Below are 72,089 nucleotides of genomic sequence, written 5' to 3'. Positions count from 1 at the left end.
AGGCCTTCTGTGGGAAGTCAAGGCTGCTGTGTGCTCAGGGCTGCAATAGTCATGCCACTTACAGAAGATAGCATTTCACAGCACTTCTCCCTAGTCCCCAGGCTTCCCAGGCCCTCTTCCGTGATGCTCCTGGACTTGGGACAGGGGAAGATAACTATCTCATCCAGGACAGAGTTCTCAACTGGCACTTACACACTTCGATCAGCTACGACTCTCTGTTTTAATCACTTCCCATTATGACAAAAACAATATCATATTCTTAACAAGCTCTGGCTTTAGGCAAAACAAAGCAGGCTGGAGCTTTCCTCTAACCATCCCTACAATGCAAGTCTTCACCAAAGCCAAACGTCAATTTAGGTCATCTGTTGGGGACAAAAAAAGAAAAGGATGGTAATATTTCAGTATATTATGTATCAACATTCTGAGTGGCCTATGCTTCCTCACTGTTATTATAGTACATTATAAATTATTAGCTTTGGGCTTATGATATATGTGTGTGCATGCACACATATACATGTTTATCAGTTAGCAAGTTTAATAGAGGCAGGTAATATAACAGATTCCTCTTAATGTCTCAAAACAGCCAGCAGTAGTCTTTGAATAACTGGCTGAAGTGAGGAGATGAATGTTTATAAAACAATGAGGATGCTATTTCAATTTGTAAATGTGGATGATATTTTCTGAACAGGAAGGAAAAAAATGTAGAAGAGCGGGAATCATTATTTAGGTTTACCAACTCATTCACTGGGACTACGCCTTTGTTTCAAAGCTAATGGAGAAACCAACTGACATTTTTATTTCTCCAAACAAAGTAGTTTGGGCTGGTTGTCTCAGCCATATAAAAATGAGATCTGGGATAAGAGGCTTAGCCAAAGGATAAACTTCAAGTCCCTTCCCAAGAACACACACCGGGTCCTGAGCAATGAAAAGATAATTAGACAGTATTAATATGTGAGTATACTACAGACGCACAGATTAACACAAAATTGCAATTTGCTTTGCTTTTGGATTTTCTTAATAAATTTGTATGTTTAGCTCACCTTATCAAGGTTTGTAAAAGCCTTGGTTTAGAGAAAATTGAAATTGGTTTTACTTTCAAATCAAGTGATGAGAAACATAAGGAAATATTTCATAGAAACACAAAATTCCTTAAGCGTTTAAAGTTCAAGATTTCTTCCTTAACCCATGCTCCAGAGCACAATTATTATGGGTACTCAAGGAAATTCACAAGGGGACAAAATGAACTGTGTTTAGGCCTCTAAGACATACAATTGCTTTCATTAATGGGCTGCATTCTTTTTACATCTTAACCCCAATTTGTCTTGTCACATTTCTAGATTAAGGCATTTCCTAAATATTTTAGTGTCAAATAAAACCATCACCCTCATTAGCTTGTGGAAATGAGGAAGATGAAATTGATGAGAGGTGTCAGAGTTAAGTTTTCAATTTTGATTGTGGCAAATAGTCCAGCCCCATGTATCAATTAGTTAAAAAAAAAAAACCAACCTGTCATTCATGAGCCTCACATGTGCCAGCATAAGAATATATGTGTATGAGTGTGTGTGTGTGTGTGTGTGTGTGTGTGTGTGTGCTCATGCATGTGCATCTGTAGTGGGTGTGGTGGATATGTGTGTGTGTATGCTTGTGCAAGTGTTTATGTTTATGGGATGTGGGGGTTGTGTGTATGTCTAGAGTTGTTGTGTTTGTGTGTATGTGTGGGAAAAATGTGTGTGCATACATGTGTGGAAAATGATGTGTTTATGTGTATACGTGTACATACAGGGTTTGTGTTTGTGTGGGTGGTGATATGTGTATTTATAAGTGTAGGTTATGTGTATATTATGTATGTGTCTGTATATGTGGGTGTGAGGGCATGTGTGTGTGTTATATATGTACATGTAGGGGTGTATGTATGTGAATGTTTATAGGATATGTCGGGTTTGGTATGTGTATGTGTGGGCTAAATTGAGTGTATGTGTAGGAAAGATGTATGTGTGTATATATATGGCTGAGGTGTGTGTGTGTGTGTGTGTGTGTGTGTGTGTGTGTGTGTGTGTGTGTGTGTTTGAACTATCCCTTGGGCAAATGATAATTTGAGCTTTCTCAGCACATTCACTTGAGAAGAAATCATGTTCAGACAGCATTAAAACTCAAAGAAATGTCCGTGTAAGATAAGCAACCTTCTTACACTATAGCAATGTGCTTTGGCCTGGTATAGAACCGTTCCCCAAGAAATAAACAGATTACATGCTCCTTTTAATCTATTAAAGCAGACTTTATGTCATTTGCTTGGCCATGGGTTAACTATGTAAATCCTCGAAGCACTTAGCTCCCACTCCAATACTCACATTTTAGAAATATATATTAAATTTTAAGAAAGTATCTATTCAGCCAGAACCTGTTAATCAACTTCTCTTAGGCCAAATTTTAATGAGCACACACCACCAGATTTCAGCATGCTAGAAACCAAAAGTGTTACAGGAATGAATTGTAGTCAGTAAGTCATGCAGGAAAGAGATACGATTGAAAATGGATACAAAGAAAGTTATGAGAAGAATGCATGCAGCTTCTATATTAAGGAGAGATCGGGACAAAGCATGAGAGCATAAATAATGAATCATTCTGAATTTTCCAACTCAAATTCGGGCTTATGTGCTGAATGCTGGGGTTGCATTCCCCTCCCCCTTCAGTGAGAACAAACATCTCTAACAGCAGTGGCGGCAGCAGCAGCGAGCATTCAGCAGCTCAATGTATGGCATGATCATTAAGTCAATGAGCCAGCTTTAGAAGCAGTGTGTGGAAGCCAGCCTCTCCCAGCACTCTCCCTTGCAGTATTCAGCCACCGTTTTATTTCACTTTGCTCTTCTGACTATGGCACGGTGTTTCATTTTACTATTACAAGGAAGGTATTTTGAGAACAAATTCAAGCTGTACCTTTTTTCTCAAAAGAGAAAGATGCTGGAATAAAAATTCTGTTGCAGAATTCAAAATTTTTCATTGACACCAGGTCCTTCATGTATATAAATTGTAAGGAAATCAAAACACTCAATCAACAAACATTTATTACAAACCTACCTCATCTAAGGCACTATGCTAAGTACAGAGTAGGAGGATGCATAAATTGCTTTGTCACCTTTGTCACCCTCTGACACTTAATTCAAGAATGGCCAAATCCCATGGAATACTGGTAATAGGCTACAGCAGACACTTCTGAACTATTTAAGTAAGTACAGTATCCTCCTGATTTCCAAGATGACCTCAGAATCCTTCTGAATTTTTAAAATTATCATCAGATACAAGAGGTATTTTCACTGAAGATCCAGATGGTAAGAGAGAATAAAGACTAAATAAAGTAATGAAATGATTCCTAATGATATTCTGCTGTACTAGTAGACAGGAGCCTGACATAATTTGTCATCAGAGAGGCTTCATCCAGCAACTAATGGAAACAGATCCAGAGACTCACAGCCAAGCATCAAACAGAGCTCAGGGAAACCCATGGAAGGAGAGAAAGGATTGTAGGATCCAGAGGGGCCGAGCACAGCACAAGGAAACCCACAGAATCAGCTAACCTGGTATCATAGGGCTCACAGAGACTGAACCAATAACCAAGGAGCCTGCATGGGTCTGACCTAGGCCCTCTGCATATATGTGACAGTTATGTAACTTGGTCTTCTTGTGGGAGTGGAGGCTGTCTCTAACTACTTTGCTGGGCTTTGTGATGTTTTTTTCTCCTACTGGATTACCTCACCCAGCCTTGATATGAAGGGAGGTGCCTAGTCTTAGTGTAACTTGATATGCCATATCTGGTTGATATTCTTGAGAGGTCTGCCCCTTTCTGAGGGGACATGGAGGAAGAGTGGATTGGGGGAAAGAATAGGTTGTATGAGAGGGGATGGGAAGAGAGGAGGTAGGAGAAACTGGAATTGGGATGTAATATGTGAGAGAAGAATAAATTGGAAAAAAAGAAAAAAATAATAGAAGCTATAAAATACATTCCAAATGTTGTGGAATATCAAAAGAATAATAGACCCTGTAAACAGAAAAGGATAATCTTTCTAAGGAATTTAGCTTGGGAGAATTAAGAGGAATGCTGCAGATAGGAAGAATGGCAAGACACTGAGGCAGAAGTGACTGAATGGCTGGGAGTGGGCCGTCTTCACCTGAGCAAAGATTCATGCAGACAAAAATAGCAAAGAGCATTCAAATGGAAGCTTAAGAATTGTGGGAGCCCACAGAGGTTTCCTAGTGAGATCTGAGTTTGCTTTACCCAGCAGGGCTGCATAAGAGGATGTTTGGACCACGGGCCTGGGTACCAGGTGTTTGGAAGGGTCTACACTTGATTATATCTAGCAAAGGAGAGGCCTTTTGCCTTGCCCCTTGGCATTGTTACAAAAATCCTTTTTGAATAAAGTGTGTGGCCGGTGGATATTGATCCAGGTCCTCCGGAAGCTATACCGTGTTTCTGTCTTTCTTCCTCTTGTCGACTAGGCCTATTATTCTAACTAATATTTCTTTTTTTTTAACTAGGCAAAGAATTTTATTAACCCTTTTCCAAACTTTATTCCCAGGCTTTTTCAGCTTAATTTGCTGAAAAGAATGAATTGTGTTTAAGCGAAAACTGAAAGAGCTGCGGTGTCCAAGGGGCTCGGGCTTAAAAATATTAGCGATCTAGATTTTATCAGATCCATAAACAAAAGAATTTTAAAAAGCAGTCATGATATAAAATAGCAGCTCCTGTAACTTCTGCAGGTGTCATCATCTTCAGAAGTCGCCTCAGCCATACCACCCTGAACGCGCCCGATCTCGTCTGATCTAACTAATATTTCTTATTCCTCTCTCCTCCTCAAAAGAACCCTCTAAAAGGTGGGGGCTGGCCCGGCTTGGTCTACCTCCAGCGTCCAGGGTCCAGGAACCAAGAGAGTTGGCGCATCTGGATCTTGGGTGTTCAGGGTCCTCTCTCTTGGCCCCGCCTTGTAGGCGTGACAATTATTGAAGCCTCAATGGGGGTTGAAACTTCCAGATCAAAGCTGGAATTGCTACCCACTACCAATCAACTGCAAAGGTCCCCAAATGGCACCTCTGGGTGTTGAGCTTCATCGCCTTCTCATTAAGTTCTAACTAGGATTACTTTAACCCAGCCTCAGCTGTATGGGGTTGAAAGTCCTGAGTTCTGAAATGGAGTTTGTGATATTCTAATTTGGCTCACTCTCTCCAATTCTGCCTTTTCTCCTTTGATCTGTATGCCTAGGATGCTAACCAACTTGGAGATGTATCCCCTGGCTTCCTCTTGTTCTTGGGTTTCAGTGCAGCTTCTGCAAGGCTCCAGAAGAATATCAGAAGGCATGGAGGAAAACAGAGCAGGTATTTATTTTATTTTATTTTATTTATTTATTTTTATTATTATTATTATTTTTTTTTTGGTTTTTTTTTGAGACAGGGTTTCTCTGTGTAGCTTTGTGCCTTTCCTGGGACTCACTTGGTAGTCCAGGCTGGCCTCAAACTCACAGAGATCCGCCTGGCTCTGCCTCCCGAGTGCTGGGATTAAAGGTGTGCGCCACCACCGCCCGGCTTGAGCAGGTATTACATTCTACATACGCTCTCTGTCATGCTGTAGCTCAGGCAGTGGCTTGCTCATCTCCCTCCATCTTGGCAGGTATTTCCTTTCCCATCACTGTGCCTCTCATCAAGATGTAATAATTCTCCCTTCCTTAAGACTACATATATAAAAAGGTACAGTACTCTTGCTATTCCTATACCTTTTACTGTCTCTGTCAGTCAATCTGTTGTCTAGTTACATCACTGAAACCATCTCATTCTGTCTGCAGTTGAATACACAGTTTTCTTCTTGTTAGGATTCTGAACTAAACAAAGCCCTGCTGCAACTCATGACACTTCTGCCTCAGCCTCTCCATTGCTGGGATTACAGACATACACATGCACAACTCTTTATCAAGCCAGCATCAGGCACACATGATATGTAAGTTTTAATTCACATTTAAACATCTGACAGATTTGTGTACCAAAGAATCTGTTCCTTTCTGAAGTTACCCATTCTTTCCACCATGTGTGTGTAGCCTGTGAGCTTCTTAAGGTAGGATGGAAATAGGTTTATTGTGTATGCCAGAGTTGAGGCTGGTCGTAGAGACCCATCTTCACTAGGATAGTCCATGACTGAAGAATATCTGCCCTGGGCACACTGACTCATTTTTATTCATCTATTTGTTCATCCTGACAGTATTTTTGCAACTGTAAGGTTTTTTTTTTTTAAGTCAAATAGCTACTAAATACATTAGAAATGTGATATTCAAAAGCCAGCTATTGTAATGACTTTTGTGTGTTCTTTAGCACAGTGGAGACCAGGAAATTGACCGCCATGCTTGAATCACTGGAAAATCTAGAGAACTTTATTAATCACTACGTGCTGATCCCTAATGTTGACCTATCTATTTAGTGGGACTTACCTATCTATATTGCTAAAAGAATCAAATGCGTCCATTAAAGTCACAATTGATATCAGAGTCACATATGTCAGAGAAAAAAAAATTCTTAAAGAGTCACCACAGGTTTTTATCAATTCCAAAATTTCTCCGTCGGACATACTTTTATATATAATTTTACTTCCTAATTGCCCTGTCATTTTGTCTTTTTCCAATAGGCTCTGTGTCCTTGCTTCTAACACTGTGTGTAAGAACTTCACTAGGAAAATTGTCCAGTCAATCAATCCTTAAAGCTATTTATTTGTAAGCACTTGCTACTCTGCCCCTGATTTCTTTATTCTACTACATGATATGTCATTAGTAGGCATTAAGTTTCACTGAATCCTACCTAAAACTATTTTGAAGAGATCCTCTTTTCAGAAATCAAATTATCTGGTTTGCTCATTTTAAGTAGACTCAATTTACCAATGAAGTATGCTTCAAAAAAGAACTCATAACTTTTCATTTACCTTAAGATTGACATCTTCTACCCTTCCTTAGAAAAGAGATTTAATGCCAAAATGACACAGCAGCACTTGATATCAAGAAAACAACTGTATCAGAATCAAAAGTATGGAAAATTCTCATTAGTCCCTGTTCCCTTCAGAGTAACAAAGTCCTTGTCTATCTTTGTAATTTTAAACCTGTGAAAACATGTGTCTAATAAATTGTGCTGGGTCAATTTGACTCATTATGACTGCTTTCAGAAGGAAATAAGTGTTGTATATTATTGAATTGTCTAAATATATAGGATTTAGTAGATATCAGAGTTTTTCAATGAAGTGACTTCTAAAGACAAACCTTCTATCTTTTGGGTTGCTAATATCTGTGAAGTAGTCTTAGAATTCTTTTGTATCTTAGTTCCTTTTTTTTCTTGATGTAATAAAATATCCCAACAAAAACAACTTAAGAGAAAAAAATGTTTATTACGCTCATAGTTCCAGATTACAGCCCCCTTCTTTGGGGAAGTAAGACAAGAGGATCTTGAAGAACTGGCCACATTACATCCACTACATCTACAATCGAGAGCTGAGAGCAGTGAATTAGCACAAGATTATTGGGGCTAAGTTAGACAGTCTCGGACATCCTGCTCTGAGAATGGCCCTGCACAAAATAAGGTGGGTCTTCCAACATCAATTAACTTAGGATAACCTCTTACACACCTTCTCAGGGGCTAACCTTAATCTAGACAATCTCTCAGAGATGTACCAGGAGGAGTTCTGTCTCCTGGGTGACAAGTTGACAGCAAATATTAACAATCACAACTTATTTCTCAATATTCATAGTAAATCAAAATACTTTACCCATGTTGTCGTTCTTAAAAATGTAGTAGTATTTTATGGCATGCACAGGAAAACGAAATTCATTCCCAGATTTTCTATTCTTTTCTTTTTTTTTTCTTTTTTTTTGGCATCTGTGATTGATGGCTTTATTTTTTTAAAGAGAATGAAACACTACTACAGTATAATACAATAAATACTCCCACCTTTGAGAGATGAAAAATCCTGAATTTTAGTCTTCCCAAAACAGATTATAAATGGCCCAGACAAACCCAGTATTAAGATCAAGGCAAGGAAATTATATTCATCTCTTATCTCACTGCTGTGACAGTTCCTTCCACAAGGAAGGAACTCTTCTGATCATTTCCAGATTTTCTAACTGGCCTTTTGTGGTCCCTTATGGAGATGGGTGCCTGTCACTTTAAGAATGTAGGAGAAATGCTGTCAACAGTATAGCATTTTCCACATTTGAAATATCTCTCTAGCACGCCCATAGCCCATGACTCACAGGCAACATGTTCAGCTACCAGAGGAAACTGTGGCAATAAATTAAACTATACATGCTGTACATCTTTGCCGCCTGACCACCAATGGCAACAGCTTCCTAGAATCGTTATTCATCCAGCCCGCATACCCCTATCCCAGCAGCTAGCCATTACTCTCTCTAGCTCAGGTACAAGTATTTGTTGAAAGAACTTGAGGCTTTCTCACATTGCATCACTCACCTGAGAAACCTCTCAACCTTCTGACTCTGCTCTCCTGCTGGTGATAACTCACGGCTCCAGGGCTTATCGCCGAATGAGCTCTCAAGCTCAGCAGTGCCGTGCACACCATTTATCTATAGCCTCTGTGTGACTTGACACTCGCAGCACACCTTTGAGCCAAGAGCCCATAAATGTTGCAAAATATTCACCTATGTGGATTGTGCTTTGTCAGCGACGACACAATTGAGAACATCTTCAATACAACTGAGAGAACCGGGATCAAGTCAAGTCGCTTCCGCCACAGGACCCTCTTCTCACCTACTCGTCTTCTAAGTACCAAGTGGTGTCTTAAGACAGCAATTCTAAGAGCTAGGGAATGGAACAAAGTGGCCAGGAGGGAAAATGTTGAATAAACATTGTCTGATTAGTGGGGAGATAATGTAAGTGGAAGAGAGAAGTAGAGAGTACTCATTTCCAAGAACTGCCATGGTGAAGCACACGAACTGGATACACTTCTAAGAAAATTTATTCTCTATAGTTCTAGAGAACAGAACTCCCAAGTCAGGGTATCACTGGGGCCATGCTTGCCCTAGGATGCAGAGTAGAGCCTTTCCTCATCTCTTCCTGATTTCTGGTGGTAGAGCTTGCAGCCACTTGACTCCAAACTCTTCTTCCACCATGTAGTGTCCACTTAAAGAACATGGATTCCTCTATCTTTACATAGTGCTATCCTCTTTGTAACAATGATACCACTCATATTTGATAAGGATCTATCTTAATAAACCCACTTAAACTTGATTTCATCCTAAATATCTCTTCCTAAATAAAGTCACATTTGACTGTTCTGGGAATTATAATTAAGCTCATCTTTTACTAACTTGTAACACAGAGTATATAAATGGACATAGAATAGAAACATCATTTATATGATCTATGTTTTCTGCACCCACACACTTAAATTCGGTTTTGTAAGTATTTTGTGGTTTTTGTGTTTGTTTTTGTTTTTGTTATCTGTATTTCCTTACTTTCTATTGGCAATATTTTCTAATCATCAGAACCAATAATCACTAGTTTTCAATTCTTCAAATTTTCTTCAGCACATGATCTTCTGACTACACTAAGAGAGAGTATTTAATTTTTATTTCTCCATAGAAGGGTTATCAAATTGTTGCTATCACTATTATTATTATTATCATCATCATCATTATATTGAGTCTTTATATCTCTCTAATCTATAACTTTTTATATCTTTTTAATCTAGGTCTAGGCTCAAGACAATTGACTTCTATATGGCTTTTATTAGGTTTTTTCTAGAAAAGGTCTCACTTTGAAGCCCAGGCTGGCCTCAAATTCTCTGCAATCCTCCTACATCAGCCTCCTGGGTGCTTGAATTACAAGCATGAGCCACCACATCTGACTTTAAATTAATAAAGTATTAAGTAAAGGTCTGTGGAAATATTAAGTGAAAAAACTATTAAAAACTTGGTTTCCTGTATGATTGCCAAAACTATATCCTTCACTTTGTCTTTTCTTCTGAATTTAGCATATACATTAGCAAATGCATAGGCTTACATGCTCCAAAATCACTCCTGGAGCAAATATTAACTGAAGTTCTCCTGCATCCAAAGTCACTACAATTCATTTGTATCTCAAAATTTATTTCTCCCCCTGGAGATTCCACTAACAAGCATTTCCTTCTAACTAAGAGAACCAGGAAGTTTAAGACACTTGGGTTCCTTTGCCTTCAATACCCAATTTGCCTCAAATAAACAATACAGTTCCACACATACACATGCTAACTAAATAGCAATGATACATTAATTCATTTGATTGTGGCAATAATTACAGAATGTTCACATATTTCAAATCATCAAGTTGTGGGATCTAAATAAATATATTTTTATTTGTCAATTATACCTCAATAAAACTACTGAAAAACATTCAATTAGCATCTAGCTCAAACCCATCTATCTCTTATTCTTTTTTCTGGTTGTTCAATTGTTCTTTCATGGCTTGAGTCTCCTCCTGTAAGTCACTCTAACTGTGTAACTCTTTATTCTCCTACATTACCTTAAGCTCTCAGTGACAGAAATCATACAAGATACAAAAATGTGGGTTTTGCAGATAGATTATTAAATCAACTAAGTATGAGGAGAAAAGAAATAAGACACTGTAAGACAACAATTAAGAATTTTAAAGATGAAATTCTCTTTAGAAGAATAATATGGACTCAACCATCTGAAAACATAAGCCCAAATTAGTGCTTTGTTTTATAAGTGGCCTTGGTCATGGTACATTATCACAGCAATAGAAAAGTAACAGTGTTGAAATTTCAAATGACTGGATAATACCATCGCTGTCATTTCACCCATTAAGTAATAAAAGCAACTACTGAAAGCCACTGTTTTCCTTATTTATGGTTGCTCTATTAGCCAGAAAACTATTATCCTTATAAATCTGTAGGCTAATTGAGTGAGTTAGGAAAATTATCTCAATAGCATCAACTATATGTGAGTATGATAAACTTTGAAAAGGCCCTCTCCCAGGCTAAAGTTTAATGTGTCACACAGGAAACCAAAAATGAATAATATCTAATAGAGGATTGTTCCATATTTTACCTTTTTTTTTTGGTCTTTTTGGTTGTTCTTAATTTGTATCTGTAGGTATTTGTCTATTCTAACACTTTAATTTTTGTTTGATTGGATTTTTCTTCAGCATTGGGGATGGAATTTCCACATGCTACAGGCTTATTCTTCCACTGGGTGCGTCTCTAGTCCCATATTTTAAATAATAATTAAGGGTGTCTAGCATGTATTTCAGAGATGCTGTTAGTGTCTCAGGTCTATTTTACAGCATCTTTCTTACAAGCAATCATGCTAACAATAAAGTTAGATGAACTATGCTGGCATCTGTGTGAAAACAAGCAAATGCACTCGGCAGACAAATGGCAGAATAAAGTGGTTTCGTGGAACATGCTGCCCACAGCAGCCTGGGCTAATGTGCTTCACTTACTATTCTAAACACCATTAATATGGCCCTCTATGTCAAAGGCACAGCAGCGCATTTCTTAGCTAGCCAAATAATTACATTTGAACAGCAATTCTACAAAATGTTTGCATGTTTATTTTATTTCACTGCCAAAATTATTGTTCTCAGTCAGAATTACCAGAGCACCTGTAAGCATGACACAAACGGGGCCTTTCTGTGGGAATTGAGTATATGTAAGTGTGATCAAAACTGATACTCATTTACCATGTCAGCTTCGGTGCCAGCTCAGGGAGGTAGGGGGCAACCATGCCAAGTCTACAGATTCCTCACCTACAATGGGAGCTTCCACAGTGGCAAGTCGCTGCCTCAGAGCAACATTGGGTCTAGAACTAGGTACATGACAGAGATAAGGCCAGGAGCTGATGAACAGCAGAGTCACCGTCAACAAAATGAGCAAATTGCTTGGCTCCTTTTTTACAAATTATCTTTTCAATTTTTCCAGCCTCCATCTACAGCTTACTAGCCAAGAAACTCTAAACAAGTCCTAGCTTAATTACCTCATTTCTAGAATGTGCTTAATAAAAGTCACACTTCGATATCTTAGCACAGCAGGATCCACTTGCAAATATTTGTCTGCCTATGTGTTTACTATTATCTATATTAACTTAAAATTGAAGACAATCCATATACAAATATCAATGTGCAAAAAACAGAGAAGTAATTTTTTGGTAGGATTAATGAGTTTTAATTTCTTACATTACTAATGTCTTACAGTAAGTGTCGGGGGTCAACAGGGGATGGTCAGAGAAAGGAGGGTGTCTGTTCAGTTCCTTGAACTATCGGAGCACGTGATAGAATGGGAGCTCAGTAGAAGCATCATGTCCTTATCAGCACAGCTGGCGATGACGTGGGTGGGGACAGGACAGACAGTTCTATAGCTCTGGTGGAAGTGAGCAGAGACAGGGTCAATCCTGCCTCAGATTTGGCACAGGAGGCAGACAGGACACGGGGATGCTGCAGTTGGGTGCACGAGGGAGCTGACTTTCCAGCCTGCCTCCTTGGATGGCTGAGGAGTGTGCATGCCCCTGCTGAACTCTGAATGTTTCTGCCTTTCCTTTGGGGGAGTGGCACCCACCAACAGCAGCAATCCAACACTGTTAGGGAAAGAAGGGATTTTTTTTTTTTAATATTTGCTGGTGGTGTTGATTGACTAGAAGTGTTTGGGTTTTGTTGTTGTTGTTGTTGTTGTTGTTGTTTTGGCCCACTTTGGGGCAGTAGCATTGTGTGTGGTGACAAAATATCCCATACATGGCACTCTTTTTTTTTTTTTTTTTTGTTGTTGTTGTTGTTGTTGTTTTGTTTTTTGAGACAGGGTTTCTCTGCGTAGCTTTGCGCCTTTCCTGGAGCTCACTTGGTAGCCCAGGCTGGCCTCAAACTCACAGAGATCCGCCTGGCTCTGCCTCCCGAGTGCTGGGATTAAAGGCATGCGCCACCACTGCCCGGCATCCATACATGCACTCTTAAAAAGCAAAGCCTCTTGAGAACCTAGACTAATGGGAAGGGGACTATAGTTTCTAGGGCAAGGGTATGAAAACGTTAATGCTATAGCACTACATGGAAACCAACACAGAGGAGACTTTGATCTTTCCATTCAGAGACATACTTACCTCCTGTATTTATATGCTACTAAGTCTAAGGTTGCCTTAACCACAGTGTAGGATAACCAATTTTTTTTATATACGCTTATAGTGGAGTCTTGCATGAGGATAATGAATGGACTAGCACTGCATGCCGAAACACAGCTAAGTCTCTTAAATACAATGGAAGAGCAATTATACATTGATGAATTAAATTCTCTAATCAAGCCATAAGAATACTCACACTGATATTTTTTCATCTTATTTTACAATACTATTCAGTTCTACATAACAGCCACAGATTCCCTTGTTCTCCTCCTTCCTGCCCCCCTCCCCTTCCCCCCAGCCCACCCCCCCATTCCCACCTCCTCCAAAGCAAGGCCTCCCTCGAGGACTGAGAGTGACCTGATAGACTCAGTCCAGGCAGGTCCAGTCCCCTCCTCCCAGATTGAGCCAAGCGTCCCTGCATAAGTCCCAGGTTTCAAACAGCTAACTCATGCAATGAGCCCAGGACCTGGTACCACTGCCTAGATGCCTCCCAAACAGATCAAGCCAATAGACTGTCTCACCTATTCAGAGGGCCTGATCCAGTTGGGGGCCCCTCAGCCTTTGGTTCATAGTTCATGTGTTTCCATTCGTTTGGCTATTTGTCCCTGTGCTTTATCCAACCTTGGTTTCAACAATTCTCGCTCATATAAACCCTCCTCTTTCTCACTAATTAGACTCCCAGCGCTCCACCCGGGGCCTAGCCATGCATGTCTGCATCTAGATTCCTCAGTCCTTGGATGGGGTTTCTGGCACAACTATTAGGGTGTTTGGCCATCCCATCACCAGAGTAGGTCAGTCCCGGCTGTCTCTCGACCATTGCCAGCAGTCTTTTGTGGGGGTATCTTTGTGGATTTCTGTGGGCCTCTTTAGCACTTTGTTTCTTCCTTTTCTCATGTGGTCTTCATTTACCATGGTCTCCTATTCCTTGTTCTCCCTCTCTGTTCTTGATCCAGCTAGAATCTCCCGCTCTCTTTCCCTCGACCCTCGCCCTTCATTGCTCCCACTCATGTCCAGGTTGTTCATGTAGATCTCAGCCATTTCTCCATCATTAGGCAATCCTTGTGTCTTTCTTGGGGTCCTGTTTTCCAGATAGTCTCATTGGTGATGTGAGTAGCAGTCCAGTCATCCTTGTTCCACATCTAGTAACCTCCTATGAGTGAGTACATACCATATTTGTCTTTCTGAGTCTGGGTTACCTCACTCAGGATGATTTTTTCTAGATCCATCCATTTGCTTGCAAACCTCATGATGTCATTGTTTTTCTCTGCTAAGTAGTATTCCATTGTGTATATGTGCCACAATGCTGATATGAACATAGCTGAGCAAGTGCTCTTGTGATATGATTGAGCATTTCTTGGGTATATGCCCAAGAGTAGTATAGCTAGATCTTGGGGGAGATTGATTCCCAATTTTCTAAGAAAGTGCCATATTGATTTCCAAAGTGGTTGTACAAGCTTGCATTCCCACCAGCAGTGGAGGAGAGTTCCCCTACTTCCACATCCTCTCCAACATAAAGTGTCTTCAGTGATTTTGATCTTAGCCATTCTGACAGGCATAAGGTGGTATCTCAGAGTTGTTTTGATTTGCATTTCCCTGATGATTAGGGATGTTGATCAATTCCTTAAATGTCTTTCAGCCATTTGAGTTTCCTCTGTTGAGAATTCTCTGTTTAGTTCTAAAGCCCATTTCTCAATTGGACTGTTGGTCGTTTTGATGTCTACTTTCTTGAGTTCCTTATATATTCTGGATATCAGTCCTCTGTCAGATGTGGGGTTGGTGAAGATCTTTTCCCATTCTGTAGGCTGTCGCTTTGTCTTGTTGACTGTATCCTTTGCTCTGCAAAAGCTTCTCAGTTTCAAGAGGTCCCATTGATTGATTGTTTCTCTCAGTGTCTGTGCTACTGGTGTTATATTTAGGAAGTGATCTCCTATGCCAATGTGTTCAAGACTACTTCCTACTTTCTCTTCTAGCAGGTTCAGAGTAGCTGGATTTATGTTGCATACTGATATTTTAAAAAGCTAAGATTGTACTTCTGTACAAGACATATATAAAATGATTAACTATTAAAATGATATACCAGAAAAATTGTGTTTAAAGTAGCATGCTCAATTAATATATGGCAAAAATAAAATTCAAAGAAAAATCTTAAGTTATGTACTTATAAAATGAACAGTGGTTGAGGAAATAGATTTATTATATGCATAGATATTTCTAAAATAAGATATAGCCTCAGAAAAAGATGTTGAGAAATCCCTCAACATAGTCCAAAAATAGGGAAATTGGTACAGGCATTACAGGAAACAATATTCAGCTTCTTCAGAAAACTGGAAATAGAATTATCATCAAGTCATTCATCAATCCCATCACTATGATATATCCAAAAGTAATTCAATGTCAAAAAAAATCTAAAGCCAGTTATAATAGCACATACCTGCAGTTCTGGCACTGGGTGAGGCAAGATTGAGAGCGAAAAGTCAGTCTAAAACACAAGCAAGTTCTAGGCTAGCCTGGGCTAAGGAGTAAAACCTGCTTCAAAACAAATGCCCACACTCCGGTTTTTACTGGAGTGCTTGCTATTCACAGTAACCAAGGTCTGGACTCCACCTTGGAGTCCACCAGGAAATAAGAGAATAAAGTAAATGTGTACTATTATTTTTGCCATAAAAAGAATGAAATCCTGTTATTTGTTTATATCAACATGGATGGATCTGGAGGATATGCAATGTCATGCACAGAAAGACAGACACCAACTGTTCTTATCAGTATGGAGCTAAAAGTAATGATCTTAAAGAAGTAGGGAATAGTGACCAGAGGCTGGGGGATGGTGAGGGGAAGGTCAGATGAAGAGGGGGTACAGGGTACAGCAGGTCAGGGGAAATAACTTCTAACACTCTCCAGTACAGCAGCATAGCTATTATTAGCAAGAGTTAATTCAGAGTTTCCAAACAGCCAGGAGAGAAGACTTTCAATTTTCCCCACACAAAACAAGGATAGCTGACTGAGGTATCAGACTTGTTGATCACACTCATTTCATGCTGTATATGTGTGTTAAAAGGTCACATTGTATCTCACAAGCATCTACAATCCCAAGCCACTTAAAAATAAAAATATATCTTTCAAAGGTTGCCTCTGATTTTATAAAGCAAAACTGACAGAACTGCAGGGAAGAAATAGTTTTATTTGGAAATTTTAAGACAATGTCCAAAATATTAGCAAGTAGGGAAAAAAAAAAAGAAATTAGACAGACAGAGACATACAAGATGTCTGAATACTATTACAAATGGCAAATTTTAGTTGATTGATACATTGTTATCATTCATCTAATTGAACTTGCTACTTGAGTTTTTAACATCGAAAGTGTAATTGCCATTAATTTCAATGAGGAAAAATAATTTCATCTTGAATACTGAATTCAACACAAATTTTTGCCAAAAATTCAATCAACTTAAAATGGACACAACCACTTTAATCGCTGCTGTAGTTTAAAGCAACAAAATTAATAATTCAAATATGGCTATATATTTGTGTTCCTTGTGTGGTTTTAGCACATACATGATTATCTCTAGAACATGTTTGGTGATAAGACACATGTAACATTCAATATTCATAAGATTCAATGTCTCATGTTGAAGCCTAAGACAAAAGGCATGTTGGAATTAATGTACTTTTATCATGTCAAAATTATCACAAGTCTCACAGCACTGTATGGTAGGTTCTTCCCATGCCTATCAGCCCAGTTAAGTCCTTATACTTACAAGAAAATGTCTTATGAACTAAAGTATTAAGTAGTTCTTTGAATTAAAATGAATTCTTTGTAAAACCCATATCTCGCCGGGTGGTGGTGGCGCATGCCTTTAATCCCAGCACTCGGGAGGCAGAGCCAGGTGGATCTCTGTGAGTTCAAGGCCAGCCTGGGCTACCAAGTGAGTTCTAGGAAAGGCGCAAAGCTACACAGAGAAACCCTGTCTCGAAAAAACAAACAAACAAACAAACAAACAAAAAACCATATCTCCAGATTCCCAAATGCCTGTACTGAAGGTATTGGTGTTTGGGTGTTTGAGAATATCCTGGTTCTTCTTAGGCTTTCTTAGAGTAGACACAAAACCAGCCTTTGGTACGCCACCTGGTCCCTTTTACCAGAGTAGCATGCATCGTCTATAGTTGCTGTGGATTGGGGTTGCTAATGGTTTACTTCTATACCCTTCTCAGTAGGACTGCCCCAAACTCAAAGAAATCACCTTGCCTTGCGATGTTTGGAAGATCATACTCCCCTTCCACACCCCCAGAGTTAAGATGTCTGCCTGATGGAATACAATGTCCAGCCAAGGCTGCCCTTAAGAGACTGCTCAGATAATTATCTCCTTGCCAAAGCAATAAAGAATGCTCAGAAAAATGGTCACCAGAGTCATCGATAACCCCCAGAATAGCTTTCTCTAAAAGCCAGCACTAACAGTAGAGACGATTGTAGAACTGGATTCTCCAGCAAGCGTAGGAATAATAAGAAGCTGAAACAGAAAAGCTGAAAGGCGGAGCTCATCATTGTAAAGAAAGATGTAATTATATAAAAAAGCATCAAGAGGCTGGAGAGATGACTCAGCAGTTAAGATCACTGGTTGCCCTTGCTAAGGACCCAGGTTTAACTCCTAGTAGCTACATGTTAACTAACAATCATCTGTAACTCCAGTTCCAAGGGATCCAGTACCTCTTCCAACCTCTGTTAGCACCAAGTACACATATGATTCACAGACATACATTCAGACAAAACATTCATGCACACAAAAAAAAGTCTTAAAAAATGATTCAAAAGAGGCAACAAGTTGGAATGGCAACCAGAGTAGCTTAACTCAAAGGAGTCTATGAATATAACTCATACACACTTATGAAGACTCAAGACTTGATAATTGTTAGTAAAGACTCAGTAATTGTTAGTTAGCATGCATATTCTATAATATAAATAATAAAAAGATACTAAGAAAGCATGAGCAGAAGGCTGAAGTCAGTCTTATGTAAAGTCACAATCTCTGATCTTATTTCCATACCTAAGTCATTCCTGTACTTAGAACCCATTTGCTGGTAGAGATGCTCCCCTTGAAGAAGGGCCCTGGAACAACATAGCAAATATATGAAGCAATGACCCCTCTATACCAATGAGATATTGTCACCTATCATTTTATCAAAATCATTTTCCAATGATAATATCTGTAGGCAACAACTATTACACAACAGTAGTGGGTTGCTTTTACTTTTTGATATGATGATTGTTAGTCCATTGCTAAATTTGTGATCCTTATCTAAATCAGTAATCTCAATTATAGATATCTAACACAAAGAATTATTAAGAACCAGACTGGGGATATGGTTTAGTTAGCAGAGTGCTTATTTCACATATATGAGGACCTGGATTTGATCCCTCATAAACCAGACATGATAGCATACATCCAAACACTCAGTAGAGGCAGGAAGACCAGATCAAAGTTGTCTTCGGTCACATATGGAATTTAAGGCCAGCCTGGGATAAATGAGACCTTGTCTCTAAAACAAAAGAGAGAGGGAAAGAGAAGGAGGGAGAGAAATATTAAAGAACAGAAATACTAAGATGTTGCTTACACAGATTTTAAAATGGAGAATTTTCACCATGGCATAATATTTAAGAAGAAAGGCTCTGAAAAACTATAATGCCTTAGGCTGAGGTAACAGTCATAAAATATGGGGTATTTCTAGATGACAAAATACTACTGGGTCATCATATAGCATATGCTTGAAATTAATTTAGAGTCATGGGTAATATCTCACATTATTTAATGAAAGAGTAGAAAATTGTATGCACATTCAACTCATATTTATACATATTTCAAGTCTGGAAGGAAGTCATCAAAACACTAATAGTGCTTATTCTGGGAATAATATTCCAGGTGATTTACCTTTTTTATGTTTCTTACTTCTCACTGCTTCCTTCATTGTTATTTTCCCTCAAAAAGTTAAAAATATGTATGTATTTAACATCAACCAGAAGAAAGGATTCAAATGAATTCTCGGAGTTCTAGGGCTATTAATATCTTAGAGTGCATTCATCAGTCTGTCACATTTTTAATAATTTGTATTTCTCTTCACCTGCGAAATTGTTTTGTAAAATCAATTGCTTTTAGCTCCTGCTATTGAGTCCAAGAGAAGGAGACAGAAGAGCATGAAAGTAATAAAGGTTATATTGACAAAAAAAAAAAAAGATCCAGACACTCAAACAGCTTATATCTTTGATCTTTTTTACATGTACACAAAACTAAGATTTCAATTGACTTTAAAGCATAAGTCTAATACATTGCCTTTCAGTGAAATGAACTCAAGTACAAATGATACAATGAAGGTGCTTGAAACCATAGAAATGGCCTCAAAGATGCTATTGTTGCTCTTTGTATTTCCCCCCGTAATTGCGTGTTTTTAAATATTTTTTTTAATTCTTATGTATTTTTTGCTTTAGCCTACATTCGAAAGTCTGAGAAATAAATACAACTATCGTAATTTGGTCAATCCTAGATGTTCATGGCAATTACATGCTGGCATTAATAAACACCAAGTGGTTCCTTCTAACTCTAATTATTAGGAAGAATAATCCATCTAATCTCTTAATCAAATCAGCATTTGTAAATTATTTTGAAAAGAGGATCGAATAGTATTCAGACTTTGCAAGAGACAGAAATGCATCATTTCTGGTCCCCCGAATAGGTAACCATTTCAACAGAAAAGATTCAAACTGAAAATGCTTAGGTCAAGATGACCTGCCCTTTCTTGGCTGATTCAAATAGCAGAGTCTATATTCAGCTCACAGATTTTGGCTGCAAGGCCCCTGCACACAGGAGCAGGGTTAAGGCTAACCTCAGAGTTTTTCAAAGTCAAAAGAACTGTTCAAAAAGCAATGGGTCCACAATTTCTCAAGAGCCAACTTGTCCTGTGGTTTTAGTTCTCTGTGAAGCAAGTCAAATAAAGACAAAATAGTGAGTTTTTTAAAATCTTAGAAAATGCCCTTTTAATTTCTATAGAATTAAAATGCTTTTAAATATAGGTGGCTGTCTTCATTTATGATGTTCTTTCTTAGAAAACTGATGACTCAACAGTTTTGAGACCTGGCTGCTTCGTAGAAATCTAAAGTCTAGTAAACAAAAAAAGCTGCTCTGTCTAAGCTACAAGGACCAGGAGGTAGAAGGGGAGCAGCTTTGGAGGGATGGAGAAAAGGTTGGAAAGGCTATATGCTCAGAAAAAAAAATTGCTTAATCTGGCCGAGAAACAAGTTTCTTTATTTATTCCTACTACACAGTCCCCTTTGTCTTAAGGTGTGAAAATTAGACAGACTATGGTTAACTCTTTAATCTCTCAGTGGAATGCCACCTTCTCAACAGGACTTGATTCCGCACCATCTAATGCATGCCCTCCTCTGACCTATACAGCTACTCTTTATCCCACATCTACCCTTATCATTATGGTTTTATTCCGTGTGTACTATTGTTACTCATCACCCCCTCTTCCAACTATGAGACCCATGAGAAATGAAACCTGTTTTTTTTCCCCATGAAAGCCCCCTAACAAAGGACTGGCTCAAATATGACAGTACTCAATAAATAATCACTGAACATTGAAATAATAAAAAAAAGTGCTTAATTAAAAAATATTCAATAAATGTTACTTTTCTTCTTAAAGGAAGAAATCTGTCCTCCTAGAAAACAATGCTGAACATGTAAGAATTTACCCCAACATACAAGTTGTCCCTCTTTCTGAACATATTACTTAATAGAAAGTAATTCTTTATAGAATTTATATAATAAGTTTGTTTCAGAAGTGGTTAAAATTAAGAAAGATTATGGTTACCTAAATTTGGACTTTGGATGTAGAATGTGTTTACTAGATAAAAAGCAGGAATAAAATTTTGAATTTACACAGATTGCCAGGGAAATGTCATTAATTCTTCCCATTTAAAACTATGAATATTACCTGGTAATTGCTTGTGCCAATTTGCATTTCAATCAGTACTGAAAAAAAATCTTACCAGGCAATAGTCTTTAGCTAAATTGTCTTATTCTGCTAAAAGCTAACATTAATGGGTAAATGTTTAACTTAACACAAGATGCCAAATACTAGTAAAAAGGAAAGCAAGAAAGCCAAACAAAGAAGGGCAGGAGGGAGAGAGGGAGGAAAGAAATAAGAGAAAGCAATAGAAAGAAGTGACTTTTGAGCAGAGAGTAAAACAATCACAAGTCAAAGGGTATACCCAGTCTTCACCCCTCAGAAACCCAAACCTCAAGGAGGATGGATACACCTGAAATGAGGGGAATGGACCTTCCTGAGAAGGCTGGGGTCTTATTAGCCCAGCAGAAAAGTGATTTTCAGTTAGAATAAAAGTTCACATCAGGGACAAAGATACCAGAAGCTGAGTTAACGCCTGACTTAACGTGGTTGTTGACCATCACTCAAGATATACTCAGGTTTTGTATTTACAGATTGGCAACCATAAACAAACACACACACACACACACACACACACACACACACACACACACACACACACACACACACAGAGTCTGTCAGATCTCCAACTTTTCCATTGACAGAAAGTGTCTGGCAAAACTGCAGAAGATGGTCCAGGAGGTGCCAGTAGACTTACAAGTCCAAGTCGTGATTTCCAGTTTCTCTCTAGTAAAGTTCTAGATGTCGTAAAAGATCCCAGGATTTCTGGTTTGAATTCTGTGGTGGTTTGAATGAGTGATAACACCCATAAGCCCATGTATTAGAATTCTTGGACTCCGTTTGACGGCACTGTTGGGGGAAGTGGCGGAACCTCAAGGAGGTGAAGCCTTGCTGAAGAAAGTGGGTCACTGGGGGCAGGCCTTGAGTTCTTCTAGGTCAGGTCTACTTCCTGTCTTTCCTCAGCTTTCTAATTGTAGTCACCATATCTTGAGGTGTAACCAGCCACCTCAAGCTCCTGACACCATATTTATCCTGCCATGAAGAACTTCATCTTCTCAAACTCTGAGCCAAAATAAATCTCTCTCCACTTAAGTAGCTCCTTGGAAGGTGTTTGGTCACAGCAGCAAGGTAAATACCTAATGTAAGCCCTAAAGTCATACTCTATTTAAGGAGAAATTATTAGAGGAACAAAATGTAACAATACAGACAAAAGCAAAGATGTTAGAAGAATTAAAGGCTCTGATACCTACAACTATGGCAAGCATTAAACACAGTCCAACTTCTGGCCAAACTAGCATAAACTCTCACACTGAAGGCCCATTTACCTCAGTTATCTAAATTACCATGTCCAGCCTTCAATGGCAGAAAAACTGCAAGATATTCTACAAGGCAAGAAAAACTGTACACTAAAGATACAAAACAAGCATCAGAATCAGACTCAAACATGACACAGATGATTGTTTTATCTGGCTTAGGATTTTAAATAACAAATTAGAGCTGTAATAAAATAAATAACGGCAAAACCTGAAGGGTTCTGCCACCAGAAAAGTGGGTTTTATGAAGAGAATAAAATGAAACATCAGAAACAAAGATACTGTGATCGAAACAATAGCTTTGACGCACCAGAGACTGCATGCAGCAGCAAAGAATCGGGTTAAAGTTGGATCGATAGAAACTTCCAAAACTGAAATGCAAAGAGAAATGTACAAAGGAAAATATAATACATTGTATATACACGTGAAAATTATACATGGAGCTTAAAAATCAAGTGATATGATTGATTATAGAGAATCGGTGAAGAGAGCTAAATGGTGGAAGATAGATAGATAGATAGATAGATAGATAGATAGATAGATAGATAGATAGATAGATAGATAGATAGATATAAATAGATAGATAGTCTTAGGATACTTGCCACCAAGTCTTAGAACTGAGTTCAATCTCCTGAATCTACATAGTGGAAAAGGAGAAACACTTCTCACCTTTATACAACACACAAACAAAAAATAAATTAGTAAAAAATCAAAATCAAAAAGGCTGGTGAGAAATGAAACTGTGGTACAAATAAAGGCTTTTATTCTTAGCTTTATATTTCTATACTTTGATTTTTTATTGCATTCATGTTAGTGTTATAAATTAAAGTAATAAATAATTTAGAAAATCATGAGATTGTCCATTCCAATTGCGAATTTTATGAAGTTTGTAAAAGCTATTAATTTTCTAGGAATAGTATAACAAATTACTAAAAACCTAGGTCATTTAACCCAAAATAAGTTTATTCTTTATAGCTCTGGAGGCAAGATGTCTAGAAAAACGTTTTGGTAGGCATGTTCTTGCCCAAGGTTCTAGGAAGAATGCTTTGCTACTTCTAACCTCTGGAAGTTGCTGAAAGTTCTTGGCTTGCAGGCACAGCATTCATTTCCGCCCCACCATTCATTGGCCTTCTGTCTTACATGACTTTTGCATAGGTTCCTAGTCATTAGATTTAAGGCCTATTCCAATACTGAATGATGCTGCTATGATAATTAATCATTTTTTAAAGCCTCAGTCTAAGGTTCTGGATGGACATACATCTTGTGGAGACAGTCTTCACCCCAGTGCAGACAGCACATTGGATAAAGACTTCTCTCAAAATAATTAGCCACATTTTTATAACCTAACTTTGATCCATTCCCCCAAACTCTGAAGTGCAATATAGAGAGAAAAAAAGAAGAGGAATTGTGAACCTAATTCATGAGGCTTTTTTCCCCCTGTTATATAGAATATGTACCAGAGTCAGAAATAAGAGCTGAATTTGAAGATTCACTGGCTGAAGAGAAATAGTTTTATGTGCAAACCTGCTGCTCCCAAGAACAAGTAACTAAAGGAGCCCTTAAAATAGCCTTGAGATTGACATTCCACGGGAGGTTGTGTGTTCATTATAGTTCTTTTCAGCAAGGACACACTGACTGTGCTGAGAACTGGAGTCTGCTGCAGGATGAACATATGACCTAGAGCAGGTTCTCAACCTTCTCAGTGCTGCTGTGACCCTTTAATACAGTTCCTCATCTTGTGGTGACCCCAACCACACAATTGTTTCTTTGCTACTTCATAACTGTAATTTTGCTACTGTTACAAATTGTAATGTAAATATCTGATAGGTAACACACACACACACACACACACACACACACACACACACACACACACACACACACACCGAGGGGTCTCGACCCACAAATTGAGAGCAACTGACCAAGGAGGGGCTTTGCGTTTGCTTCTCTGGAGAGATTAGGCAGTATAGTTCACCATGTTAAGCTGACCTGTGTGAACTTATGGTCTTTACTTGGAAAATGAGTATGGTCTAAGCATAGTTTAAGCTGGGTCTGAACTTGTGAACCTCCCATCCTATCATTTCAGTACCATAGTGAGCAGGTATGTTTTAAGAGCATGTACACAAAGGGCAGTTAACAAGGTTGAATTTGTTATGGCTGTGTTTATATACAAACTTGGCTAGGCTGAAACAACCAAATAGTTGAACAAATATTCTTCTAGAAACTTCTGTGGTGGTGCTTTTAAAGACAGAATTAGCATTTAATTTATGTGGCTTTGAGTAAAGCAAAGTATTTTTTTTTTAAATAATGTGTGTGAACTTTACTTAATCAGCTTGAGACCTGAGACATTATGTTAAAGTTCTCCTCTTTCTCTCTCCTTCCCCTCTTTGCCTCCCCCTTCCCACCTCTCTTCAACTGATAAAATTCTATTCATGTCGGACTATTTCATTCTTTTGGTAACATGTTTTCCAGTGAGGAAAATTAAAATCAGGGTTTTCTCTTACTTCATTAGCTCTCCTTACGTACTTCTGCTGGTCTCTTGTTTTTCTTGTCTGCTTGATCATGGAAATTCACTGTATTCTACCTAATGGCCCAATCTTTCCCTCTGTCATTCTCTGCAGCAGTAATCTAATCAGGATGATGCCTTCAAATATCATACACAAGCAAGCCTCACAAAAATCACATCCAGTTCTCGCCTTTCCCTTGAAGATTATATATTCAACTGTCTGTTTCACACTTTCATTAATTATTCCTTGTGTTTGAAGCATCTCTAATATTTTCATAGCTAGTTTCTTTTTGTTGAATATATATATATATGTATATATATATAGTCTGTCAGAAAATACCTTCCTTTAATCATCATTGTTATCTATCTATCTATCTATATATATATCTATCTATCTATCTGTCTATTTATCTATCTACTAAATGCTAGATGCTAGGCTTGGAATCCCATTTTTGAGGGTGTGAAAGAGATAAATGGCTGTAAATTGCAGGGCAGAGTGACCAATGTCTCACCTGTCACAAACACAGAAAACCATGAGGATAATGGGCAATATGTTCTGAGCATAGAGACAGGACATAAAGCATCATCTCATTATTCTTGAAAATGACTGCTGTCTTAGTTACTTTTCCTGTTGTCATAAAACACCCAACAAAGGCCGCTTAAGGAAGAAAAGATTGCTTTTTGCTCTCAGTTCAAAGTAAAGTCTATCATGGTGGAGAAGCAGCTATGAATGCTTATGCCCAGCCACTTTCTCCTTCTTATAGTCCAGGATCCTAGGGACTTTTTCCCACCATACTGGTCCAGTCTTTCTACTTCAATAACACAATCATGATAATCCCCAACAGGCAGTGCAGAGACCTCTCTCCCCTGTGATTCTAGCATCCATCAAGTCAATAATTAATGTTAACACAATTGCAAAGAAAGAATGTTCCAAAGGAGTGCTCCTGAATCCTACACCAGAGCACGTTTCCTGGATTTAAGCAGATACATTCTCAAGATAGACCTATGAAATTACTCATCAGCTGACTGAAAACCACTGGGCCCTAAGATCTTGGCAGTCTAAACAGGTACAGTTTGTTCCACTGGAGTTTTAAGGGACACAGGCTTCAGTATTTTACAAGTGCTGGTCATTGGCATATGAACCCTGATGAATCAGTTTCAATTTCTAGGAAACCCTTTCAGAGATAGAGCCCTGAGGTGGAGTGCCCAACAAGTACAAGCCTAGCAAATGAGAGCAGTGGGCACAATGGGAAGGATCTTAACGGAGCTGAGGAATTGTGAAAGCGAAATCCTCCCACTCAAGTCTTAATGAGCCCTATAGAAGGATGATTTATTACCAAAGGACAGAGGGAAATGATTAGCCTTAATGAAGTGCCTCGTAGTTTATGCAAATTGAATCTGAATCACTACTGATCTTGGATTCCAAATTCCCAATGACTTCTATCTAATCAACTTTAATCATAGACATGCCTAATGGGCCTGTTGTCTGAAGCCTTGATGACTGCCTGGCTTTATGACTAGGTGATGGGTAGGATACACACGCACCCTAAGAATGAAGAAGTTGTCCAGAGTCTTCTGTTGAGCACACCTGAAGCCTCCCTCCATCTCTTCTTTCTCACTTCCAGTGACTAGGGGGAAAACGGCTGGAGGCTCCCACTTCCAAAAGTGAAAAAACAGCAGAAAGATTAGAGCAGATTCCCCCTCGAATCAGTTCCAGAATCTACGTTACTTAATCATCAAAGCACTAACACAAAGAACACAGTTCCTCATCAGGCAGCACTCCGGATAAAGTTAACATGCTCAGGAGCTTAGGCTGCCATTAGCTGCCACGTGATGAGGAAATAAAGAACATGAACCGGGAAAAAAAAAAAAAAAAAAACCCTTTCAGATAATTTTACCTCACTTGATTTTTGTTTGTGAGACTGAAATAAAAGCATCATAAAAGTGGCTATAGGGTGAGTTGTCATAGGATTATTCTTCCATGGCTGAGGCCTCAGCAGTTGGAAAATCCCACGTTAGGTTGCTCTCATGAGTCCCACTTGAATGCTATCTGCACACCACACTGCAGCTCCCCGAAAATGCAAGCAGAGCCCTCAGTCCACTGGGACCAGTATTTTATCCAGCCTCCAAAGCGATTTATCAGCTGCAGGCACGGGACACTTCCTCTGCGAGCTAAGGCTTGTGTTATGCTCATCATCTCTCAGCCCCGCGATTAGAATGTTTCCACTGAGTAGATTCCACTTCCTGGCTTTATTGCTGAGTCAGCCAATAATAACTAATTTTATGTCTCCTTTGAATACTGCCAAGTCGGCTTATTTTTAAGGGAGAGAAAGCCAGTGCGTCAATCAAAGCAGTCACATTCCGCAGTCTCACAGTAACGTTTTTCAGGAGGAGCTCAACTGAATCATGTTCCCTTCACTGTGTTCAGAGCATAGCTGACTGGGAGTGGCCCAGAGCGACCCGGCCAAGGACTTCAAACGACACCTGGACTCCTGGCCTTAGCTACCCATAACATGGAAGTCTCTGAAGGAAGGGTTTTGAGGTTCCGTGGCAGTAACCATTTACTTCATCTGGTTAACAAATTAAAGAAAACCTCTTCTTACCTGATACCGCTCTCATCTCAGAAAATTACACTTTAAAATAAACAAAACAGGGAAATAACTAAGTTTTTTAATTAAAGGATAAAATTAGAGTATGAATAATCTACCATATTCTTTTTTTGTTTTTCTTCAAATTGTCAGGAACTTTCTCCAGCAAAGTGCTCTAGAGGCCAAGAGCAACTATTTTCCTAGTACTCAAGGAGACAATTAAGGAGGGAAGTGTGAGAGGGTAATCAGAGTGTGACTTTCTGTGTGAGACGATCTGGGGTCTCGGTGGATGTCACTGCCCAGGAACTCCCAGACACCACCTCAGAGTCCCTTCTGGAGTTGCATGTGGACACTGCATGTTCATAAATGTTGTGCTTAGTCTATTGCAAATTGAGGATGAATGTTGAGGGAAAGCTTCCACTTCCTAGTCAATGTCTAGGGATAAGAGGCCATACTACGTCATTATACATACTATAGAAATGTGTAACCTATAATAAATGCCAGTGTTCTTTCAAGTCAATCTAAGTTTTCTCTATAGATACTTTTTGTCTTTCCAGTGCTGATGTTCCTTGATGTCAGCCCTCATCAAAACCCATTTGCTACTGTTGCTATGTAACCAGTGATGTCAGCCCCTGTGCTGGGCACCACAGGATCAGGGAAGCAGGCCTAGAAACACGATTTGGCTGTTAGTGCTTTGGACAAGATGTTCTAAGACTCACGTGTATGGTAAAGATGTGAATCCTTACCTCAGAGCGCCTTACCAAGCAGGCAGAAGTTCAGTGAACTGTGACTTATACACACATCTAAGATACCATCTGTGTGTGTGCTTTTCAACAGAAGGAAGTGATAATAAACCAGTATAACTTCATTTAAAAAAAAAAAAGACAGCCCAGGGTATAGGGATGACTACAAAACTGTAAATATGAAAGCCAAGCCTAGCACAAAGGCACATGCCTGTAACCCCAGTGCTCAGGAGACTGAGGCAGGAGAATCACTGTTAGTTTGAGGCCAGAATTATTGAAACCCTGTCAAAAGAAAAAAGAAAACTAAACAGCATTCCTCCACTAACTCGCTGTGTCAAGGATTTATTATACTACGGACCTTTCATGCTATTTTTCATGTTATCTCTAAAATTATGTAAATATTTTCACTCAATGCTTAATTAATAAGGAAAGTAAGTTTTAGAGAATTGACTAGAGTTGTCAGCTTCCTGCAATGAGCATAGCAGGACAGGCTCAAGTCCTCGCTGCTCCTTATTCCATAAACCCACAAGCCAAAGCCTAGCAGAAAAGCATCCAAACTCCCCCTAAAAAGCCATCCCATTGTGTCTCCAAAGGTGAACTCAGAGCAGCGCTAAAAAAACCAGGTACCGTTTGACCTACATACCAGGAAACATGGCATGGAGTAACACATGATGGGAATGGAAAGGCCGACTCTTTTGCTTCCTCTTTTTTTAAAAAATTATGTGGAAGAGAGTGTTAGCTGCGTGGACATCTGTATACCCCACAGATGCCTGGCTCTCCCAAAGGCCAGAGAAAGGCACTGGAGACCCTGAAACTGGAGTTACAGAAGGCTTTGAGCTTCCTTGCAGGTGCTAGGAATCAAACTGTCTGTGGTCCTCTGCAAGAACAGCCAGTGCTCTAACTGCTGAGCCATCTCTCCGTCCCCTCTTTTGCTTCATTTTATACCGTCTTGAAAAATAATTGTCAAATAGAACAGATAGACCAAACAGAGAAAGAAAGAAGTGTAAAGATAGACTAAATACAGTTCAGGGAAAACTAAAATAGGGTTTTGAAAGGAGCCTCAAAAAGCCATTTGCTCCAGTTTTTCATCCTATAGATAATGAACCCATGGAATTCAGTGCCATGCTCCAAGTCACAAGGCAGCATCACTGTTTATATAGAACTGGACTGGCTCCTGGACCAACATTCTTCCTACCTATATACATGAGAGATAATGATGAAGTAATAGTCCCTCAATTCCAGTGGGAAATTTTGCATAGCAATCCTGTGTAAATTCTAATGCTAACTTTTGAAATCATGGAAAATGAGAAACGTTTCAGAAGATAGGAGCTGTCCTTAATCTGCACTGTAAAAAGAACACACATCATTAATTCAGTAAGGAATCCTGCTTTTCCTGGTCCCCTCACCTTGCACAAGAATGTTGTCTTAAATATCACAGAGTACTCACAGTTCATTTTGTAATGTATCAATGGCTAGAGAGCTCATTAAATTTAAGATGCTATAAAAGTTAATTAATAGTGGGTACACTTTTATCAAAGTCTAAGAATTGTACTCATCTTGTTATATATATATATTCACTAGCTATATTACCTGGCATGATGAAAACTACCATTAACTAATTTTAAATAAAGTTTAATGGAAACAATTAAAAATTAATGTCATATATTTTAAAAATTAATAATTTCTCACAATCCAATAATTACTTTAAGGTTGAAATGTTTTCCAACTTTGTAATAAGTTACTGTATTCCCACATTTGTCATTTTATGTCCAACATACAAAGAAATAGACCTAGACTGTTTCCTCATCAGGAGCATGTCACACAGAATTGATCTGGCAGAGGCCATTAGGTGTTGTATTCTGTCTCTTTGACTTCCTGGGAATCATGAACCATAAGACTCTTTTGCAGATCAGCAGCAATCTGAGCACAAAGATTCAGTGCAGTTGACTCTTTCCCTAGAGCTAAACTGCCACCAAAATTCACAGAACTACAGAGGGCTCTCACGTTGTTTTTCCATTGTCTGGATTCCAGCCCTTATGCTTTGAATAATAATACTTTTGTTGTGAGAACAGTATGTGCAGTCAGATCCAGTTTTATGTTTTACATCTCATCAATGGGGAAAATGTTCAAGAAACACAATAGTATAATCAATATAGGGCCACCAGCTTTACTAACAGCTTTTAGTGAGGAGATTGTATATTTCACAGCTAGCAGCCAAACATCCCTCCAATACGAACTTTTCTTGCCTATGGAAAAGAAAACAGTAATGCCTCTCTTACTCTATCACCCACCTACTCCCATACCTCCATTTTTCAAAAAGTGAATTCAGGGACACTGCTTTGTCTCTCTTCTAAGGAAACAATTACAGTGTTACAGTAGTTACTCTATGGTCGCCCCCTATACTGGACAACTCTACATATATGCTATTTAATGACATTGATTTGGATTTCGGGCATAACCATACACCACTTCCAAAGGAAATAGTGATGACTTGTGACTGTGGGGATTTTCTGAGATTTCAGATTCTTTTTATTGAGCATTTTCTGTAAACCTCCTTTCCTATGTCCCAAACTTCTCACCTTAGAGCTCTGTCCTAAACTTGTTTTTAGCTGCCCTTCCTTTTTACCAGCCAGAAATCAGTGTCGTGAAGGGTGAATATGGCATAAAGCCAAAGGAACCAGCCGGTCTGTTAGATCACAAAGCAAGACAAAAAGAAGCTAATAGAGTATCACTCATCAGAAGAAAGCATGCTAAGCCTTATCTTAGATTCCACAAGGCCAATCTCTAGGAACAAAAGAAATCTTCCTATAAATGTATACGGATATATTAAGCTGTACCTGTCAACAAAAAAGCACAACATGAGGAAACATGTGTTTCCGTTCAAGAAATTTACCAAGCATGCATATCCAGACCAAGGAAAATAAAATGAGTTCAGAATAAGGCCGTGTCTTAGAGGGACGGGAGGGAAGTACCAAACAGGAAACTTAGGTAAGAGTAACTCTGCTTTTCCCAGTCAGACCATCTCTAGAGAACTGAGCTGTGTTCTGACATCTCATTTTAAGGTATATCTTGTCTATTTGTGGTATGCTTAGTGTACCATGGCTAAGATAGCAAAAAAATCCTATCAAGGGATTTTCAGTTAAATAAAATATATAATCCAAGATGATAAAAGTTGACAAATAGGCAAAAAGGAAAGACAGCTGTCATAATCCACACAAATTAAAAATTATTGTTTATTAATTGCAAGAGTTTAATAAAATAGAGAGATTATTATTCAATGACTTAAAGATGATCAAAAAACCAATGACCCACATTTTAAAAAAAGCCAACTTTTAGCATAAGGAAGAACTTGTTCATCAATACAGTTACCAAAAATTTAAATGGATGATAAAAACAAATATATAAAGTCCTAATGTATCAGACAACTGATGTATAATATATGATTAAAGAAGTTCATATGTAGGATTTACATTAAAATGTTATAGCACAGTGGCTTTCAACATCTGGGTCATGACCCCTTTGGGGGTCACATGCATATCAAATATCTTGCATATCAGATATTTATATTATGATTCATAACAACAATGAAATTACAGTTATGAAGTATTGGTGAAATTATTAAGGCCACTCCACATAGTTAAAAGAGAGGTTTATTAGTGGCGTAATTTACAAATGAAGGGATAGGTAGGTTGCAGGGTCTGGGGAAGGTGTGTCGCAGTCCAGCGGTGTTCTCTGGAGAACTCTGCTCTGTCAACCTCCACTGTCCAGGGTCCAGGAACAGAGCGCATGGTGCATCTGGATCTCGGGTCTTCAGGGCCCTCTCTTGGCCCCACCTTGTAGGTATGACAGTTACAAAAGCCTCAATGGGGGTTGAACTTCCAGATCAAAGCTGGAATGGCTACCCACTACAATGAAGTAGCCACAAAATAATTTTATGGTTGGGAGTCACCACAACTTGAGGAACCATAATCAAGCATTGCAGCATTAGGAAGGTTGAGAACCACTGTATAGCAAAAGATGTAGATGGGAGATAACTGAAACAAGAATAGCAAAATATCAACACCTGTTAGAGTAGATGATAAGTTCTCAGGGACTGTTTACAAAATTTACATTGGCATGTACTTGGAAGGTAAGTACTTAACCAAAATGAGTAAATTATCTTAGGGAATAATCGAAATAATCAGCTCCCTTTATATGCTACCATAAACATTAAACTACTTGATTAGTATATCAGGGTGAGATGAGTGTTGGTCTCTAAGGATCTTTCTAAGATTCTATCTAAAATCCTATGAGAAAAAAATCTCAGTGCTACAAAGGCTGGAATGAGGGGAATGCCTCAAGTTAGAGTCCTACCTGGAGTACACAGTAAGTTCAGGCTACAGAGTGAGAGAGAGAGAGAGAGAGAGAGAGAGAGAGAGAGAGAGAGAGAGAGAGAGAGAGAGAGAGAGAGAGAGAGAGAGAAAGAGAGAGAGAGAAAGAGAGAGAGACAGAGAGAGAGAGAGAGAGAGAGAGAGAGAGAGAGAGAGAGAGAGAGAGAGCGCTAAAGTAATTCAAAAAGGTACTACTCACCTCTTTTACCATAGACAGATTTTTCTGCCCACATGTCACGCCTCCGGCTTGTCATATCTCTAGCTTGCTACCTTTTTGTGTTCTCTGGATCCCTTATTCTTCCCTGGGGATTTGGATGCTGTCAAGGTCAATTTTTGCACAACAGCAACTTTCACAATATGCCATGTAGCTAAGAAACCAATAGCTGTCAGTTGTCAACTGACAACTTTCTCAACATGAAACTTTCACATATAAAAATAGATCACTCTTTGAACATAGAATCAAAATATTTACCTTTCATGAAATCTTCTACCAGTTAATCATGAGATAATCTCTAAATGAAGCACAGTTTCTGTCAAATATACACATATATATACTTGAGAAGACCTTCTTGAAGAAGTTGGCTTATAACAACCTAAATATATAAGTAGATCCAAGGGGTTCTAGGCACATGGTCATGTTACACTTCTGAGCCCTTCTGTGGTTGAATGTAGTCATATAATACTGGTCAATGACAGTAAAGCATTTCATTGTCAGATCAAAACATTTAAAATCTCTTCTTTTCACAGGCATGGTCATCATCCATGTTCAAAGAGATGTGTCATCTACACAGTTCGTCATACAATGATAATGGTCAAAGCCCTTTTAAGAATGCATGATGAACCTGTAGCTTGAATGATAACTAGCTCTTTTTTTTTTTTTTTTTTTTTTTGGTCTAAAAACACTTGTGTTTTGAAGAGATTTGTCATAATGTGGTAAGCAAAATTTTTAAATAGATATCATGATGTGCTCCTCTTGGGCAAAAGCATATCCTGTGACTATATGGTGGAAGAGCTCTCCCAAGCGAGGATAATTCCCTGGGGATTTGGATGCTGTCAAGGTCAATTTTTGCACAACAGAAAGTTTCACAGTATGCCATGTAGCTAAGTAACCAAGTACTTAGCACAGTATGCTAAGTAGCTAAGTAAACTTTGTTAATATAATGAAGAGAGCTAATCAAGTGGGTTTGGGCTATTCTAAAGAGATATCTTGCTAGGCAGCCTTCATCTAATCTGTTGAGTCTACCTGCACAAGACACCTGGAACCCTAAAGAAACCGATACCCATGAGAGTCGTTGTTTATAGGGAGGGGAGTTCTTAGGAGCTAACCTTAGTGTCTAGTTGACTAGTCAGAAAATAGGCACTGCTGTCACTCCACTATGAGGCAATCACTGCCAACAGATAATGAGCTTGGAATGATCCCAAAGCCTCAGGTGAGATCACAGTTCACGCCAAAATTTTTATTTTCAGATTAAGGGAACCCTCAACAGAGTTTCCAGTGAACTCACACCAGAAGCCTGCTTAGAGAAACTGAAGGTTAATCATTTGTATTCTTTTTAAAAATATGTCTTAATTGACAGAAAATCACATCAATTTCCCCCTCCATTTCTACCCTCTAGACCCTCCTAATTACCATCCCTCAAACCCCTCCCGTGTCCCACCTACTATCAAGTTGATAGACACCTTTTCTTTGAATATTACTGTTACAAACACACATATGTGGGTATGTGTGTGTGCATCCACAAATCTGTACATAAGGTCAACCTGCTGAGTCCATTTTTGTTGTTTGTGTGTATATGATTTCAGTGATGATCATTTTGCTTTGGACAACCAATAAACAAGCTCAGTCTTAGGACAGGCTAATTCTTCTCCAAGAAGTCATTAGTTGCCCATAGTTCTTTGTCTAGGGGTGGGACCACACAAAAATTTTCCCCTTGCACATTAACATATCTGCTGATATTGCCATTGTTCCCATCTTGTTTATGCAGTCATTCTAAGAGAGACTGTTTTACAGCAGACTTCCTGGTATTCTGGCTCTTAAAAATGTTTCCACTTCTTCTTCCAAGATATTCTCTGAACTCTCAGTGCAGGAGCTGTAATGTAGATGCATCCATTGGGGCTAGACTCTGTGGATTCCATTCATCTCTCTATTGTGTCCAGCTGTGATTTTCTGTGATGGTCTCCATTTGTTGTATAGAGAGGGTTCTTTGATGAGGGGTGATAACCACACTTATCTTAGAGGAAGTTTAGCCACTTGAGCTGACAATGCTCCCACAGGAGAACCATGGACTAACAAAAAACCCAGTACCCGATATGAGAAACCTCCTTTAAAATAATTGGTCAGGGTAATTCAAGTGAGTCTCAAAACAGTATAGATTATCTATGTAGCCCTTGGCTGCCTCTCAAAGGTTAAGGGTAGGCCCCTGTTGCTGAAGACAGCACACAGCACACACTTAAGACACAGGAATCAGAAAATTAGAGCTGGAATTGACCTGAAAGCCTCTTTTCTATGGTCCCAGAAAATACTATGTTAAGCTGCCCAAGGAGGGAAGCCACTAAACAGCTGCAGCACCTATGAACCATGACAAAAATCAGCATGGCAAAGCACACATAGGTATGATAAGTGACACTCACATGTTGTTGGCAACCAATAAACATCTAATTAGACTTAGGAAATCATGCATGGTACTGGAAACCTAGGCAAGGATAGTGAGATCATAGACCTTAGAAAAGAGTCTACTACCACCACTTTGCTAGATCAGCATAATTCCTTACTACATTCTAAATCTTATTCTTACCAATAATTTGTATTCATCCAAGCTGTTAAGTTTGTGGTGATTTGTCATCACAAGAGAAAACCCAATACCGTGCAACTGGGACTATGTTGACTGACAAAATTGGTAAGTTAATTATGATGTTGTGATTAATACAGTTCTAGAAATACTTTAGAAAGCAGGGAAATCAGATTAATTGCTAACACATCTGTACAGTGGAATACCTGTTAAGCAGTAGAAGGAAAGGGGGAATTTTAAAAACATGAAAGCTAGAACTAAAGCTAGGATCTAGCAATCCAACTTCTGGTTATATATTCAAAGGAAATGAAATGCTATAAACGTATCTGAGTGCTCATTACAGCATTGCTCACTAGAGCCACATTATACAGCCTAAGCGTCTGCTGGTGAGTGAACGAAGAAAGAAAATGTGGCATATATGCATAATAGAATGCTATCTATCCTCTTTAAATAAGGAAATTAAAACACTTGCACCAACATGAATAAACCTGGAGATATATTCTAAAGTAAGTCCAACACAAAAAGGTATATGATAAATGATTGCACATATATATAGGATCTAAGGACATTGAATATAAGGATAGCTGGTTGCCAGGGGCTATGAGTGAGGGGATAGGCTTAGAATTAGATCAAAGTATATAAACATTCAGTTGTAAAATGAGTAAATCCAGGGGGCCAATGTACAAAATTGTACCTCTAGTTAATAGTAATGTATAGTATTCATTTTCATAGCCTTTTAAAAATATTCATTTATTTTATGTATATGAGTGTTCTATCTGCATGTATGCCTTTATGCTAGAAGTGGGCATCAGATCCCACTATAGATGGTTGTGAGCCACCATGTGGTTGCTGTGAATTGAACTCAGGACCTCTGGAAGCGCAGCCAATGTTCTTAACTGCTGAGCTATCTCTTTATCCCCCAGTATCCTTGAAATTTTCTGAGAAACTAGATCTTGATTATTCTTATCATACACACACACACACACACACGCGCGCGCGCGCGCGCGCGCGCGTTAATGATATGAATTGATGGATATGTTAATGAGCTTCGTTGTACTATCACTTCATAATATATACCTATATCAAAAAATCATGTTGTATGCCTTAGGCATATGTAATTTTTATTTGTTAATTATATCTCAGTAAAGCTGGGGAAAATAAAGTAGATGAGGTATATGTGTGTGTGTTATCTTTAAAAAATATTTTACATTTGCTCAATGAAAAGTAAGTTACAGATTATATATATGTGTGTATAATATACATGTGTTCTTTCATTATCTTGTGTGTGTGTGGTATACACACGTGTACAAGTATGCACATACATATGCACATTCATGTGGATGCCAGAGGTCAATGATCAATGTACCATTTTTGCCTTATCTATGAAGACAGGATCCCTCACTGAACCTGGCAGTCAACCATTCAGCTAGACTGGCTGGTCAGCAGTCTTGAGGGATCCTCCCATCTCTGCCCCACTCCCTGTGCTGATTACAAACACACACTGCCCATACCCAACTGGGAACTGGGAATCCACACTCCCATTTTCGTCCTTGCACGCCAAGTACTTTAACAACTGAGCTACCACCCCAGGCCTCACTCACATTTCAATTCATATGTAAAAATACTTGTGTATTCACAAATAATATGGAACAGTAAATAATTACTGATGGCGGCAATATTAAGGAGACTAGAATTCAAGGACAAAAGTATATATAAACTAATTTATTATGTGTGTATATATGACACGTGTATGTGGGGACAGTGCTTGATATGATGTGCACATGGAAGCTGGAGGACAACTTGTGGAGTGGTTCTCTTCTTTCAGTTTTTACTTGGGTTCTGGGGATAAAACTCAGGTGGCCCTGTTTTCTCATCAAGCCCAGTGAGCTGTCTCACTGCCCCCGCCAACTTTTATACTGTTTGCATTTTATCATGTACATGAATTACTTTTTCAATTAAAAGTAGGTTGAAATGAAAAATGAACACGCCTGTATTTACTGAATCTACTGAGTGCAGAACATTGCCATGTATACAGCCACATAGGAATTCATGGAATAATGGCTTATTTGGCAATACATCAGATGAGATGAGTTTGAAAAAGTTAATAACAAGAGACATGACTTCTGCATAAGATTGGGGAAAAGGAGTTGATGAAGTCCCATGAGGGAGTAATAAAATACAGCATGCAAATGTTTTGAGCATTGGAGAACTAAGGTTTGAAGAGTGGTTCCAATATTGTATGATTAAAATGTCCATATAGCATGCATTTTCCTCCTTGACAGGTCTGGGGAATGGGAGAGTTTTGAATGAGAATGGCCCCCATAAACTCATGTGTTTGAATGCATGGTTTGCAGTTGGTAGAACTGTTTGGGAAAGGTTAGGATATGAGGGCTTGTGGTAGGAGAAATGTCACTGGGGGGTGGGATTTTAGGTCTCAAAAGCCCTCATCATTCCCAATTAGTTCTTTCTCTGCCTCCAACTTGAAAAGATGTAAGCTCTGGGCTAAAGCTCCAGTACCATGGCTGTCTGCTTCCTGCTTGCTTCCCACCATGATGTGTGTAGACTCCTCCTCTGAAACTGTAAGTAAGCCTCATATAAAATGCTTTCTTTTATAAGTTGCCTAGGCCATGGTTCTTTGTCACAATAACAGAAAAGTAAATAAGACAGGGAGGAAACCAGTTTGTAGCAGATGTTGTTCGTGCCCACTCTCAAGTCCCTGGCCCACTCTGATTGTAGCCACATCTGTGCTAAATAGTTTCATGTACCGGAACATCATCATCCCATCCCCAGCCTTTTGTTTTCTGCTTAGGGATTCTTGGCACAGTTCTTGGCACAAAGGATGCTAGAAAGTCAACGTTTCTGAGAGTAATGCTCAGCTAAAGCCATGGGAGCCAAAGGACAAATACGTCCCCTTTCATACTAAAGGGGGAGATTCTAGAAGCACTGAGCCCTGACTGCTACAGCCAGCCGAAGAAGAATTTTATAGCATACCTTTTTCTTCTCTATACCTCCGTCTCCTCTCTCCTTCGGCTTTCTGAGGTCAGTCTCAAATAATTAAACGCACTCAAATTCTTATTTCAAGCTGTAGTTTTGTGGGTACCCAAACCAACACAGTATATGTTAAAGAAGAAAACTAAAATCAGGCCTTTTAAAACTGTTGATTTTTGTAAACCAGCAGAGAACTATTTCTCCTGCTATCAATCCTAGTGGCAGCCTAAGTTAATCCTCACTCTCCAGAAACTGTGGTCAGCAGCGGCATGCCTCTCCGGAAGAACAGATTCTACGGTGTAATGGATGGCATTCAATCATCAAGAAAGCCATTGTGCTAAATGAGGCCTGTTCTAAGAAGGCTAACCTGTAGTTCCTGGCAGGAGACATTTCAAATACTCACTAAATTCTCCTTAGTTTCATTTTGCCTTGTTATGCTTCATTATGCCCCGAGTAACACAGCCAATAATTCCCCTTGGCCCTTGCTGTTTATTGCTTCCCTAATACGATACAAAATGCTTCCAATTTCTTCCTTACTCTCTAGTCAAACTTACTCTTCACCGCTCTTAATCTCATCTCATTCAGTCATGCTAATTACCCTGCTGTGATTCTCTCTTCTCTGTCTGTGTGTACCACGAGTTCTACATAAAGACTCTCATCAGAGAAGCGGAGTGGGAGACAAGCCTCTTCCAGAAGACTCCAATTTGAATAACCGCAACCATGAAGAAAGAGCCCCTTTGTCTGCCTTCAAAAATCCTTGATACATTGCGATGGCCTGTAATTTGTAGGCCATTTAATTTCGCAGGGGAAACCTGGGGTTCTCAAATTCCTCTCCATCAAGGCAACTATTTACAGTAGATTGTCCTTAGATATCCCTGTTGGCTTTGTGTTCCTCCTTTGATGGAGCCACAGTTAAGGGGCTGATTGCAGCCGCAGTTGGCCACCGCGGTCAAAGGGAAAAAGGGCGGGCGCCAAACCCAAATGATTGCTCTAACTGCGTTCCCTCTCTGCCTTGCTCACCCTGAAGGCAGTTGTGTGGCCCCAAAGCTCTCATCACTAATGCTGGAGAGAGTTTTTTTCTTTTGTAAATCTTTATCAGCCCCTTTCTCTCTGCCCACAAAGGCTTCTTCTGAGGCCTGTTTAAATCCTCTTGACCATACTTCTTTCCTGGAGATGCCGGAAAGCTGAAAAGCTGACCGACCATCAGCCCCTGTGTCTGTACCTGTGATCACTGTCTTGTCAAGGGAGCACTTTCTCTAAGGCCACAAAGACTCCGATGTTCATTGGATGCGGGGGGGGGGGGGGGGGGGTGTGAACTGCTCTACAGTATTCCTGCTGTACAAGCTACCTAGACAACAGAAACATGAGGGGGGGGGAAGAGATCTTCATTTATTTGGCTACTTTTAAATTGGAGAAAAATTAAAAAAAAAAAAACACAGTTTGATGCCACTACATTTAGAAGAGAATTAAGATGTTTTCTGACCACATATAATCAGAATATTGCTTCCCATGGATATATCAACCCATATTTGGAAATGTGGTGACATCACTGTGAGTAATTCTGAGTTTATTTTGGAGCACTCTGCACCGCACTGCAGAAGTAATGACGTAACCACCCTAGTGACGTGGCCACTCTACACCAGATACTTCCCACATGTTCATTCCTTTGATTCTCACAAGTTTTCATTGGGTGTGACCATAATGACCTGTTTAACTTGCAGATTACAGCCACGAGTGAAACAAAGCTTTCCACATCACCACTCTGCTTCTCAGGAACCAAGTTTACCCACTGTGCTCTGCGGGCCCCAGTCATTCTCACAGTTAACACATGTAACTTAGATGGAAGCAGCCACTGCTTAAACCTAGTGCGCCACTCTTAGGAATATGTATGGTCAAACAGGCAAATGTTTAAATATTGACTTGTCAGTTCTCAAGAAGTCTTGAAAACTGGAGGTGGGGAATGAGAGGAGTAGAGGGAGGGGAGACTTCGGTCAGAATGTAATGTATGAGAGAAGAATAAATAAATAAGAATAAATTGACAGAACTATCACTTCATTTATCATTTTGTGTGAGTATAGATGGGGTGTGTGTGTGTGTGTGTGTGTGTGTGTGTGTGTGTGTTCACATATATGGAAACCCGAAGTTGGCACCGCATGCTTGCCTTGACCATATCCCATGTTATTTATTGAGGCAGGGTCCCTCATTGGACTCAGAGCTTGCCAATCCCAGCTTGTCTAGGTAGTGAGCTGGCCCTGGAGATACCCTTTTGTTGCCTCTAGTGCTGGAGTTGTGGGGTTATAGTCAGCCACCACACCTGCCCATCTTTGATAAAACTTTCATTTACTTTATTATATATATATGAATATTCTTCCTGCATGTATGTTTGTGTGCTATGTGCATGTCTGGTACCTGAGGAAGTCAGAAGAGGATGTTAGATCTCCTGGAATCGGAGTTATAGATGACTGTGAGTCACAATCATTGTGGGTGCTGGGAATTGAACCCAGGTCCTCTGCGGGAATAAGTACTCATAATTGCTAAGCCATCACTTCAACCCCCTTCCCTATTTTTTAATATGGGTCTGAGGGATCAGAACTCTGGTCTTCATACTTGCTTGGCAAGGGCTTTATCCAGGAGGTCATATTCTCAGCCCAGAAACATCAGTCTTTTAACCAAGAAGAAAAGGTCAGGAATATCAGACATGACCTCTGACACTGTTGGGAAGCTAAACCTACAATAGAAATAACAAACCCGTCATATTTCAACCTATCATGGTTGGTTTTTGCTAGTCGGAGCAGAATGAATTGCTAACTGATACAGGAGCAAATCATTTTGCAGTGTAAATATTGATTCCTTTAAATTAGATAATGGTTCACACATTGGCCTCTGTCTGAAAAACATGCAGCTCATGGCTGTCAAGTGGCTTCTTGTGAGGGAACAAATGTTTTCCACCTGCCTCATGACTTCTAAGCACTCAAAATACAGCTTAGGCAGCTGAGAAATCTGACTGCTCTTTAATTAAATGTAATATTTTAATTAGCTCATTTTTAAATTGAAATAGCACATGAAGCTAATGGTAACATATACTGGAAAACACAATGTAGACATTTCTCCAATCAAGACACATATTTGGCATGAGATTCTAAAATGCATGAAACTAAATGAGTCAACTGGATTATCTTTTATTTATAACCTTAATTTAGAGAGGAAAAACATGCAGCAATAATATAATAATGCCAGTAACTACAAAAGTATGTTGTTAGTTTTGGGACTAGTCTCATTGATAGAGAGAAATCTCTAACTAAAAGATTGCTTATTATTTTGAGCTAAAACATTCTAAAGGGACATGTTTTAGACAAGAAAAACAGTGAACTCTAAGGATAAAAATAAAATACCATCTCACCCTCTTAAAGGCTCCCCCAAAACATTGATACAACATAGTGATCATTCTTGGGGGACATCTCCAACTCATGTCTTTTCATTCAAGTCACCAGCTCTTCAGGGACAGCAGTATGGCCAGGCCTACTTTCAGGCTCAGCACAAGTGTGTCTTTGGACTCTCTAGGATCCATATTACTAATAACTCACTATTCTAGATTTTCATATCTTTCTCTCGGCTGTATCTACTCCCTACTTTGATGGTCTGGTCCATCAAGCCTAAAGAATGTTTTAAGGGAAGTATGTTAAGAATCAGTATATTTTTGGCTAAAGAATATCCCCTCTCCCCTAAATCCATATGCTAAAGTCCAACTCATAGTATCTGTTAGCATGGGTTCTCTTGAACCCAAAAAAACAACATTATCTAGATTTGTGGGTCTCCCTGGGAAGGAGAAATAGAGTAGAATTTGTGGGTCAACTGGGGGTGGGCAAGGATGGGAACAAGAAGGATCAAGTGGGGGAGAGAGGGATGAAGGGAGAGAGTACAGGGAGAGATAACTGGAATTGGGGGACAGTGAAAACTTCCTGGAACGTATGAGGGTGACCCTAGAGACAACTCCTAGTAATTAAGGATGAGGAGCCTGACCAAGTCATTTTCTGTAACCAGGCAAGGCTTCCAATGGTGGGGCTGGAACAACTTCACTTACAACCTATTCTGCCTAAAAGATATGCTGGGGAAATAGTGGCTCAGAGCTTGTGGAACTAGCCAACCTTGAGGCCCACACCTGGAAAGGAAAACACACTGCCTGGTTGTCAAGAGACCTGGGATAGAGCCACACAAGATGGCAAAAGAAATATTTTTTAAACGAAATGATTCCTAATGATATTCTGCTATACTCATAGATTGGTGCAATCATCATCAAAGGTTTCCTGAAGCAGCTGATGGGAGCAGATGAAGAAACCCACAGCCAAACATTAGGCAGAGCTTGGGGAATCTCTCCGAAGAGTGGGAGGAAGGATTGTAGGAGCTAGAGGGGTCAAGGACACCAGTAGAATACAACCCACAGAAACAACTAAGTAGGACTCACAGGGGCTCACAGAGACTGAAATGGCAATCACTGGAGCCTGCATGGGTCCACACCAGGTCCTCTGCATATGCATTGCGCTTATTTAGTTTGGGGTTTTTGTGGGACTCCTAACAGTGGGAGTGAGGATGTCTATGACTTTTTTGCCTGCTCTTGGGACCCTTTTCCTTCTACTGGGTTAGTTTATCCAGCCTTGATATGAGGGTTTGCACCTAATCTTATTGTAACTTGTTATTCTGTGTTGGTTGATATCCCTGGGAGGCCTATTCTTTTCTGAAGGGAAAGGAAGGCGATCTGGGGGAGAGAAGAGTGTTGGAGGTACTGGGAGGAGTAGGGGGAGGGGAGGCTGTGGTTGGGATGTAATGTATGAGAGATGAATAAATCTAAAAAAAAAAAGAAGCCGGGCCATGGTGGAGCATGCCTTTAATCCCAGCACTCAGGAGGCAAAGCCAGGTGGATCTCTGTGAGTTTGATGCCAGCCTGGTCTACAGAGTGAGTTCCAGGACAGGCACCAAACTACACAGAGAAACCCTGTCTAAAAAAAAAAAAAAAGAAAAGAAAAGAAAGAAAGAAAGAAGAAAGGAAGGAAGGAAGAAAGAAAGGAAGAAAAAGAAATCGCTCTTGTGTCCTATCATACCACAATGCAATAAAAGTTAAAATTGACAGCAAATAAATTTCTGGTGAATACACAAAATCATGAAGATTAAACAACTCATAACTGAATAATGAATGGTTCAACATAGAAATCAAGAAATAAAAAAAAATTCTTGGAACTAAATAAAAATGAAAACACAAAAGAACAAAATGTCTGTAACATATCGAAAGCAGTCCTGTGAGGGAAATTTATAACTTCAAGAGCCTACATTTAAAAAAATCAGAAGGAACACCAATAACAGCTAAATGGTGCAACACAAAGTTTGCAAAGCAAGAACAAACCAAAGCCAAACCCAGTCGATGTCAAGAGGCAGCTGAACTCAGAGCAGAAGTGAGTGAAATAGATACACAGGGAACGGCACAAAGAATCAATGTGCAAACGCTGGTTCTTTGAGAAGAGAAGATTGACAGGATCTTGGCCTAACTAAGAGAGAGAGAGACAGAGGCACAGAGACACCGAGAGAGGGGACCCAAATTAACAGACTCAGACACGAATGGAAAAACATACAACAAACACCAGAGAAATTTAGAATAATAAAGGGGAATGCTTTTAAAACTTATACTCCATTAGGCTGGAAAACATAAAAGAAATGGATGAATTTATTCTAATAGGCTGTATGTTTTGGGAGTCTCTTGAACAGCACTGACCAATAACTCAAAAAAGATGGGGGCAGTGAATAAAATTTCTTTTTCATCTGTGTCCTTACCAGCATTTATTGCTGTTTTTTCTCTTGATGATGGCGATTCTGACTGGGGTGTTATAGAATCTCAATGTAATTTTGATTTGCATTTTCCTGATGACCAATATTCAGGCTTTTAAATCAAAAATAAGACTCAAAGAAGTTCACTGTGTCTGAGTTCTAAATCATCTAGGTTATAAATGTAGATCACTGCTTCACTTGATGGAGACTATTGTTTCTTCAGCTATAAAATCATAAAAATGGTAACCCCTTTAACTGCTTAGAATTGCCTTGAAAACAAAACAATTCATGGGGATGTTGTTTTGACTATAGGAGTGCTCTATCTGATCTTTGGCAGCAATTAACTATGCAGCTCACACATGATTGAGCCAGGATGATAATGAGTATTCAGAGATGGGTAATGCCTGTGGGGCACTCACCAACCTAAGACAGAGCACCTGTGTGGCCTGGGCAGGCATCTCCATGATGGGTAAGGTGACCTGCTGACGTCCCATGCAACCCAAGTCAGAAGCTCTTTTTTTAATAAAAGGGGGACCTGCAGGGCCCTGGCCCCCGTTTTGGGTAACTGTTGTCTTGCTTGCGGACCTTGACCTTGATATCCTCCCTATGCTAATTCCCTGCCAGGTTCCACCCTCCTGAAAGCTTAGGGAAGTTCCTTGTCTGTGTATCCTGAATAATGGGCATTAACAGCTTAGATGAAAGATTGCAAAACATCAGTAGTGAACTTCTGTCCTCCAGGGTCCTCCCATTGTGCTGTAAGCCTGTATTTAAGACCTCCTACCCCCTTCAAGAAATGACATTCGACATTTAAAATTAAAATGAATGAATACTGCGAATGTAATCTATGAATACCACAAATGTGATTAATATCATGAGTGTAAGTAATGAATATCATGAGTGTAATTTAAAAAAAAAAAGAGTGCTCTATCATTTTAAGGTAATGCTGTTTTGGTTTATTGCAGCTGAAGGTTAAGGTGAAACTTTTATTACCCAGGATGGCTTCATTCTCAGACCAAGTCCACTATATCAAGATAGATATAAAAAATAACTTATTTTAAACCAAACTGAGAACCAGAACTAGTCATCTCAAGGGAAAATATCCATGTGCTTTTGAAGGAGTTCAATGGTGTAGCTCCTCACATCTGTGTTTATGTTGCTAGTGCAGTCACTGCCTCTGGCAAAGAAAACAGAAAATCTGTAGCTCATTTCTCCCTTGATTGCAAAATGACAGATAAATGTTCATATATATCTGTCTTTCGGGGTGTCAAATATACCGAGATTGTAGATCCAAACCAAACCCTAAGAATGTACTTAGAAACAAAGTCTAAGAAACTGTCTCCTGAGTCCCCCCACAAAGCCTCAGCTGGTCCTTTTCACTGGGCAATTTTATAAGAACAAAAAACCTTTCTGATTTTTCCCAGCTATGACAAAGTGATTATGAGCACTGGGCTTTCTATTTCCAAGCCTGTTTTTTTTTCTTCTTCACTAAGGAATTTGCACAAGGATTTCAGTAGCGTGTGTAATGGCCAATCACTAGAGACATTTTGTCACCGGATGCGCTCCACAGAGCAGCCATCTGCCATCATCTTCCTATTTTACTACCAAATTTACTCACATGTAAAAATTTATGCCATTTGCTTATTTAAATCAATAAGAACAATGAAACCCTCCCTGTGATCCAAACAGCTGAAATCCAGGGAGCAGTCACAGAGTTCCACGAGCTCCTGCTTCAAGTTTATTCGTGTATTTTACTTAGCTGTACATGTTGAGCATCCCTAATATGAAAACTTGATGTTTGGAATGCTCCAAGACCCAACAACTTTTTGAGCACTGACATGATGATGCAAGTGAAAATTTATCACCACAGAACTTTGTTTCATGCACAAAATTTCAAAATATTCCATAAAATTACTTTTAGGCTACATGTGTAGAATATCTATGAGGTACATGTAGATTTAATGTTAATATTTGGATTCTATCCCCTAAGATATCTCAGTATAGATACAAAAATATTCCAAAATCAGAAAAGGAAGCCTGAAATCCAAAATACTTCTGATTTGAACGATTTTGGATAAAGAAATTTTGTATGCTCTAACTTTTAAATTTTAAAAAACAGAATTCATATGACTAATATGAATACATATGACTAATAGAGATGGTATGAGCTCGAGTTGCCCTGTTATGATGCAAATTAATTAGAACTTCCAACTTTCTATAAGGACAGGAGACATTTTTGTTTTGTGCTAAGACCTTTGTAGTCTGACTTCCCAAAAAAGATAATTGAACTGGTTTAAAAAAGGAAAACTAATCCATTGAGAGATTAATAGGAAACCATCTTTCCAAAATTGATTTTCTACCAATGTCTAAAAGCACTTTATATTGCTTCTTAGACAAGGAATACAATTAGCTGTGCCACCGGTTAAAGCATTGTCTCTATTTCCAACTCATCCTTCTACACTGAGTAGACACTGTGTAGACACTGGGCTCTGCAAGCCACATCTGTGCATTAGCATGCCCTAACACAGAGCACTAGTGAGAAAGAACATCTGCAGAGAGTCTCATTTGCTTGCTGTGCCTGTGAGCATCATCTCAGCCAGCTTTCTTTATCCTGTGGTGAAAGCACTTTCCTGTCACTAAAGCCAAATCAGTTTGCAGTTTTGCCAACTTCTGTAGAACGGGCCTCGTTATCTCCCCCTACTCTGAAGATACCAACACCATTCAGAGAGTTCTAGTACATGGAGGTCTGGATTTCAAGCCTATGGAGCTTCCTTTGATCTCGGAGACTCCAATAGAGCATACCCTTCTTCTTCCACAGAAGTCTGAATTTCAGTTCTTGTAAAGTAACACTAGCAACATAACCCCATAGCTCATTCAGCCCTAGGAGTGGTCCCTGCACCTAAATCTTTATCATGCCTCAGGATCATCTATAAACCCATGAGACATATTAGCAGAGGATCTGTTGGTCTTTGATTCTTTAATCTTTTGGGAGGCCTGCTACGCAGCTCCCAAATAAATCACACACAGAGGCTTATTCTTAATTATGAATGATGAGCCTTAGCTTGGCTTGTTTCTTGCCAGCTTTACTTAACTTAAATTATCCCATCTACCTTTTGCCCCTGGGCTTTTCTCGTTCTCTAACTCTTACTCCATGTCTTGCTGTGTAGCTGGGTGGCTGGCCCCTGTAGTCCTCCTCTTTCTCTGGCTCCTTTTTTCCTCCCAAATTTCTCCTTCTATTTATCCTCTCTGCCTGCCAGCACCACCTATCCTTTCTCCTGCTTTGCTATTGGCCGTTCAGCTTTTCATTAGACCATCAGGTGTTTTACACAGGCACAGTAACACAGCTTCACAGAGTTAAACAAATGCCACATAAACAAAAGTAACACACCTTGAAATAGTATTCTACAGCAAGGATCTGATTCAGTGTGTCTGCTGTAGGGCTTGATATTTCCTGTCTAACAAGCTCCTAAGCAATGCAGCAACTGCAGTCATGAATTTGCCTTGGATCCCGTCTTGAGGCTTTAGAATGGCATTAAGGTCTTAGCCAAAAGGAAAACAGAATGTAGACAGTCCAGCTCTTCCAGTGGTGATGCTGTCAATCAAATGGTCTCCAGATGGTTGTGGTGGAGTTCTTTTTTGGCCCAGGCTGCAGCTGAGCTCTCCCATTAGAGAATGGGCAGTGTTATGGGATGAATCCTTCTAGTGTACTGACTTGTTTACAGAAAGTAAACTATCACCTTGGGGGCTTCTGCTGTCTTCTAAAATCCTATCAGAAAATTAAAGTTTTCCATTAAGCAGCCCTAACAGGATCTAATTTCTTTTATCCACAAGACCAATCCTGATGTAAGGAAATAGTAGATGTAATGTTGGTGATTAGAAGTATTTGTCACTCAAAACCTCCCTTCCAAGTTTCAATTCAGGACCTTGGGGGAAGAATAGAGATGTCTGGGTGAAACTCAGATTTTCAACACAAATAATTCAAGTTACTCTGAATTACTTTTTGCCAGTGGACATTTACCAACCATATATGGTTGCCTGTGAGGGGGTAATGGCTTCATGTATAAGAGTTGTCCAGGAAAAATGCTCACTATCCTTGAGGCTTATGTCCTCAAAAGGAATGTCTACTGTCGAAGCAACTTTTTATTACCAACCAGTAATCTGGTAACTCTGTATACTATCATTGTTATTTGTTTATCACATTATTATTTTTATTATTACTATTTGTGGGAACACATATATGTCCCAGCATATGTGTGGGGTATGGTGATCAGAAGACAACTTTGGGGAGCTGATTCTTTCTGGGAATCAAACTCAAGTCATCTAGTTTGTGCATCAACAATTTTATCAATGGAGACATCTCACCGCCCTATGTGCTGTGGACATTTATGATGTTTTTATAAATATCTATGAGGTGGGTAGCATATTCATGAGGTAATGGGACCTTTTTTCCCTCCCAAATCATGATAGACTGGATCTTCCCTTTTAGATATTCTTTCCCAGGGTCCTTTTAAAAAGCCCACAGTGGCGGGGAGTAGATGGTAGTGAAGACTACAACACAAATACAATTATAGTGAAGCCAAGGTCTCCTGAGGATGAAACCTCTCCATTATTGCACCTGTGTCACTTGGGAAAGTACTCTGGCACCTAAGTTTCTTACACAGCAGGAAGAACCTAACCACAGCTTCCAGGATGGTTAGCCACAAAAGACCATCCTGTTAGGTGACATGACCTCACCCAGATAAGCTGCAGCTTCATGGATCCCTTTGGTCCTAACTCCATGCGTAACCAGGAGACACAACAGACTGCAGATGTAGTTTTCTTTGGTTACCTAATATTTAACTCCTTGGTGACTGGGTCTCAGAGATATCTGTCCAGGCGATAGCAGGTTGTTTATGATATAAGCCTTCCACAGAGTCCTTAAATACATTACCTTACTTGGTACATACACGCTGTGGCTTGGCACATTTAATTAAATGAATGACACACAATGGACAGATTACTCTGGGTTAACCAGATACAAGCATCCTGGTAAAAAAAAGCAGAAAGGCAGGAGAGCATGGGGTGGGGAAGTTAAACAGAACAACAAATCAGAAATCAGTGAGAGACAGAAGAAGGTAGTTTGAAGCTGTTCTCTTGACTTTAACATGGGGAAAAATCTTCGTGGGATGAGCAACTGAAAACAACTCAGAGAAGCTGAAATAAAGCAAGGAATTGGATTTTCCCTAAGGCCACAAGGAATAGAGCCTTGCCAACACGCTGAAGTTAGATCTCCTAACTTCTACGTCTAAGACAATAGATTTGTCATACTTTCTTACAGCTGCAATAGAGGAATATGTACTAGTTTGTATCTTTAGTGTCCCCCAAAGGCGCTGGTTTAAGACTTGGTCCTCAGTTGGCATACTGTGGAGGTGACAGAAGCCTCAGAATGTGGGGCCAATGGGAATATCTTCTGTTTATTGAGGGAATCTCACCTGAAGGGCATTATATATAATGGAACACCAGCCTCTTCATGACCCTTTGGCTTCTCAGATGTGGAGTGGTTTGCTCTGCCACATCTTCCTACCATGACATGCTGCCAGAGTCCAGAGTAACAACCAAGCAATCCCAAATAGGAACACCCAAAACTGAGCCAAAGCAATCCTTTTCTCTTCATAAGCTGATTGTCTCAGATGTTTCTTACAGTCACAGAAGGCAAAAGAGCAGCAAAATATACTAGTCTGTTATAATGACCATGCTGATTATACGTGATGAGCAAAAAATAACAAATGAAATGAAATATATGGAAATCAGAAAGTTGGAAGAAAAGTCCTTCAAAAGTTAAGGGTTGGACTCACCTCAGTAAAGAATGATTCAATACTAAAATCCTGTGGTTACTAGTTACCCGTGTAGTGATTGTGGCATATAGTATTTTATTTGGTTGGCATAGAACAACATATTCTGTTATTTTAACTTTTTGTTTGTTTTGTCTTTTTTTAACTTTTATTTTGTTTAGACAGCATCTCACTAAGTAACTCAGGCTGTCATCTAACTGGAGGCAATCTGCCTGCCTCTGCCTCTCGGGTGATGAGAATATGGGCAGGAGCCACCAAACATCCTGAGACTGACAGAAATCCTTTAGAATGTATGAGCCAACTCATAACTTCCAGCAATCAAACAGCTAAGAATGCTGTCAGACAGCATCTGAGTCTATAGCAGAGCTTTCTCTGCTTGGGATAACCTGCCTATCTGAGGTACTCATCAATGTATTTGAACAATGTCTTGATTTATGGCTTTTTGTTGTTGTTGTATTATTACAAAAACTTTCTAAAACTGCTTTCATGTGAGAACATGGAGTTTGAGATAAGCTAAATCTGTGTTCCAGTGCCATGGTCACTCATATTTGGCTCCAGAATAAACTATCTCTAATCCTCTTTGGGATAAAAGACATGATTTTGCATAAACAGAGGTTTAAAAACTGTCCTTTAACTTGCCTTCCATTTTTCTAGAAGGTGCTGTTTTGTTCCTTATCTTTCCTTCCCTGACCACCAAATCCAAGGCCTGATTCCTCCAAGGTAAGCCAGGAATGGCTACTCAGGAGGCTAAAGACAGGCTCTGACCCTGCAACATTCCAACTTCTTCACATCACTGAGTCTCTAATATGTCAATCTGCCTTTGCAGACACAGCGTGGGTCCAGAATTCTCCTTCACACTTTCATTTTGCAAGAAGTTTGAGGCTCAGAACGAATAGCATTGTGTAAATTTGAAATGTCAAGATGTATTCCTAACAGCTTCTGAGATTCGAGGGTCCTTAAGTCTACAAGAGGTTCAGGTGTCCAGCGTTTCTGGGTCATAGGAAGTGATTACAACAGCCACAGTAAAGGTGGAACTGCCTTTTTACCCTCTTTCTTTCTTTCATTCTTTCTTTCTCTAAGTTTCCTTTTCCTAATACAAAGTTACAGATATTTTTGTAGGATGAGAAAGCAAGACAGAGTGGGAAAGGCTAACTGAAAGTTAACTCAAAGTTAACCTGACATCTCCCCAGGTCCACCTGGAAAATCTTATGTTTAACCTCCAGTTTTAAAGTTCTGTGCCAGGGTGAAATCTCAGCTAGACCAGTTGATAAGAAAAGTTGAGCAGAACCCTAGTTTTCCAAGTCTAATTCCAATGCTATATTGAGTTTTCTCCCAAAACTAATTAAAATAACTTCCTCTTTTAGGGCAACTTGATCTGCATATCTGCCTTATTTTTCTTGCAGTGGTAGAAATGGAAAGAAACATAAAGGATGTACAGCTATGAGCCCAGATGGCCTCATCTGTATGCAAATCGCCCAACAGAATGCAAAACACTGACCACCAATAATGGCACAGTTATTAAAGAAGCAATCTTTTCCTGACGCCATTTTCAGAACTGTGTCAAAACAGTCCCTTGGAAGTTACTTAAGGTCTAAAAGGCTTTTCCAGAGAAATAATCCCCCATCTTCAAGCACCCACATTCAAGTTTTGTGTGTGTAGGGAGCGCGGTGGGGTGGGGTGGGGTGGGGTGGGAGAAAAGAATGATCAGACAATCGATCTTTACTCGACTCCGAAAACACCACAATTTTCTCATGGTGGTTTCCATTACCACAGCCCCAGGACTGCAAGCATATCCCAGCCCCAGCGGCCCCCCCCCCCCCCCCCCGCCCACTCTCCCAGCTTTTGATGTAAATAGAAGATCCATTCCTTTCATGCTTTGGGGCACATTCAGCTACTATCTTGAGAAGAACTTTAGATCAAAACTGAGTCCATCAAAAGGGAAAACTAAACCAAAATTCAGCCCCTTGCAGAGAGCACAGAGCTCCTGGAAACAGTTGCTTGGCTCGCTGAACTTTCCCCAGCAGCCATTCCACACTGTGCTCATCTGAGGCTCAAAATCACTCTTTCCAGCTCACCCGATGCTCTCCCTGTCTTTTCCTCCTAATATTCAGCGTGGGCTCAGAGAGCTTGGGCTTGGAACCTAGACTTCTTGGGGGAAACGAGTGGCTAGTAACCCTGATGGGCGCTCCATGCAGTACAGTGTTCATATTCTATAGTAAGAGCTCATTACCAAACCTAAAGACAACAGTGCCTAAATTTCTACATCCATCCCCCCCAACAGTTGGAGACAGTCCTTCGTCGGTAATTTTCAAGTTCCTTAAACTTGAACAAATTTCCAGAATATAATTCTAAAAATGTGCAAAGTAACTTTAAAAAATGTCATACTTTAAAAACTCGGGGGTCACTAATCCTTCCCTTCCCTTCCCCGCTGTACCAGAAGACACACAGAGAGCACCCCCCGCCCCATCACTGCTTTCTGAATCATCATCTCACTATTCATAGATTCAGGCAAAAGTGGAAGCGTTTCTCTCCAGCCTGAGACTAAAGCATTCATCATAGTTACAAATCTCCCCTGTAGTCTGATGCAGGGAATGGCATGCGACATTAATCTCCTCTTCCCTGTAGGGCTTCCTGAAGATAGAAAATAATAATAATAATAACAAAAATCTTTTGACTGTAAACGGCTCCAAGCCACTGACACATCCGGAAATCTTCTGGGTGAATCAGAAAAAGAGGACGCTACCTTGCATCTAGGAAAGGAAAGCAGAAAAGCATGCTTTTCGTGCTGGGGGCGGGGGGGGGGGGGGGCTTACTCCTGAGAATCAAGTTGCAAAACACCATTTTGAAAGGCATATTCGAAAATAAAGACAATCCAAGAAGGGAAAAACAGCTGCTAGAAACAAGTAAACAATTTTATACTTTGAATCTTTGGAAACAAGATAAAAGTGCTTTTCAAAGGAACAGAATCTAAGGAGCTCATTAAAACTGAAGTCAGCTGTGTACCTGATTTGTTGATTCTCTTCCCGTGAGGGGAGGTTGAGGTGTTTGCTTTTCCTAACACCCCCTTTTTTCTAGAAGAGATATGGGATTTTTTCCCCTCATATTGCGCCCACAGAAACTGCAGTTCAAACATGTTCTCACTGCCTGTGAAATAAAGACCAAACTCCCCCAGAGTAGTTTCCAAAGCCCTCAGGGATCTGGCCCTAGCTTGACTCTCTGTGTCCCCACTGATCCCATATGTACCCTGCGCCCCAGCAATGGCACATGAAAAATTAATTTTCCATGTTTGCCACACTCTCTGGGTTCTCCACACCGTCACCTGCTGACTTTGGAACGCTCCTTCCTCCCAGACATTGTCTAGCTAACTTCTCTTTCCCCCAGACATTGTCTAGCTAACTTCTCTTTCCCCCAGACATTGTCTAGCTAACTTCTCTTTCCCCCAGACATTGTCTAGCTAACTTCTCTTTCCCCCAGACATTGTCTAGCTAACTTCTCTTTCTCCCAGACATTGTCTAGCTAACTTCTTTCTCCCAGACATTGTCTAGCTAACTTCTCTTTCCCCCAGACATTGTCTAGCTAACTTCTCTTTCCCCCAGACATTGTCTAGCTAACTTCTCTTTCCCCCAGACATTGTCTAGCTAACTTCTCTTTCTCCCAGACATTGTCTAGCTAACTTCTTTCTCCCAGACATTGTCTAGCTAACTTCTCTTCCTCCCAGATATTGTCTAGCTAACTTCTGTTTCTCCCAGACATTGTCTAGCTAACTTCTCTTCCTCCCAGATATTGTCTAGCTAACTTCTGTTTCTCCCAGACATTGTCTAGCTAACTTCTCTTCCTCCCAGATATTGTCTAGCTAACTTCTGTTTCTCCCAGACATTGTCTAGCTAACTTCTCTTCCTCCCAGATATTGTCTAGCTAACTTCTGTTTCTCCCAGACATTGTCTAGCTAACTTCTCTTCCTCCCAGATATTGTCTAGCTAACTTCTCTTCCTCCCAGATATTGTCTAGCTAACTTCTGTTTCTCCCAGACATTGTCTAGCTAACTTCTCTTTCCCCCAGACATTGTCTAGCTAACTTCTGTTTCTCCCAGACATTGTCTAGCTAACTTCTGTTTCTCCCAGACATTGTCTAGCTAACTTCTCTTTCCCCCAGACATTGTCTAGCTAACTTCTCTTTCCCCCAGACATTGTCTAGCTAACTTCTCTTTCTCCTCCCAAACTCAGAACAAGTGTCATCTGTTGAAAACTTTCTCTTTGCTCTCTGGGCAAAACAGTTCTTTCTCTGTCCTTCCTGTGGTCCTGGACTATTGGTGTCAATGTTCACTAAGTGAATCAAGGCCAAAATATCTCCTAGAGACACAATGATCTTAACTCTTCCTCACGGATGGGGCTATCCCTGAATAGACAGAGTGCACTGAATTTATAATGGGATATATATGTCTATATATGTAATTATGTATGTTATATGTGTAAATTATATATATATGAATATAATATATATGGTGTTTGACAGATGCAAATGTACTCTAATAGCTCCATAAAATATATAATATCTAAGTAATAAGAATTTTATTTTTATATTTTAAGTTACACTGTTTTATCTTCTTCCATATATGCTCTATGTAATTTATTTTATTTATTTGCAATCACTGATTTATAAGTACATAAAAACTTTACACCCTTGGGAACAATATTTCCAAGTTCAAATTTTTATAGCTTGCAAAAACTATAAACTAACATTTTAATGACTCCAGTGGTGAATCAAATTTATAAAAGTAATCTTAATCTCACAGGCATTATAAATGCATGTGGATTGTGCTTTCTTATGTAACGGCTGTCTAACATAATCAATCACAACTGGATCATTATAATCACAAAGCTACTGGGGTGTTAGAGTAGCATTAAAATAAACAAACTTTCTATCCAGTGTGTACTTTTGGCAATGGTCTAGAAGGCATAAGGTATGTACTTTTTTATGGAAGGAAGAAATAAATACTGAACACTGAGTCTTCGAGATGACTTGCAGGTAACAATAGTAACTTGTGTAGTAATCCTGCCCTGTTAAAGTAAAAATATATAAACAGGTTTGTTTATATTTAGTGTATTATGTGTGCTTTAGACTTGAAATACAAACACAAATAATTCAAATAAATAAAAATGCATTTCCACTCTAAAGCAGAAATTATGAAGCAATAGCTTTGAGGATAAAAATATGAATTTGATGTTGAGAAGACTTGAATGGGAGATGAGCAGGAAACATATCCCAGATGACAGCTGGAGGAATTTTTGAAATCTGAGTACAGCTCTTTCTGTCTAAACTAAGCAATTGGGAGTCACCTCAGTGTATAAGAAGGCAATGGATATATCCAATTAAAAAAAATTGACAGTGAAACCACAAAAGAAGATAAGGCAGGTTGGAAACCAAGTGATTATTTTGAGATAAAGCCCTCGTAGGGAAGGATGGAAGAAGAAAAGTATTGTCATGAGGAAAACTTTGAGGAAAATTCCCTGGTTACAGGTAGGATTCTCAGAATCTCCCAGCTAGCAATGATAAAATAAGCTCTAGGCTAGACTGGCACTGAGGACAGGCTGTACCATCAATAAGTAAAAAATGTGAATCCATCTCAGAGCCTCATGTGAACTCACTCTAGACAAGGTAAAAGGAAATTTGGAGAGGAAGTTTGTTTGGAATCCCAAATAACAAAAATCATTTAAAAAAAAAAAAAGAAAGAAAGAAAGAAGAAGACTCAAACTTCCTTATTTCAAAACCCAATACAAAATTACAACAATCAATACTGTAGTACCACCATAACTACAATCACATAGATCAATAGGGTAGAATTCAGTGCCCAGAAAACAATCCCGAAATCTCTACTCAACTAACTTACAACAAGTGTGCCAAGATCATACAAGGAGAGAAAATTAGCTTTTAAACTAACTATAGTGAGAAAATTAAATAGCCACATGCAAAAGAATAAACTTGAACCCTTACTTCATACTTACTAACTCAAAATTACAGACATAAAAGCTCAATCTATGAAGTCATCAAGAACTGTGAGAGTAAATCTCTATGCCGTTGTATTTGGCAATAGTTTCTTAGAGTGGACAGGCAACAAAATGAACAGATAATTGGAGTCCACTAAAATTTAAAAAAAACTTTCATGCATCTCTCTCCATCTGTAAAGTGAAAAAACAGCCTACAGAATGTTTTGTTCAACTCACACCCCTAATAAAGTTTAGTATCTAAAACATTAAAAGAATTAAAACTCAAAAAAAATTTAAAAGGGAGCCCTTGAAAAGATATTTTTTGAAATATAAGTATAGGTGTGTGTATATATACAAAAGACAAAAAAAATGTAAGAAGATGCACTCCATCATTAGCCAAGCACACTTCAGATCCAGTCAAGTCTCTATTACAAAGAAGAGAAGAAAGAGGAAGTAGAGACAGTAAAGTGTTTACCAGAAAGAGAGAAATTGGAGGCCCACAATTTCCTGGTATGAATGATATGACCATTTCTTCAAACAGCTAAGCAGAATTATCAATGTGTTTTGTGGGAGTATTCAAGTTTCTTGCTATTGCTAGAATAGCCTCTTTCAACCACAGTAAACACTAATAGTGGATTTTGTCTTCACGCTGATCTATAATGGCTTCAGCAGCATTCTCTAGTTCCCAACTCTCTTCAATATCTGGAAAAGTATTTTGGAGTTTGGACAATATGAAAAGAAAACACTCTTCCATGCTCAAGGATGACAGATTTAACCACATATTCCAACAATACAGTCAACATCTGAGAGTTGACAATGGCTGGAATTATTCATATTACTTTTGATATTAGTAAATAATAATTTCTAGGCAATTCAGTAATTCTCCTCATAGAAATATACCCAGAAGAATTACAGACACTCAGACTGGTATGTGTGCATGAAACTTTGTTCTATTTTATTTTTACATCTATAATATTATTTTGCCATGAAAAAGAAAGAAATGCTGATAAAATGATTGAACATGTATAAACTGAAAAACTGTGCTAAGTGAAAGAAGCTACTCACAATAGACCAAATAAATAATATTGCACTAAAATGATTATAATAGGAATATCTATAGAGACAGATAGCCAATTAGCCATTACTTTGGGTTGAGCCTACAAGTTGGGGACAAGTGAGTGGCACTGTAGACAAGGACTAATTCTTCCATACTGAAACAAACCAGGCCAGTCTCTGCTTAGCTCCCCAAGTCAATTGAGATTGCATGTGTTAAAGATGGTATGCCATAGATCATAGTTTCTTTTATGGTGACAGCAAATACATACACCCAAATGTAGACAACAGTGAGACTGTGAGTGAACAAATTCAGTCACCAAAGGCTGGTAGCTCACATTAATATTCTATGTTTAATAAAGAAAAAGCAACCAAAATATCCCAAAAAAAAAAAAAACAGAATTAAAGGGATCATATTTAGCCTCTTGCCTTAAATAACAAAAATATAGAAAAACCATTTTCAAGACACTTGACATCAGGAAGTAGCAGACAACAGTTCTTGAGAAACAAGAATCAGAGTCCATAAACTCACTCATCTCACTATCTTGAATTTCTAAATCAAGAAGTGCTCAGCATCTCCCTCTGAGAACATCATAGGAAGCAGCGAAAAGTACACAGCAGGATCTCCAGAGACCCACAGAGGAGGCTCCCTACTGATTCCTGTTTAATATGTTTCCTTGATGAAACTGCCTGAATCAGTTATCAGACTTACAGGTCACAACTCATGCTCCAAGTCAGATCTTACCACCCATCCTCAAAGAGCAAACTTCACAGTGGAAAGCAGAAAAAAAGAAATGTATTCAATATGGCGACATTGGGAAGAGGGACAAGAAGATCCAGCAAACCCCTCAAGTCTTTCTTTGGAGACCTGAAATAAGATCAAAGTTTAAACAGAGAGCCAAGGATATGCACATCTAAACAGTCCCACTTACCATTATTGCATGGGTCTCACTCTCATGCTGTAAGGTGGTCTGACAAGTTGTTAGAGTTATTTTATCTCTTTCCAGGGGACAAGTTCCCCCTCTGGCCTGTACTTTCTCTCCCTGCATGCAATTCCTGGGGAAATTCCCACTACTTTAGCGTTCATTGTTTCAATACCCTAATAATTGGATTGACAGACACAAGTGTCCCTTTAGAATATTTTCATTTCTGCCAGACCTGTTACTAATCCAAGAAAAGCACAGCATCACATTAGAGAGCCTGGGTTTCCCACAGGGCCGGGAGAAGTGCCAGTTCCAGCAGCCAGACTCAGAAGCCTCATGATTCTCAGGCTTTAGTGGAGAACACAAAATCCTCTTGCCTCTATACCCAAAAATGATTAGCCCTAGACTGCACACTGCTAGCACCCCACTTAGCAAATTTTAAATGTAAGAATATACACAATATATGTTTTTAAGAACCCTCAGATTGCAATTAAACTATACAAACTAATTTTTTAAATGGGTGGGAAGAATATCTGAACATCTTCATTTTCATGGGGTAGATGAATAAAGGCCAAATAAATACTTGAAGATTCTTAATATTATGTCATTAGGAACAATTAAAATCACAAAGAAATACCACTTCACACCCACAAGGATGTGCTAAAATATAAAAAGAATGCTCACACCTACACCTTTAGTGGTAATAACATATTAGAAATGGAGCCTTCATACACACTGTTGAGGGTATAAAACGGCACGACCATTTAGAAGAAAATAGTTATGTGTTTTCTTAAAAGTTAAACACGCAAGAGATCCAGCCATTCTCTTTAAAGTATTTACCTCAAAGAAACCACATGTCCATACAAAATTATAGGAGATTATCCTCGGAAGCTTTACTCCTTCTAGATTAAAAACCTGAAGCATGAAAATGTCTACGCTGGTGAATGGATAAACTAGTATATGTATCAGTGGAATGGAGTGATACTAAGCAATAATAAAGATGAAACTGTTGCTAAATGCATCAGCACACATGAATCACAAAAGAGTTCTTCAGATGGCAACCATGTTATCTGTTCCTCTGCACCAAAAACAACTCATGCTTATGGTCACACTTCTGTGAAATTAATTTGAACTATAGTGAAAAAAGGGAGGTCAATACTTGCTAGACATGAGACAGGAGGAGGGCAAGAAGAGGAAAGACAAGATTATGCAAAGGGCATGAGGGAAATTTAAAGAAATGCCAGTGGTTTTATGCTAATTTTGGAAATCATTCCACAGATAGATGTACAAATGTCCAAACTTCCTAATTGTTTGCTTTAATATTTTGCTTATTATCTTCTTTTCTTCAAAGTGTTGAAGATCAAGCACAAGGCCTTCCACATGCTAGGAAAGCACTCCACCACTGAGCTACAGCCATTGTCTACTGTGGGATGTTCTGTATGGCAAATATGTTAATAAATAAAACACTGATTGGACAATAGCCAGACAGAAAGTATAGGCAGGACTGATAGAGAGGAGAATTGAGGGAACAGGAAGGAAAGGGAGACACTGCCTGCAGCCACCGCCAGGACAAGAAAGATGTAAGGTACCAATAAGCCATGAGCCATGTGGCAAAGTATAGATAAATAGAAATGGGCTAAATATAAGAATAAGAGCTAGACAATGATAGGCTTGAGCTAATGGCCAAGCAGTTTAAATAATATAAGCATCTGTATGTTTATTTTATAAATGGGCTAAGGGACTGCCAGGGCTTGGCAGGACCCGGAGAAAAAAACTCCAGCTACAATTGTCCACCTCCATAAAGCTAATCCAAACAGGCAATCACTGTGATGCAAAGCTATGATATTGTATTATATAATGAAATCTATGTTTATAGTACATACTTTTCCAAAATAGGAAACAATTCTGACAAAGAAATCATGCTAATTGTACACAATAATATTAGATGCTTTGGATTTGATATCCCCATCATTTTTGCATCCAACAAGCATGCTAAACTGCAGAGCAGGTGATTTACTTAGGGTCATGGTTGATAAAAACTAAAAGAGAATTCTGTCAGCTCTTTCTCTGTGATTCCTTGATGGCTTGAAACTTAATAAGGTGGTCTCTCTGAAGTTCATTCTGCAGCTCGTCATAAATTCTCATCTGTTATGTGTATTTGTAAGAATTGGTTTTAAAAGAGGTTTATGTATTTGTACCTATATCAATTTTACATTATTTGTAAGTTGCATATTTACTTGGTGATCTCAAGGTTTGAAATAAAATACTTTCTTTTTATGTCAATGAGTTTAGCATATAGGTTTCATAACAGGAAATATATAAGGTAGGTACATTATTTTAATTTCCTTTCTACCACAATGTATATGAAGAATTTTATACTGTCAGTACATTGACTATAACAATGAGTATTTATATAGTTGTATATTCAAAATAGAATTTAGCTTTATTACCAACTATGACCAGTTGAATTAAAGATAAGTTGGTGCCAGTGATATGAACATTTGTGAGGTTTACTAATAATCTTTTGAAGTGAAGCAAGGTCTATTGAAGTAACTATTATAGAACTATGATAACTTGGATTTGGAGTGTTAATTTGGGTATTATTTGTTATAGGAATGAGGAAATACACATATAAGAATTCTATTTTGAAATAATAACCAAGAAGTCTATGTGTTCTGCTCTAAAGAATAAATACTACAGTCCTACACACTGTACTAAACTTTTTACTCATTTCTATCTCCTTTTGTCTCCCCACACTCCCCCCCCCACAAAAGAAACCAAACATACAAAATCCAAAGAAACAAACAAGAGCAAAACAGCATGCCATCCCCTCTTCACATTTCCTCATTGTTCTCCAGTAACATGTATTTTAGCATTGCCAGCTCATGGAACACTTAAAAGCAGTGGTATTAAGGGGAAATGTTCAAAAAACAAAACAAACAAGAAACACCCAGCTAAACATATTTACAACTACTAGGCACATCAGGATCCATTCATAAGTTATTCTGAAACACTTCCCAAATGTGCTTTGCTAAGTGAAGCTTAAGTAATGACAGGCCTTTTGTTCTTTCCTTAGCCATAAGTGTTTACACATCAAAATAGAATTAAGGATAATGGCATTGGGCTGCTCAGTACTTGGAGGAGTTGCTTTTAACTACAGATATTGGCACTTTATTCCACTAGGTATCATAGCATATTTCTTAAAATACTGCCTTGAACCAGTTTTTAGGTGCTGGCTAGAGACCTGTTATGTGAAAAGCTGATTAAGTCAACAATTCAAAACCACTTTCTACCAATCCTAATTGCCCCAGAACCACCAACCAGACAGCCAGGGTCAGCGCCTCAACCCCATCCCCAGCTGAGATTATTCCAACCAATCAATCCTAACTTTGCTCTGCCTCACTCCCTCAGTCCCACAGAAACCACAATAAAAGGGCTTATCCACAGTTGACCTCTGTCCTCTGCCTCATAGCTGATGCTGGGACTTCCCCAGAGAGTCCCACATGGCATGTTGTATTCTCCCTGGGAATGTCAAGTGAAAAGCTCTGGTCTCCTCACCTAGATGAAGGAGAGGAGGGAAGGTGGACAGGAGGGAAGGCTATTTTAATTGACCCCCAAAAATAGTTTTTTTACTAAAATTTAATTGACATATTTCTGCGGGATAGGCTCTTTTTAAGAGACAAACTTAAATATAACAAGAGTGTAGCTAGAGTTTTCCTGCCTTGCCCACAGTCAGGACAAATCTTTGTCACCCGCCAGTCCCACAGCCGCTCAGACCCAACCAAGTAAACACAGAGACTTATATTGCTTATAAACTGTATGGCCGTGGCAGGCTTCTTGCTAACTGTTCTTTTATCTTAAATTAATCCATTTTCATAAATCTATGCCTTGCCACGTGGCTGGTGGCTTACCGGCGTCTTCACATGCTGTTGGTCATGGCGGCGGCTGCAGTGTCTCTCTCCTCAGCCTTCCGCTTCCCAGAATTCTCCTCTCCTTGTCCCACCTACTTCCTGCCTGGCCACTGGCCAACCAGTGTTTTATTTATTGACCAATCAGAGCAATTTGACATACAGACCGTCCCACAGCACAAGAGTTTACAGCCACAACAAGTTATGGTCATTACAGATCGAGCACTGAGTGAGGCATGTACATATATCCCCATGTTCTTCTAGAACACCCAGAGAGGTGGAGCTACTGTTATGCCCATAGTAGAGATAGGACTGAGAAGTACTGGGAGGCACACACGTTGTCTAATATCACAGAGCTGGCAAATGATGGAACTGGGATGATTTGAATGATTTTGAACTCAGGTTTATCACCAGAACACACAGGTCTTAGAAAGCAAGAAGGTCTTCAGTAGCACTACCCCCAGGAAGGCATTCTCCAACAGACATGTATTAAGCACCCGTTACATGCCAGGCATCAAATTAAGCATCACAAACAAGGCTCCACACAAGCACCTTCCCACCAGGAATTAGCTACCTTCCTGTAAACACCAGGTACTCTTGAGGGGTTTTGATGAAGTTTTATCCAGAGTATTATGAGCTGATTAGGTGTGACAGAGTACAAACAAGCAAAATATTTTCTACAATTATTAATTTTTGTACCTTCTGTACACATACACACACACACAAATTCACCATTGTGGCCATTTCTGCCTCTGTCCAATGATAGAATCTCAGGAAAACCCTGCACTATCTTTCTGACTATTCTCAAATACTAAATTTGAAAAATTAAAGTTTGCTCTTTTAGTAACTGAATGGCATGGTGCTGTGTAGTAATTAAACTCTTCATGCCCTTCAAAGTTGAAATGTCCCGTAATTCAAGCACGATCCCTGCCTTGGTCCCTTGCTCTTTCCTTCCAGCTCCATGTTTTCTAAATCCTTGAAGGAAAAGGAGTTAGACTGCTCTCTGAATTTTGGCATATGTTTACATTCACAAGATCCTGCTATGAGTTTCTCGGGATTCATTGTCACCCACTGGACACCCAGAGCACAGCTAATAGTTGCAGTGTAGCACGGATCTTCGAGGGTCTTATTAATAAAAACAAACCCAGAGCCAGGTATTGGGGTGAACGCTGGACCATCAGAAGCAGAACAAGCCACAGCCACCTTGCCTCACCAATTCCTCAGCTGATCCTGTTTCCTCAGACTGGAAGCCTCTGAGTCCTCATCCAAGTGGATCTCAGCTGAACTACTGCTCAAAATCCTAAAAGCTTAACCAGGCTCTAGTGCCTGGTTTTCACGCCTTATATACCTTTCTGCTTCTTGCCATTACTTCCTGGGATTAAAGGTGTGTGTCACCATGCCTGGCTGTTTCCAATATGGCTTTGAACTCACAGAGATCCAGATGAATCTCTGCCTCCAGAATGTTAGGATTAAAAGTGTGTGTGTGCCACCATTTTCTGGCCTCTATGTCTGTCTAGTGCCTGTTCTGTACTCTGACCCCAGATAAGTTTATTAGGATGCACAATATATTGGGGAACACAATATCACCACACTACAGTCCTGCTGGCCTCTTCCAAATGCCAGCTTTAGCTGAGGGCCCTGGCCATATACCCACACTGATTATTTTCTTAAGATCTTTTCAATATCCTTGTCCCACTACACGGAACCCATGTGAAGGATGCTTAGGTGTCCTTCTCTTTTCCTTGGTCCTCAGAGAACACATCATCACGTCTGCCATTAAAACAATGCAGTAGGTTTCCCTCACAGGGCCAGATGGCTTCTTGCCTGCAGAGCCTTAAAAATCTGAGGATGCCTCACTTCTGCAGGTCAAGTTCAGGCTCCCTCAAGCCTGAGGTGAATTGGAAGCACTTAGCTGTCCTGAGAACTCAAAACCACAGCATCTTCCCTAATCTACCATCTCAGTGTCTTTCACATCCTGGATGATGAGGACATCCTTGGCATCCACCTTGGCATGCAAGGATGCTTGGCAAAAACTGTCTTGTTCTTGCCTTTGAGGCCTTATCCAGATCCAAGATGGCTTCATTTAATGTTGTTTCAGAAACATGAACAAGGATGCTCGGGAGAGTGAATAATTTACCAATGCAACAAAAACTGGCTGCCTCTAGGCAACCTTTTTCTAATATTTTCCACTGAGGAAATTGATTTTTCTTCTTGTTCTCATTTTGCCCCTAGAAATGTTTTGTGACTCATTATCCTTTCATCTTACCTTTTGGGGGTTGGGGGTTTTAGCAGACCCGCCAAGAAAATACAACTCTGTCCCTTGCGACTCATTGATCTTTTTGGCCCATAACATAAGCGAAGACTGGAACTCAATCGATCAGAGGACCTTCCGATTGTGTAGGCTGTGCGTTTCGGGCATCTTTGACTTCCCCAGCCTGAGGGGCATTCACAAATCACAACAAACTTTCTGTGTCTGTTCCCTTGCACTGGGACAGAGCTCATTTTCACCACCTCTCTACCGCAGTCCCTACCCTCCCAAGGTATACGAAACATAGCCATCCTTCAAACCTCTTAGACTAGACGAAAATCTTCTCTAGCATTTGATATGAGTAGTATAGAATCACTGCCTTGTTTTAATTAAAAGTTAAAACTGCATCATTTTCTTCAAGGCTCATAGAACACAGTTTCCACAAACATAAAGTACATAATTTATGTGATTTTCAAGAAATTTGCTGTGAGACGATCAATAAGAATAATTAAGTGTTAGGACTCTAATATAGAAGTCCTCAGTACAGCATTTCTCAAAAGGTTTTGGCAAGATCCAGAGTTGTATGAAAAGGTTTGGAAGTGACGTCACAAATTCTAAACAGGCTACCATTTCCAAGAACCGGCCAAGTATGGAAGTATCTTGTAGAAAGTTACTTAAGAAACTCTGGGATGCAAATCCTCAGCACCTGGTCCTTTTGCTTATGTGATACCTCATTGGAGGCACTTCTATTTGTGAATCTGCAGCTGCAGATTCTGTAGGTGCTAGATGGAGGCAATCTTCCCATGTGCTGTGAACTGAATGATTATGGCCCCCCACCCCACCCCCTCCCACCCAATTTCATATGCTGAAAGTTGTAGCTAGAATGAGAAAGAAATTAACGTTAGATGAAGCTAGGGTGCTGATCTGATAGGGCTAGTGTCCTTACAAAAAGGAGAGCTTGCTCTTCCTCTACACACACAGTGAGAAAAGGCCATGTGAGGGCACACCACAGAGAACCATCTGCAAGAGATGCAGACAGCCCTCACCGCACACTGAATGGGATGTGCCTGAAACTTGAAAATTTGATCTTGAACTTCTACTCCCTGCAACTGTAATCAAATAAATATCTGTTATTTCACTCCCCTAGCCTATAGTGCTTTATTATGGACACCTAAGTCAATCCAGTTCATTTGTCAGTGGAGGAGATAAAATGGCATGTTCTTTTTTTCTTTCTCCTACTGAGATCACAGAAATTCCCAAGTGTATATGAAAATACTAACCTCTTACCTTTTTTTGTGTGTGTGTTGTTTAGAGACATGGTTCTGTTATTCTTCATACCCTTTCAGTCAGATTTCACGGCTTAGATAGAAAGTATATGAGCCAAGATGTGGCTGGAGTTTTTTTTGTTGTTGTTGTTGTTGTTGTTTTTTGGGTTTTTTAAAATTTTTTATTTTTTATTTTATTTTATTTATTTATTTATTTTTGCTTTTTGTTTTCCTTCTGTCCTGGTGCCCTTTTAGCTCCACCTCAGGCAAGCCAGCTCCAGAGCTCTACAGATCTTCACGCAACTGAGTCTTCTCACAATTTGAGCATCTGGGGAATCCTGGAAGTGGTTCAAGAACAAGACACTAGATTAACAAAGTAACTTCTTAACATTTAACATGTGGAAGAAGCATTATTATCTCCTGAGATTATTAACTCATATTAACTCATGAGAACCAGTAGGCATCAAAGTGGAAGGAAAAAAAATATCAAAAGTAAAGCTAACCTTAAGCTCATTTTCAATAATGTAATTACTAATTTAAAATTGTGGTAAGTTTTACATTTTAACAAAGGCTTCTTCATACCACCTATTTGAACTTTGACTGTCTGTCATACAGAGGGCTGACCACGCCCTATGTAGTCACCTTTCCTGAGGGCATGTGAATAAATATCTGCTCATCAGAGACAGGGCATTTAGAACACACCAAAGGAAGGATTCCTGCCGAGACCAGCTTAGCGAACTGGTGGGTTTATCGGGAGAAGTTATAGAGCATAAGCAGTTCAAAGACAGTCATCTCAGCATAAAGACCACACAGCGTGAGTGACGATCAATGAAAGTTGCGTCCCTAGATCTCCCTGCAAAACTTATAGGTATTTTTCCTCCCTAGAAATTGCTGTGCCTTACATAACTGTAGGGAGGCAAGCTTGTGAATCTCGGAAGTTTCAGGAGCTTCCCCAGCCTTGTAAATTTTATCTTTACTTCCTAACACTCATAAGCCTCCTTTCTAGGAAGGAATGTTTCAATTCAGAGGACACAGATACACAACATCATGTCTTGGGATATATTATGTAGAGGCCCTGTTAGGAGAAAGAACTCAGCTGTAAAGCTGGACATGTCCATCCTTCCGATTAACTTGAAGCAATGGAGCCTTGAAAGAAATGTGTGCTATCTACAGGGTTAAAATTCTGCTACTCCCTTAATAAGCCCTCATATAGATCTCATGTTACTTTCTAAATATCTGGCTCTAAATGCCACACCACCAATAAAGATTTAATCAGCCTGCTAATTAGCACTGTGCAAGGCTAGTTTTTAATGTCAACTTGACAGAAGCTAGAGTCATTTTGGAAGAGGAAACCTTGATTAAGAAAATGTCCCCACCAGACTGGCCTGTGGACAAGCCTGTGGGGCATTTTCTTGATTGATGATTGATATGGAATGGCCCAACTCACTGCAGGTGGTACCACTCCTGAACTGGTGGCCCTGGGTTCTATAAGGAAGTAGGCTGAGCAAGCCATGAGTAACAAGCCAGTAAGCAGCACCCCTCTATGGCCTCTGCATTAGCTCCTGCCTCCAGGCTCTTGCCCTGTTTGAGTTCCTGTCCTGATTTTATTCAATGATGGACTAAGATGTGGAAATGTAAATCAAATAAAACCTTTTCTCCCAAAATTGCTTTTGGACATGCTGTTTCATCACTCAAACTAAGACAGAAGGCAAGGCAATGAGATACGTCACATAAAACAAGAATGAGAAAACCAATGCCCATATGCTGAGGATGCCTGGCTTGAAAGAGAAATAGATGAGTACTGACCATAGTAAGTCACAAAGACCAATAGCCAGAAATAGTTCTGTAACACGAATCTTAAGAGGTCTTATAAAAAAACAAAAAACAAACAAACAAACAAACAAAAAACACAGAGCCAGGTATTGGGGTGAAAGCTGAAAGATCAGAGAAACAGAATAAGCCAGCCACATTCTTACCTCTACAAAATCCTCAGCCTCAAGAGAGAGATTTCCTGTTTACTCATGCCTTACATACCTTTCTGTGCCCTGCCATCTTCCTTTCTTCCTAGTGCTGGGATTAAAGGCATGTGCCACCATGCCTGGCTCTGTTCCCAGTGGGGCCTTGAACTCACATCCAGATCTCTGCCTCCCAAATGCTAAAGTTAAAGGTGTGTCTACCACTGTCTGACCTCTATGTTTAATGTAGTGGCTGGCTTTGTCCTCTGATCCCCAGGCAAGCTTTATTGGGGTACACAATATATCACCACAGCTCCATGAAATTTCATAGCACAATGAAGTTGAAGAGAATATCATGGGAGCTTCCAGGAAGAGACTGTGGAAACAAGTTACCTGAGATCCTGTATGTTTGATCCATTATTTGAGGTTTGTAGTCATAAGATTGCTCATAATGTTGTTTAGTGGACTCACCACTGATATAATTAATGATGATTCAAATGCTCATCCCATATTTTAATATATTTATGATAAATATGAAACACACATTTATTTGGAAGTAATATTTCAAATTTGGAAAAAATGCTAGGTTCACAGAGTTGATAAGAGGTATTTTTAACATTGTGAGTCACCAACAGAACAAGTAAAATAAGGTCATGTCAAGATTGTTAAGACAGATGAGGAGAAATCAATCAGAAAAAAATACCAAAAACAACAACAACAAAAGTCAAAACCAGATAGATCTTCAAAGGAAAATTCTTTAAAATTGAAAAGATGAATTATAAGGCATGGAGAAAATCTTGAAATGTGCTTTTAAAAATTACTACACTCATAGTAGGGTTGAAAAGTAAACTCTAAACTTGGAAGATGGCAGATAATGTTATTGTTGTTATTTCATCAGAGGCCAGTAACTCAGGACAATCTATTTTAAATGGATGTATATTAAGTGGACTTTTTCTGGTGTCCAATTTCTTGGGAACCAAGAATGCAGAAATGTCAGTCTTGTTACTAGCAACAGTGAGTTAATTCCCAGCATAGGGACAACTGCATAGTTAAACTGCCTGCCACACAAGAGTGAGGATCTGGTTTGGGTCCCTCCCTTCTGTGTTTAAGGCCGTGTGTGGTAACACACACCTGTAACCCCAGCACTGGATAGGGGTCACAGAAAGGTGGAGAGCAACCAAGGAAATACAAATAAACATCAATTTCTGGTCTTTACACATATGCACACATGCATACACATTCACACTCACACTAATACAACACAACCACACATGCAACACACCATGCATGTGCATGCACATACACCAAAAAAGAAGTAAAAGACCCATGCCTTCAGAATTGTGTAATAAAGTGAACTTAAATCAAGAAGTCTGTATATAATGAAAACAACACTCACGAAAGAAAATAAAATAATGGATTGCAGGAATCTGAATGTTTCTCTTCCAAGTATTACACAAAACAGAAAATATAGCAGGGATGCTTATGGGCCAGAAGAGAAGAAAAGCTGAAAGGAAGGTAAGAAAATGGAATGGAAGGCATGAGAAGATGTCTACTTTAGATAATGAAAGATTGCATAATTCAAACCAAATCAAAATGTTCACTGGGAAACAATGTACAAAAGTTTGCTAAAATGCATTCTTAAGAGTCTACTTTCATATATACGCAGGTAACCTTATAAGAACTAAGCAGGTTGTAGTTATACACTCCCCTCTCTCTCTGTGTGTCTGTCTGTGTGTCTGTCTGTCTGTCTGTCTGTCTCTCTCTCTCTCTCTCTCTCTCTCTCTCTCTCTCTCTCTGTGTGTGTATGTGTGTGTGTGTGTGTGTGTGTGTGTGTGTGTGTAACAACAATTAAAGAAAAAGAGGCCATGAATTTAATAGAGAACAAGGGGGTTTGCGTGGGAGGGGCTGGAAGAAGAAAGGGAAAAGATATAAATGCCATAATTCTATTTCCAAAAGGAAAAAATATATTAATTTAAAATTGAAAACTACTGAGAAAGGTCTACTTAAAAGAATCATGGAGATGGCCAGGCATAGTGGTACACGCCTTTAATCCCAGCACTTGGGAGGTAGAGGCAGGCAGATCTCTGTGAGTTCAAAGACACCCTGGTCTACATAGGGAGCTCCAGGACAGCTAGAGCTGCACAGTGAGACCCTGCCTTGAAAACAAACAAAGAAGAATAATCCTTTGGGCTGGAGATATGGCTCAGTGGTTAACAGCATTGGCTGCTCTTCCAGAGGTCCCAAGTTGAATTCCAAGCAATCACATGGTGGCTTAAAATAATCTATAATGAGATCCAGTGCCCACCTCTGGTGAGCAGAGGAACATGCAGACAGAACACTCATATAAATAAATAAATCTTAAAAAAAAAAAAAAAAGAATCAAAGAGGAAGCCGGGCAGTGGTGGTACACGCCTTTGATCCCAGCACGCAGGAGGCAGAGGCAGGCCAATCTCTGTGAGTTCAAGGCCAGCCTGGTCTACAGAGCTAGTTCCAGGACAGCTAGGGCTGTTACACAGAGAAATCCTGTCAAAAAAAAAAAAAAAAACAAACCTGAGGAATTGCAAGGTAGGACTCAAACCCTCAAACCTTGGGAAATGTGCATTATGAGAATACCTATTTGTAGGTGGAAAGGCACATCATTAAAACATTCCCAGATCTGGCAGGCCCCAAAGATGCTCTTGACAACCTCTGAGAACAAAGTGGGTAAAGTCAGAGCTTCGATCCCAGCCATTCTAGGAATTGGGACTCCAAAAGACTATGCACAAGGAGTAATAAACCCCAAACGGGTGAACTTTACCTTGTCTGGAATTTTACTTCCCCCTTAATCCCAGCCTTATACACAACTGAATATGAGCTTGGAGTAAGGACACCCTAAATGCTTAGTAGCCCTCTTTAGAGGGAAAAAATGTCATCTTATGCCTCAAATTCTCTGGTAAATACTTTTTCAAATATAACATCTAGCACCTGCTGGCACATGAAGAGAAAAGATATCATGTCTATGAGCCAGGAGTGATAACAGCAAACAAAATAGCCACAGGCATTGACAGACCCACTGAAAACATCTTCAAGGAGAAGAAAAATAAGGAGCACAATTTCAGTCACATACGGACAACATGAAAAGTGACAGCAGATATCTTAAAGAGACCAACTAAAACTACAGAACTGGAAAATCCACAGCAAAATTAAGACTTCACTGGGAATAATTCATAACAATGGATGGTAGAAGAGACAGGAAGTAACTGACAATAGTCAGAAGAATGTTTGGAATGCTGGGTACCAGCAGCCAAATGAGGACACATGGAATAAAATAAAAAGACATAAAAGTCCACAGGAAATTATAAGTCATGTCCTGCCATCTAGAAGAAGACGGAAGGAATCGACACAGACAGTGTATATAGAAAGTTCTGGCTTAGGATTTTCCCAAATGTAGAAAACTATCAGTCTTCAGAAGTAAATATGCCAATCATTTATAAGCAGCAAAAAAAAAAAAAAAAAGACAAATCTTATTTAGTGGATAAAAAGCTGTTGTGTTAGCCGCTAAAGACTCCTACACACCGAGGACATTGTGAAGGATACAGGAAAATAACTGTCAGGAAGATAATCAAGACATCAAAAGGCATAAAGGAAGCATCAATCCCATGAGTAAATCTTATTAAACACGACTCACAAGAAAACAGTAATGTGCAGACCTAGAGTCAATGACTTAAAGACTTCACTTCACCTAGGAGAACAATGAAATTATTCATATGGATTTTGATAAGTCAGGAATGCACTAAGAAAAGAATCTGATGCAATCAACTAAAACATAATGAGGAATGTTAGAATTAACACTAAGAATTAAATTGGAATTACAACTAAGAAATCAAGAACATCTGACATTGTACATCTACAGGACTTGAGGATGGCTGTTCCTCAAGCTCTCTGTGGGGGATCTGGGTCTACCCTGGTCTCCAGTTATCACAGGTTAAACAGCCAATTTGGTGAGGGAAGCAAGCTTTCAGTGAACTTCTGTTGGGCTCTTTAAAAAGCACACTGCTATACTATCAAAAGTGTTCTGCTACTCATTAATTATTTCAACAAATTTGCTATGACATGCAGCTATCTTACATAGCTCTTTCTCATATATTGAAAACTAATAGCAGATGGAGACTTCTTAAGAGATGATGGTGATAGCTATGTTGGTGTTTCTACCCCTGTGAAATGAAAATAGAAACTATTGTTTAGTAAGGGCAGCACGTCAGGCTACCCCTGAAGAAATTAAAGATTTAATGACAATGAAAGACATGATAGGGAAGCATAAAGACAGACTGACAGAAAGATATTTCATCAAATTTGTTCCACCCATAGAAGAATAATTCAAAGGTAGTCCAAATGTAAAATAAAACTATTGGATATTAAGGTTACAGAAGACTATACAATAAAGTCCACACTTGACCAAGGATTTGATCTTTGCCAACAGAACACTTTGATTGATGCTTATATTTCAGTCTCCCAACCTGACATAGTCCAACAGAGTTATGTTATTACAAAGGGATGGACCAGAAAGGGGCCTCAGAAGATTATAATTCTATAATCTTTATCCTGGACATTTCTTCACAATCAGGATCAAAGCTCTCCATTAACCCTTCATCATTAATTTATGTTGACTACAGAGATAATTGTTTCTGTCATTAAAACCTACTCAAGCTTCTATATCTGTTCCGTGTATGTTGATATTATACAACT

Source organism: Peromyscus maniculatus, chromosome 14, assembly GCF_049852395.1.
Source record: "Peromyscus maniculatus bairdii isolate BWxNUB_F1_BW_parent chromosome 14, HU_Pman_BW_mat_3.1, whole genome shotgun sequence".
NCBI classification, from domain to species: domain Eukaryota; kingdom Metazoa; phylum Chordata; class Mammalia; order Rodentia; family Cricetidae; genus Peromyscus; species Peromyscus maniculatus.
Note: the sequence above shows the minus strand (reverse complement) of the source record.